Here is a 72,089-nt window from a genome sequence, read left to right as displayed (position 1 = left end):
TGCCACTTATTCCAATCCTGTCTACGTGCGGCATTGGTTAAGACTATCTGTCCCCCCCCCCCGCCCCCCGCCTGGGGACAGAACTTACTTCCGGATTCCACCGAAAGCCAGTAAGGGAAAACAATATTGGGGAGAAATGGAGCTGAGCGACAGGCCCTCACTTCTCCCCGCATGCTCCCTAGGGCTTGCCGGTCCTAGCCCCATTCCAGGGATTCGGACGAAAACATGGCAAGCCCCTGGGTTCCTTTAACGGAATTCCCTTTCCGCAGCAGCGTTGGAGGGGCAGGCCCAGCCAATCCTTGCCCCTGTTCCAAACAATTTGATAACCAATGCCTAACCGCAACTTACAAGTTGTGACGATTTGCAGTAGGCAAAAAACAAATCAGCCAGATGGACAAAATTCCTACCAGTCCCCTGCCACAACAGCAGATGACCCCATGACAGGCATAGCAAGGTCGATGCAGAAAACCCTTAAATTTAGGGCGGGCGGGCGGGCGGGCGGGCGGGTGTTCCGATGCACGCAGCAAAGAGAAAGTTTCCAAGCTGCGTGCACAGAGTATAAAGCATTAGATCCCTCCCACCAAATTGCAACACATAAATTGCCCCAGCAACTCAACCAACTAATCATTGCCACAGGCCAACTTTTCAATCATGCCTGGCAACCAAGGAGGGGGTGTGTGGCCTGATAGACCCCACCGCAACCAGCGCTCTCCATTAAGGAGAACACTCTTTGTCACATGAAAGTGGTGGGGCGTGGGTGAGAAGGCAAAACCTGTTTACATCCCAGGGGAAAGAAATGACTTGGGTATCAATCACCCATTTTCTGACTTCCTTCTACACTTGACCAGATGTACCCTCTTCGGCTGTGTCTGTCTTTCCAACCAGGGAAATGTTAATGCAATTTGGACTGTAAACAGAGTCAGGTACAGCTGTCCCCGTGATCATAGCTGGAAGAAAATTACATCTGTGTCCACAGAAATGCCTGCCAGTGTTTCAGTCAGTAGTTCAGTTCATGCTTACATGCCCACATGTGATTTCAGCTGAAGTCTGCTTATGTGCGAGGGAAATCAAGCAGGCAAACATTTGGCAGCAACTCGCCATGCACTCATAATGTACAGTACTTCCAGTCTGTAGGATGGTTCAGTTAAGAGAGATGTGATGTTTCGTTTCTCTGTGCCAAGTAACTGCAGCATCACAAGCAAGTTCCCCAGAGGTTGCAAAACTTGACACACAGATTCCATAAGCCCCTCTGCTTCTCAAAAGGCTAAACTGTGCTCTCGCCTCTTTTTTTTGCTCATTGTTAGTGCCCTCGCGTATGCATCTTGCTTTGTTGGGTTGCCAGGCTCCATAGAATCAGAGAGTTGGAAGAGACCACAAGGGCCATCGAGTCCAACCCCCTGCCAAGCAGGAAACACCATGAGAGCACTCCTGACATATGGTTGTCAAGCCTCTGCTTAAAGGACCTCCAAAGAAGGATGTGGATGGCATAATGACCCGCAGAGAATCTTGTGGTAGATAATGAGGTATGAAAAACAATAAATCACATTTTCTGCTACATTGTTAAGCATCAGGTCACCACTAGATCTTGACAATTTCCTGCAATGATCGGTGCTTAGAAGGCCTATGATTCAGTTCCAGGAGATATTGGTGACAGGCGCTGTAAGGCAAATACTGCTTCAGCCTACCAAGAAATTCCTCTTGAAAGAAATTTGTCTCTCACCTGAGGGATAATTACCTCCTGTACCTGGAAATGCTTCATTTCAAATTACTGTGGACTTGACTGTTCACATAATTTCACTCTCTGTGCTTATGTGCACATTCCACATGTACTAATCCAGGGATTCAAAGGTGAAAAGTAGGCGAATAGGTAAGCAGTGGCGGCGGTGGGGGGAGAATGGTGGGGCCAGAATGCACAAACTTTTCAAGGCTAACTTGACTGAAGCTGCATAGGCAGACCAAGCAGCTACTCACAGGCAGGAGAAGGGATGGCGGGCACAATTCAAGAGGCAGCTGCTATTCTGTAATCAGCTTTTTGCCAAATTGCAGTCAAATTCCTCGGATGTGACCCAGGCGTGTCCATCCACGTCCATCGCATCTCCTACTTGGCTACCTACATCCCATGCCTCCTGTGGCTGCTCAAGACGGCCACTTGCAGTCCCATAACAACCCAGCGGTGGCCAGTGGCGGCCCCTTCGGTATCGGAGGGACTGATCCCCCTGCCTAGAAATATTGAGGGGGCTGAAGCCCCATATACCCGTTACCCCTGCTTTCTTGTATCTTTTGGTTTAGAAAGGGGTCCTTACTGTCACAGTTGCTTCTCTCATAGGAGATAGATGGTGAAGACTCCACCTGTTCTGATTCTCTCATGTCCCACTCGGCTACCTATGGTGTGTGCCTCCTGCAGCTGTAGGTGACTGTCATTTGCAGCCCCATAACTACAACCTGGCGATGGGGGATAGTGGGGGGGGGGGGCGGGCTGAGCCCCCATGGCCAGGATTTAATCCAGCTGGGAATGGATTTAATAATCTTGTGTTTTCCGAGAATGCATGTAGCTGCCCCACCAGTTTGCCTGAGATGGGTGGGAGGAGTTATTAACATTCCAAATTCTCCTTCATCTTTCACTCACTGGCCCATCTGTGTGGTCAAATTACTCAATGTGACCTAGATGTGTTCATCCACACCTGTCGTACGTCCCGCTCAGGTACCTACGCCCGGCGCCAAATGAATTGTTTGGTCCCATAGGCTGCATTAAGATGGGGTGAAAAACTAAGGATTTTGCTCTAGTTTGAGTTGCCAATCATTCTGGTTCCTTCGTCTTGGTTAAAAGTTGTTTATTTGTTTGGAAACCTGTTATGATACCCTGCAGAATGCAAATGGATTAAATCAAATTTTTCCCCTCCCCTCTCCTCTCCTCCATCTTCGCCTCCCCTGCCAGGCGTGGCCATTCATATTTCTCGCATGTCCCTCGTGGCTAACAGGGCCCTTGGCCTCCCACGGCTGCTGGGGACAGTCATTTGTGGCCACAGCAACAGCCTGGTGGTGGGGGATGGCGGTCCCCTCAATACTGGGGGGACTGAGCACCCTTCCTAGAAATATTGAGGGGGCTAAAGCCCTGGGTATCTACGAGGTCTGCCCTGCCTTGTACCTGCAGTCAGTCATTCCGGCCAACTGAGGCAACAAGTCCTCAGTAGAGAATCAGCTCTGCTGGGATCATTAGAATTCTGCAAATAGCAGGGGCATCAGTGCCTTGGTACTTCATCCTCTGTTGGGTTCCTCATCGTCTTTTACAAAGGAAATGGGGCTGCTGCAGTTGGACAGTTGCTTAAGACATGCCTGCAAGGAGGTGTGGGCCAGCTCTGACACAGAGCACTCTGCACCCAAAATGGCAGGAAATGCAATCAAACTTCCGAATCTGAACTACACACAGGCTAACACCAGGCAGGCCCCAGAAGAAGGATCTTTCTTGTATCTTTTTGTTTGCAAGGGGTCCTTGCTGTCATAGGAGCTTCTCTGCTAGGAGAGGTACGGGGTAGGTTTCTTTTCCTGCTTCTGCTTTCCCAACAAATATTTTAAATTGCTAAATTATGGCTTGATTTTTGTATTTTTTGTTAACTGCCTTGATCTTTTCAGAAGAAAGGAAAGGAGAGTGTAGCAGGAGACCCCCCTTCATTACACTGTAATGCACAAGCTACACACACACACACACACACACCTCCCACACACACACACACCTCCCACGTCCCCGAGCCTGGAGATGCCCCTTCTAGAGGGGCATCCCCTGAAAACCTTCTGTAAATAAGGGAGCACTAACTTGACAGCTCCGCACGGAACCCCTGTTATTTTCATATCTTTTCCCTGAGTAGACCGTGAAACTCTACCTCGCCCTATTCTTATGGGTTGACCAACTCTCCGAACTCGAGGTCAATCGGCTGCCGCTTCAACCAATCAGTGCTACCGAACAGCGCCCCTTGTGGCGGCCACGCTGGTACTGCAGGCAAAGGCGCGCTTCCCTATACTTTGACAGCTCTCAAATACAAAGTTTCCGAGTTCAATTGACTGTGACTGATCTAATCAAAATGTTGCAACCAGCTTCCGGAAAAGCGAAAGCGCTTTGAACTTCTAGGACAGTTTTCTTCATAAATTCACTATAAATCAGCCGTACATCGGATCTTCACCGGACCACTTTTATTCTGCTTCATATCACAAGGACTATCAAAGGGGGGTGGCCATAATCCCTCAAGCAAGGAGGCACGTACACTACAGCCCTTCCCAGTTGGCATGGCAACCTTGATAGTCATCCTGATGGGCTCAGACAGAAGACTATCAAGAACACAACGAACTGCATACACTAGTGGATTCAACACGGACTATGACAAAGGGACAGTGATCGGATTCCCCTCAGGGGGCAGGAAACTGCGCCTATCCTTTTGTCTTCTGGAAATGACTCATGGGGAGGGGGGAAAGGGGCTCTGGCCAGGTGTCATGGTACTCAGATTACCTGAGCAACCCCTCCCCTGACTCCTCCTGTTTTTAATGTAGTCATGATGTAGTTACGATGTATTTCTAGGGGTGTAACTCAGGGGATTAGAAGCTAATAAAAGTTGGGGTCTTCTTTTGTTCTGGGCTTCCATCTTGCTTCACCTCGTGGGCGGTGGGAGTCCTGTCGCGACAGTCTTTCTTCAATAAAGACCGAGCCTACAGGCTGCTGATTTGCTCCAAATTGCTTTGGTTGGTGTCTTGATTTCTGCCCAAGGGAGCCCTCGGATTCTCCGGTAACAAGAGCAAAAGTAAAAATATTTTAAATAAATACATAAAGATATTCAAGGAGCCCATTGCTGTATACAGTGCTAATGTTACCATGGATTAAACTAGGGGTTTTTTTTTTATTTGTTTAAAAACATTGTATGATTTATTCTTTGTACCCCGCCCATCTGGCTGGGTTTCTCCAGCCACTCTGGGTGGCTTCTAAGCAGCCCATGGGGGTCGTTTAACCGGCCCCCGAGCCACCCTTGAACTGAACTGCCCGCTTCGCGAGTCCCCACAAGCTCAGGCTACCTTTTGGGGTGGCCAGGATGACATAATAGCAGCACGGGACATTTCAGCTGACAGCTAGAGTGGGCATAAGACAAACAGACTGCTGCGTTGATATTTGACAAGGTGACCACAGCTGTGCTTATCTCCATTTCCATTCTTTGGCCACATAGAATGGTGTCGGCTTCCTTTGTTTCTGAGATACATGGTACAAGTGGTGAGGCAACACATGCCATGGTCACATTACTTTGTATCAGTCTGAGCATCCGTTTCTTTGGCCTTGACTGTCATTGTCAGCTGAAACCACAGTAACAGGCTTTCCTGGGCTGTGTCCTCATGCTACACCCCAACCCCCAATGGTCTGCTGAGTCTATCTTGAGCCATCATGAAATCAGGCTCTGGTCACTTGATCAGATTATCAGGACACAAACATGGAAAATTCTCTCTTCAAATGACTAATCTCTTCACCACATATTTATGTATTTGAGGGGGAAACATTGTAGCTCGGTGGCATGCAGAAGGTCCCAGGTCCCTTCCCTGGCATCTCTGATTAAATAAGAACTAGGGAAGAATTGTCACTCCCTGAGACCCCATCAGGGCTATGCGGACAGATATTCTGTTGTTGTTGTTTTTTTAAATCATGGTTTTTATTGAGTTTTCCATATTTCATTTCATTTTATAATACATATCCCAAGCTTATATTACTGCTCCAAGCGAGCATCGACTTCCTTCCATCATTCTTTCTGACTTTCCTATTAGTTTAACATATTTGTCACATTTCTATAATCACTTCTTTACCATATATAATCATTTAACAATCACCCTTTCATTTGTAAATTAGCTCCTTCTTTCCACATTACAAAACATTTCACATTAATGTTACAAACGTTTTTAGGTGTTTACAACTTTCTTTCAAATAATTTATAAATTTGCTCCAGTCCCTTTGAAATCTTTCAGCGGGTCGGTTCCTAATTTTCTCCGTCAACTTTGCCAGTTCCACGTACTCTACCATCTTTATCTGCCAGTCGTCTAGAGTGGGGAGCTCTTGCTGTTTCCATTTTTGGGCCAGAAGGATTCTTGCCGCCGTTGTGGAGTACATGAATAGGTTAACATCTTTTTGGTGGATTTCCTCGTCAATTAATCCTAATACAAATACTTCTGGCTTTTTACTATTTATAATGTATTTTAAAAGGTATTGACCTTTTTAAATTCATTATAAATAGTATCCCAGAAGATTTTAACTTTGGTACAAGTCCACCACATATGTAGGAAATTCCCTTCTTCTTCCCTACATTTCCAACATAATTTATCTTGGCTTCTATACATTTTGGCTAATTTACTTGGTGTGATGTACCAACGGTACATCATTTTCATTCAGTTTTCTTTAAGTGCCACACATGCCGTAAATTTGATTGTTTTATTCCACATTACCTGCCACCTCTCAAAATCAATATTATGCCTCAGATCCTGTGCCCATCTTATCATCACACTCTTTACCTCCTCATCCTTTGTTTTGCACTCTAGTAGTACCTTATACATTTTTGATATCATTTTCTTATTACTACCCAGCAGTTCTGTCTTAATCTCTGATTGGATGTTACTAAAACCATTGCTTTTATTGTCTTTCTTAAAGATATCTTGTAATTGGTGGTATTGTAACCAATCGGTTAATTATCCTCTCAATTCTTTGAATGATTTTAACTTTACTTTACCATCCCCCTCCAGTAACATGTCATAGACCAAATGGAGCAAACAGCACGCAGACCTAGTGGTGGGAGGAAAAAATCCTTAAATAAGAGACACGGGGGAATGATTAATGGACTTCAATGTCTGTACACTAATGCGCAAAGCATGGGAAATAAACAAGATGAGCTTGAGCTCTTGGTACAGCAAACTAAATATGACATAATAGGCATCACTGAAACCTGGTGGGATAAGTCCCACAATTGGAATGTAATAATGGGGGGATACAATCTATTTCAGAGAAACAGACCAGACAAGAAAGGAGGAGGAGTGGCATTATATGTCAGGGATGTGTATACCTGTGAAGAGATCCAAGATTTAGAACCTCAAAGCCAAAGTGAGAGCATTTGGGTCAAAATTAAGGGAGAGAAGAATAACAGAGACCTCATTAAGATTAAAAAAGGATGTGTACAAAAAATGGAAAAGGGGGGAAACCACCAAAGAGGAATTCAAGCAAATAGCCAGCACGTGTAGACACAAAGTCAGAAAAGCTAAAGCACAGAATGAACTCAGGCTTGCTAGAGAGGTTAAAAGCAACACAAAAGGCTTTTATGGGTATGTTCGTAGCAAAAGGAAGAACAAAGAAACAGTGGGGTCACTCAGAGGAGAAGATGGTGAAATGCAAACAGGGGACACAGAAAGGGCTGAACTCCTCAATGCCTTCTTTGCCTCAGTCTTCTCCGATAAAGAAAACAATGCCCGACCTGAAGAATTTGGAGCAAATGATTCAGCAAAGGAAACACAGCCCAGAATAACTAAGGAGATAGTACAAGAATACTTAGCTAGTTTAGATGTATTCAAGTCTCCAGGGCCAGATGAACTGCATCCAAGAGTATTAAAAGAACTGGCATATGTGATCTCAGAACCACTGGCAGTCATCTTTGAGAATTCCTGGAGAACAGCCGAAGTCCCGGCAGACTGGAGGAGGGAAAATGTTGTCCCTATTTTCAAAAAGGGGAAAAGAGAGGACCCAAATAATTACCGCCCAGTCAGTCTGACATCAATACCAGGGAAGATTCTGGAGCAGATCATTAAGCAAACAGTCTATGAGCACCTAGAAAGGAATGCTGTGATCACCAATAGTCAGCATGGATTTCTCAAAAATAAGTCATGTCAGACTAACCTGATCTCGTTTTTTGACAGAATTACAAGCCTGGTAGATGAAGGGAACGCAGTGGATGTAGCCTACCTTGATTTCAGCAAGGCATTTGACAAGGTGCCCCATGATATTCTTGTAAAGAAGCTGGTAAAATGCGGTCTTGACTATGCTACCACTCAGTGGATTTGTAACTGGCTGACTGACCGAACCCAAAGGGTGCTCATCAATGGTTCCTCTTCATCCTGGAGAAGAGTGACTAGTGGGGTGCCACAGGGTTCTGTCTTGGGCCCGGTCTTATTCAACATCTTTATCAACGACTTGGATGATGGACTCAAGGGCATCCTGATCAAATTTGCAGATGACACCAAACTGGGAGGGGTGGCTAACACCCCAGAGGACAGGATCACACTTCAAAACGACCTTGACAGATTAGAGAACTGGGCAAAAACAAACAAGATGAATTTTAACAGGGAGAAATGTAAAGTATTGTACTTGGGCAAAAAAAATGAGAGGCACAAATACAAGATGGGGGACACCTGGCTTGAGAGCAGTACATGTGAAAAGGATCTAGGAGTCTTGGTTGACCACAAACTTGACATGAGCCAACAGTGTGACGCGGCAGCTAAAAAAGCCAATGCAATTCTGGGCTGCATCAATAGGAGTATAGCATCTAGATCAAGGGAAGTAATAGTGCCACTGTATTCTGCTCTGGTCAGACCTCACGGAGTTTTACGTTCTAAGAGATTTTTATGTCTAGTCCATACCTCATACAAGGATTTTCTAATGATGTGGTGCAGAAACCCTCTGTGAACTTTTGTCTTTCCATACCACAGGTAGGCGTGCCACCCGTATCTATTATCGAATCCCTCTAAATCTAGTACCTCCTCATTGTCTAATGCTATCCAATCACGCAACCAACAAAAACAAGATGCTTCATAATAAATTTTTAGATCTGGCTGGGAGAATCCACCTCTTTCTTTTGCATCAGTCAGGATTTTATATTTGATCCTAGGTTTCTTTCCCAGCCAGATATATTTAGAAATAAGTTTTCGTCAGATGTCAAATTGTTTCGTTCCACATATAATAGGAATGGTCTGGAATAAGATTAACAGTTTCGGAAGCATGTTCATTTTAATACCAGCAATTCTGTCCATCAACGATAATTTCATTCTGGTCCAAATTTCCAGGTCTTGTTTAATCTCTGTCCACACCTTTTCGTAATTATCTTTATATAAGTTGATGTTTTTTGTCATTAGCCATACCCCCAAGTATTTTACTTTTTTTTGCAATTGTTAGTCCTGTTTTCATTTGTAACTCTTCTATTTCTTTACTATCCATGTTTTCTGTTAGTAGTTTTGTTTTGCTCTTATTAAATTTAAATCCAGCAAGATGACAATATTCTTCTATTTTTTCCATTGCCTCAATTGAACTATTTATTAGTTGTTCCAACGTCAACACTACATCATCTGCAAAAGCTTTATATTTGTATTCTTTTAAACCAATTTCTATACCTTTTACTCTTTTTGTTTCAGTTATTTTTTTCAGCAGAACATCTAGTGTTGTTATGAATAATAATGGCAATAGCAGGCAGCCCTGCCTTGTCCCCTTCGTTATCTCAATTCTTTCCGTTAAAGTATTGTTAATTATTAATCTAGCGAATTGTTCGGAATAGATAGATTTAATTCCATTCAGATATTCTGAGCGAGTATCGAGGCAGCTTCTTATGTATTTTGTAACTTGATGCAAGAACCTTCCCTCTCAGTCTCAGTCACCTCACTGCTATGTTAGGAAAGTGATAGTGGCCTACCTTGGAAGACTGTTGTAAGAAAAAAGTAGGTTTTTTAAATTGTACCCATGGTTTTTCAGAACCTATGGCTTGTCTAACTGATGCACTTACCTGAACTCACCTTTTACATGCCTTCTGAGGACATCAATTTTTCTTTTTCTTCCATGCTGCCCCCAGCAAAGGAAATTTTTGTGTTTCATTTGTGTTCCTTTGCATACTTCTGTATCTGTATTTTATTTTGTTGTACTTAGCTTTGGGGAAAAACCCTTAATAGACAAATATACAATGTTTAAATTGTTATATTGAACCAAAAACAGAGGTGCCACACTACTGGCAATTGCAAGTTTGAGAACACTGCTGGAAATTAGCATGTTGAATCCTAAGATCATCTGTCCAGTGGTTGTTGCTTCTGCTCGGATGAATTGGATAAAATGATTCTAGGGTAATTAAATGTTGACCTACATATCCATTTTTCATTTTCATATACAGTGGTACCTCGGGTTAAGAACTTAATTCATTCCGGAGGTCCATTCTTAACCGGAAACTGTTCTTAACCTGAGGCACCACTTTAGCTAAAGGGGCCTCCCACTGCCGCCGTGCAATTTCTGTTCTCATCCTGAAGCAAAGTTCTTAACCCGAGGTACTACTTCCGGGTTAACAGAGTCTGTAACCTGAAGCGTATGTAACCCGAGGTACCACTGTATAGTTATTGTGTTCTATATAATTTTAAGTATAATTCCCCATACAAGTGAATAGTAAAAGAACTCATACAAGTAATGCTGACACAACCCCTCACACACACTACCATATTTTTTGCTCTATAAGACGCACCAGACCATAAAACGCACCTAGTTTTTGGAGGAGGAAACAAGAAAAAAAATATTCTGAATCCCAGAAGCCAGGACAGCAAGCGAGATCGCAGTGATCCCGCTTGCTGTCCTGGCTTCTGGGATAGCCACACGCAGCCCCCGGCAGCAGGATGAAGGCTTCTGTTGCCCGGGAGAACTTGCGCATGGCTAAGGCTCCCCCAAGACCTGTGCTCCCTTTAAAGAGCCTGTGAAGCGCTCTTTCCCTGGGGAAAAGCCAAGAGCCGCACACAAGCTCCACACGGCTAATAAAAGGGAGCACTGAGCAGAGCCTCCCGCCTGCATTCGCTCCATAAGACGCACACACATTTCCCCTTACTTTTTAGGAAGGGAAAAGTGTGTCTTATAGAGCGAAAAATGCGGTAAGTAGAATAAGAGAAGCATAACCACCCGACCCCACCCCTCTCCCTCTTTTGTCTTTTTCTTCTTCTTCTTCTTCCTAATTGTTTAAACCAGTTCATAAACCAAGAACTTATACACTGATCACTAATAATGAAACATATGTTGCAGATATTTTTCCACAATTATTATGCTATTTTTGTGACATACTAATGACATGAGAAAACTTGTATAATGTTATTCTTGTTTATATAAGCCAATAAACACACACACACACACACAATTTTAGTTCTCATTTCCCCTAATTTCTTTCCAAGCAATTTCCCCCAAAATAACACATTTCTGTTTGTTATTGCCACAAATATATGTATTTTTGATGCACACTTTTCCCTAACGTATGTGTCACGGGAAATGGGGTTGCTTGTGTGTAAATCTCCAGCCGTTCCAAACTGCTTAGGTGTGGTTGTGTCTTTTTCTGACTGAGCAGCCCTTTGCGCTGCTGCTCAGTCGCTAGCAGAATCCGTGAGTGAGTGTCTCCTAAATTTCCTCCAGCATAAGAATTCCTTAACGGACAACCTTCGCCTCGCCTCTCTGCGCGGAAGCCTTCTGCGCAGAGTGGGCGTGCCGAGTGGTGGTCCTCCACCCTCCTCACTGACTTCACTGGAAGAGTCTCGGAGCCTCGCCTCCGAGCTGCTCTCTGCCTCTCCCTTCTTCCTGGTGTCACCTGAACTTCCTTCCCCAGATGACGTTCTCTCTCTTCCCTTACTCTTCCCCTCTCCTGCAGAGTCCGGGAGCCTCGCCTCTCCCCTCTGCTCCGATGTCAGTTCCCTGACATCCACCTCCCTCCCAGGGCCCTCCAACCCCCCCGTCCTTTCCTCGGACGGTGATGCAGGAAACCCCCGGAAGGAACTCTCCCCTCCATCTGATGATTCAAACACCCCTCTCCATTTGCTGCTGTCTCTTCTCTCTCCCCTATCTCCCCAGTCGGATTCTTCTTCGGACAATTCCCCTTCCTCCTCTTCGGAGGCGGGAAAACCCTCAAACTCTTCCTCTTCATCGGTGGTGCCAAATTGCTCCCCCCAGAACCTCTCTGGTGGTTTGGGCTTTCCCGGATACCTGCTATGAAACTCCTCCTGCAGATACTCATCCCTAATCTCTTCTGCTGGGACCCATGCGTTTTCCGCTTCTGGCTCCCCCTCCCACGCCACCAAATATTCCACTCGTCCCCCTCTCCACCTGGAATCAAGAATTTCAGCTGCATGGCCACTGAATTCCCTTTCCTCCATCTGTGGATGCAAGGGTGTTTCACTTTGCTGACCCAGAAATTCCCTCCCCTCCCTGAACGGTGAGAGTAAGGACCTGTGGAACATGGGGTGCAGTTTCATGTGAGATGGCAATTTGAGCCTAAAGGCCACTGGATTAACTTGCTGGGCTACTTCGAACGGTCCCAGTTTCTTTGGCCTTAGCTTCTTGCACCCTCCTTTGAACGGCAACCCTTTGGTAGACAACCACACCTGGTCCCCCACTCTTATGGTTTCTCCCTCTCTGCGGTGCTTGTCTGCCTGCCTCTTGTACTCTTCCTTGGCCCTTTCCAGGTTTAACTTAAGCTGTTGGTGTAAAGCCTCCATTTCTTCCACAAATTTTTCAGCTGCGGGAACACTCCAACTTCCCTCCCCTTCCCCGGGGAAAGCCCTGGGGTGACACCCGTAATTCGCCATAAACGGACTCATCCCTGTGGACACATGTTCTGCGTTATTGTATGCAAACTCAGCCAGCGCTAATTTGTCCACCCAATCCTTCTCCCTCTCGCTGACGTAGCAGCGTAGATATTGTTGAAGTATGCTGTTAGCTCTCTCTGCTTGTCCATTGGTTTCTGGATGTCTGGCCGTTGAGAACCCAACCTCGACGTCCAGCAGACTCATGAGCTTCCTCCAGAATCTGGACGTGAATTGCCGGCCTCTGTCGGATAAAATCCTCAAGGGGGCGCCATGCAACCTGAAAACATGCTCTACAAACAGCTTTGCTGTTTCTTCTGCAGTCACCGCATGCGAGCACGCAATAAAATGGCACATTTTGGTCATCAAGTCAACTACCACCATTACTGCCGTTTTCCCCCTGGCTTTGGGTAAGTCCGTCATAAAGTCAATTGATACCACCTCCCATGGCCTCTCTGGTGTGGGTAAGGGCTCCAGTAACCCTGCAGGTGCTGTCCTCTCCCCCTTCGCTCTCTGGCAGCACTGGCACCCACGTACATACTCCTTCACATCTTCCCTCACCCGTGGCCACCAAAACTGCCTGGTGACCAGTAGCATTGTCTTATGTTGTCCAAAATGTCCTGCCGTGGGGTTGTCATGCAGTTGTTTGAGTATTCTGCTCCTCAAATGCCCCTCAGGTATGTACAATGCACCCTTATAGTACAGTGCCCCGTCCTTTACTTCGAACCCCCCCCCCTGAGTTTCCCCAGTGATACCAATTTCTCGGATTTTGGTTTGTGCATATTGATCATCCCTCGTCAACCCGGCCAGCTCTTGCCTCCCGACGAACACTCCCCCCCACACCCATCTGCCCTCGGGAATGACATGACGTGCTTCTGGCCCTCCCTCCCCTTCTGCGTATTCGGGCTTGCGGGAGAGGGCGTCTGCTCTGACATTTTCCTTCCCAGGCACGTACCTAATCTCAAAATTAAACTTGGAAAACTCCTGTGCCCACCGCACCTGTCGTTGGTTCAGCACTCTCGCCGTTCTCCAATATTCCACGTTCTTGTGGTCAGTACACACCTGGACTTTGTGCTGTGCGCCTATGAGAAAATGTCTCCATCGTCGAAAGGCCTCGTGAATTGCCAGCAGTTCCCGATCGTACACTGTATAGTTTTGCTCTGACTTGTTCAGCTTCCTGGAAAAGAGGGCACACGGCTTCCACTGTTCCCCATTTTCCTGCTGGAGCAATATGCCCCCCACAGCTCTGTCTGGCGCGTCCGTCTCTAGCCTCATCGGCTTCCGCAGATCCACATGTAGGAGCTGCTCTTCCGACGCGAAAGCCCTCTTAAGCTTTTCAAAGGAACGCTGGGCCTCTTCTGTCCATTCGAACTTCTTACTGCTGAGACAATCCGTTATGGGTGCCGTTAGATGGGCGAAGTTCTTGATGAACTTCCTGTAGAAATTTGCAAACCCCAAGAACCTCTGCACGTCCTTCCTGTTCTTGGGAGGCTTCCATTCTAGAACGGCCTGCACCTTCCCCGGGTCCATGGCCAAGCCCTTGTCTGACAACCGATAGCCAAGGAACTCCACCTCTCGAGCGTGGAATTGGCACTTCTCCAATTTGACCCACAGCTGGTGCTCCTGCAGTCTCTTCAGCACTTCCCTGACGTCTTTTACATGCTGCTCCTCGTTCTCTGAGTAGATTAGGACGTCGTCCAGGAAGGCTACACAATTCTTGTACAGCAGGGACCCCAGCACGTGGTGCATGAAAGCTTGAAAGGTGCTCGATCCCGATTGTAATCCGAAGGGCATAACTAAGTACTCAAAGGCTCCCAGAGGGGTGAACATGGTGGTTTTCCATTCATCCCCCTCCCTCATCCTTATCAAGTTGTACGCCCCCCGAAGGTCCAGCTTGGTAAAAATCTTCCCCTTCCTTACCCTGGCCAAAATGTCATCAATTCTGGGCATTGGGAAGGTCACTGGTTCCAACACCCTGTTCAATCCACGGTAGTCCACTACGAGCCTGGGCTCATGGGAGTCTCGCTTGTCCACAAAGAACACTGGACTACCCCCCACCGCCCTCGATTCCCTTATGAACCCTCGCTTCAGGTTCTTGTCAATAAACTTCCGCAATTCCTGCATCTCCCTATCTGACATGGCGTACAGCTTGCCCACTGGCAGCTGAGCGTCTGGGAGCAAGTTGATCTGGCAGTCAAAGGGCCTGTGGGGGGGGGGTAGCCGATCCGCCTCCTTCTCGCTGAAGACTTCTTCCAAGTCCGCATACTGAGGTGGTATCTTCCCTTTTTCCCCTACTGCCATCCCTGCCACCCTGGCTACTGCCATCCTCAGGCCTTCACTTCCGTGGCAATGCTCTACGCAGTGAGCTGACCCAAAGGTGACTGTCCGCTGGTGCCACCCTACTACTGGGTCGTGCAGTGCCAGCCAACTCATTCCCAGTATGATAGGTGGTCCTGCTAAGGTGGCTACGTGAAAGACAATTGTCTCAGTGTGTCTGGAAACTGTCATTTTCATGGGCGGGGTCTGGTGGGTCACTTCCCCTCCCAAAAGTTCTCTCCCATCTATCGTGGTTACTTGCAGGGGATGTTCTAGAGGCACCACCTGTAGCTGGTGTTCTAGCGCAAAATCCTTGCTAAAGAAGTTGCAAGAGCTGCCTGAATCCAGCAGCGCCTTCACTTTGATGGGGTGTCCGTTTGGGAGTTCTAGCACCACCTCTATTGTGATGGCTGCTCGGGGGGGGGGTCTGGTTTGGGCACTACTACTGGTTGCTCGCCTGGCTGCTGTGCCCTCCTTCCTGCAGCCAAGCACGGCCGTTTCCCGGCGCCTCTTTTTTTTCCTCCTCACTCCCCACTGCCCCCACCATTCCTTGCCACGCCTTCTTCTGAGGGCATACTCTGGCAAAATGTCCCGGCTGCTGGCATAGGAAACACCTCTTACTGGTTTTCCCCTCCTTCTTACGCACCTCGCTGGAGTTTGAAAACCCGCGCACGCTCGCTTCTCCAATCTCCATTGGCTCCTCGGGTGGCACAGTAGACACTGGCATGTCTGGAATGCGGTTGTCATGCCAACGCTCTGCTCTCCCTTCCCGCCTTTCCAGAGCGCGCGTCTCTTGTCGGACTCCTACAGCGAGCGCCAACTTGGTCAGCTGGTCCATCGATTCCGGGCGGGGTGAGCGGGAAAGTTCGTCTCTCACCCAAGAGGATAAGCCCTCCTCAAATAACATTTGTACTGGTTGAGAACTCAGATCCCACCCAAGTTTATGGATCAGCATAGCAAATCTCGACCAGTACTCTCTCACTGACTGGTTTCCTTGTTTGCACCCCATCAGTTCTTTACGAGTCACACTCTCTTCAACATCGCTCGCGAACATGTGATCCATCACGCTAAAAAACTTTCTCAGGTCCTTCAAAGCCGCGTTCTCCGCCGCCATTAAGGGTCGGACCCAATCTCTGGCCCTCCCCTGCAGGTGCCCCACCACGAAAGCGACTCTTCCCCCATCGTCGGCAAAGTCATCGTGCTGCAGATCCAGCGCATACTGCACTTCAGTCTTAAAAGCGTTATAATCTCTGGGGTTGCCCCCAAAAGTCCGCACAAGTCCCCGTACCTTTCTTGCGATGGGGGTAATCTTCCCCTGGGCGTCATGTGTCCTCCTTTCATCCAGCCGCGCCGCTAGTAGAGCCAGTTGCTGCTCCAAGTCTCGGTTTCTCTCCTCCAGACTCTGTCCGCCTTTGGCCCCCTCTCCTGCGCCGGCTCCTCCGGTTTGACTCATGACTGTACCCCGGTCCTCTTGCACACAAGCAACGTAAAGGACTCACGGATTGCTGTCACGGGAAATGGGGTTGCTTGTGTGTAAATCTCCAGCCGTTCCAAACCGCTTAGGTGTGGTTGTGTCTTTCCCTGACTGAGCAGCCCTTTGCGCTGCTGCTCAGTCGCTAGCAGAATCCGTGAGTGGGTGTCTCCTAAATTTCCTCCAGCATAAGAATTACTTTGATCTGAAGCCTTTGAAGAGGAATTTAAAAGTTTCAATTTCGTGCATGACCTGAACTGTCGCTATAGGTACTAAGGGATTTAAACTTTTTTTTCTGCTTTGCTTTGAACTTAGTTTTTCCTCTCCCTGTGGATTTACAAAATTATTTAAAGAAACCCAGGTACTTGACTGCCAAACTATTAGAGCTGTCAGTTTGCGGACTTGATTTTTGCTACTCTGAACTGTTACTTTTGAGTGTTACTGGACTAGCTACTTTGAAACACTATTATCTGGCACTTTTCCTGAAACTTTGTTTAAATAAGGACTCACTCTGCTGGCTATAAAGAAGAGCGGAAGGTCTTTCTTGAAATTTATGAGTGGTTGGATACTGTTGGATTTTGGCAAAACTTTTTTAAGCTTTTACGCTTTGGAACAACTATTGGAAAAATTTCCTTTGTTCTCCTCAAGATTTGTTTGAACTCCCCCTGGTGGATTTTGGATTTACAACTGGTTGGGACTTGTTTTTTCTCTTTTTTCTTCCTTTAACTTGTTGTTTACTCTCTGGGCTTGTGGATTCCCATGGGAGCATACTAAATCTGACCTTGGTACGCAGACAGGAGTGGAATGAGTGGCACTGGGAAAACAAGATCGGCCAAAGCTAAAGCTAAACAATTAACTCAATCAACATTAACTTCCCAGTTGCGCAGATCATCTGTTCCTACTGTTTTGGGAACACAAGAATTAGAAACTGAGCTGACTTTATCAGAAGGCATGGCAGCTGGAGGAAACGAATCAGTACTAGACAAAATCTTGGAGAAGTTGGAAACATTGGACAAAAAAGTGGATGTACAATCGGCAAAGATTGACCAAAATACTGCCAGCCTAAATAAATTAACTGAACAAGTGACCTTACATGCACAATCAATTGGGAAGCTTTTTGAAGCTACTACAGAGAATCGTAAAGCTACCACAGAGAATCGTAAATTGGCTGAGGAAGTTAACCAGAAAGTGGAAGCAGTGAAGGAGGAGGTTAAACCACTGACTAAACAGATTGGTGAACATCAGGCCTACCTGTCTATGATTGAATTACGCAGTCGGGAAAATAATCTGAGGCTGAGATCAATTTTAGAACTGGAACAAGGGAATTTAACGGAATATTTGACAAAAGAACTTTCCAAGTTTTGGAACTTGGAGGAAGACAAGGACTTTAAAATCGTTAGTGCCTTCAGACTTGGAAGAGTAGCAAGGAAGGACAGACCCAGAGACTGTTTGATTACTTTGAGATCTAAGGAAGAGAAGGATAAAATACTAAGTTTACATTACGAAAAATCACTTGTAATCCAGGGAAGGAGAGCAGAAATTTACAAAGATATCCCTAAACAACTTTTGGATCTAAGAACCACCTATACAGAACTAACCAAACTGTTGAGAAGTAACTCAATCCTTTTCAGGTGGGAATTTCCTCAAGGATTATCTTTCACATTCAGAGGGAAGAAGGTGAAAATTAAAACACCCGAGGATAAAGATAAGTTCCTGCATGATTACGGAGAAGACCTTCAGAAAGTGATTACAGGGCCTGAGGCTTGGTCACCGCCACCGCCTGCACCTACACCTTTGGGATCTGAGGAACAGAAGAAAGAAACACCACCCTCTACAGAATAACAGACTCGCCCAGGATGTCTCTGCAACTTCTTAGCTGGAACATTAATGGTGGAAATTCCCCGGAAAAAAGGAGAAGGATATTCCATATATTAAAGAAAGAACAATTGGACATTATTTGCCTACAGGAAACACATGTGACTAGGCTCCACAGAAAAGTGTTAATTAACAAAAGATTAGGCCAAGAATTTATTTCATCAGACCGAGTCAAAAAGAGAGGAGTGGTGATTTATGCAAAGGAGAGCCTATCACCAAAATTCCTTTTTAAAGATGAACAAGGAAGAATTTTGGCAATCGAAATTCAAACCCAGGGTGAAAAGTTCTTGATACTGGGAATCTATGCACCGAACGAAGGGAAATCAGAATTTTATAAGAAGCTGCATGAGACAATGCTGGACTATCTGGACTATAATAACATCATTATGATGGGAGATATGAATGGGGTGGTGTCTACAAATATGGATAAGTCACATGGCCAAAGCTTGACAAAAGATGGCAGACTACCTAAAACTTTTTTTGAACTGACTGACAATATGGACTTGATTGATATCTGGAGGACAAAAAAACCCCTAGGAAGAGAACGAACATTCTTTTCTGAAGCCCAACTGACATGGACAAGAATCGACCAAATCTGGATAACTAGAGGTCTGGCACCCAAGATCAGAAAAGTGGAAATCTGCCCAAAGACTTGCTCCGACCATAACGCAGTAAAGATGGATATGAGACTAACTACAACCGGCTCCTTTAGATGGAAGATGAATGACACCCTGCTCAGAGATCAGGAGATTATCAAAAAGGCCCAAAAAGCTTTGAAGGACTATTTTGAAATAAATTTGAACACCACGGTGGAAAAAAGAGTAATCTGGGACGCAAGTAAAGCTGTAATGAGGGGGTTTCTGATACAACAGAACACCATAAAGAAAAGAGCACAGAACGAGAAAAAGGAAAAGATTTTGGAGAAAATTAGGGAATGCGAGAAAAAGTTAAGATCGAAACCGAAGTCAAAGGAGATTCTGAGAGAAACTAAACTCTACCAAGTACAATACTCTAAATTGATAAATCAGGAAGTGGAGTGGAAAATCAAGTTAATGAAACAAAGATCATTTGAATCGGCAAATAAATGTGGAAAGCTGTTAGCATGGCAGCTGAAAAAGAGACAAAAACTAAATACGGTTACCAACTTAGAGATTGAAGGGAAAAACATTCAGAATCCTGTGGAGATTAGAAAGTGCTTCCAGAGATACTTTAAACAACTTTACACTCAAGCTTTTTGTTCAGAATATATCGCACCCATACCATTCTCAAATCCTTGGCCTACCCCCATCCCATGAAGATTCTTTTTCATAAAACTCCAAGAGATATTGTCAAAGGCTTTCTCCGCGTCCACAAAAATCAGAACTGCTTTAGTGTTTATATTCACCTCTAGTAGTTCCAAAATGTCTATTATGTTCCTCACATTGTCTGATAAATGCCTTTTAGGGAGAAAGCCTGCTTGGTCCTTATGAATTTTCTCCATCAACACTCTTTTCAATCTTTTTGCCAAAATGTCTGCAAAAATTTTGTAATCCACATTAAGTAATGATATTGGGCGGTAGTTCTTAAGTTGAGTCTTTTCAGTCTCTGTCTTTGGTATGAGTGTAATATACGCTTCTTTCCACGATTCTGGCGCCCTTTTCCCCTCTAAAATCTCATTACAGACTTCCTTTAGCGGTTGCACCAACCACTCCTTCAAAGCTTTGTAGTATCTGGAAGTCAGTCCATCTGGTCCTGGAGATTTGCCCAATTGCATGTTCTGAATGGCACCCTCTATCTCTTGTTCTGTTATTCTCTGATTTAGATCCACCTTACTTTGATGAGAGATTTTTTGTAATCCATATTTTTTAAGGAATTCATCTATGTCCTCTTCATTCTGTGATCCTTGTGAATATAACTTTTTAAAATAACTCAGGAAACAATTTCTAATCTCGTTGGGTTTGGATATATTCTTTCCATCCACTTCTAGATTTGTAACTGTATTTAGTTTCTGTCTCTTCTTCAATTGCCAGGCGAGAAGTTTACCACATTTATCTGCCGATTCAAATGTCTTTTGTCTCATTTGCTTTATCTTCCACTCAATCTCTTGATTCATCAATTCCATATATTGTGTTTGATATAGCTTGATCTCTCTCAAAATCTCCTGGGACTTTGGTTTTGATCTTAATCTTTTCTCTCCTTCTTTTATCTTTTCCAAAATCTTTTCCTTCTTCTCATTTTGCTTTCTCTTTTTTATTGAATTTTGTTGAATCAAAAATCCTCGCATCACAGCTTTGCTTGCGTCCCAGATCACTCTTTTTTCTACATCGGCCTTTAAATTTATTTCAAAATAGTCCTTTAAGGTTTTTTGGGCCTTTCTGTGGATCTCCTCGTCTCGAAACAGGGTGTCATTCATCCTCCATCTGAATTGACCAGTTGTTGTAAGTTTCATCTCCATCTTCACGGCGTTATGGTCGGAGCAAGTCTTTGGGCAGATTTCTATTTTTTTAATCTTTGGAGCCATCCCACTAGTAATCCAAATTTGGTCGATTCTGGTCCAGGTCATCATTGCTTGAGAGAAAAAAGTTCCCTCTCTCTCTCGAGAGGGTTCCTTGTTCTCCAAATATCTATTAACTCCATATTTTCAGTCATTTCAAAGAAGGTCTTCGGAAGTCTCCCTTCCTTGGAGATTGTCAGTCTTTGTGCCTTGTCCATATTTGTAGAAACCACACCATTCATATCTCCCATAATTACTACGTTATAGTCCAAATAATCCATCAGAGTTTCATGCAACTTCTTGAAGAATTCCGCCTTCCCTTCATTTGGTGCATAGATTCCAACTATTAACAATTTTTCTCCTTGTACTTGTATTTCCACTGCCAGGTATCTTCCTTGTTCATCTTTAAACATCATTTTTGGGGCCAATTTCTCTTTTGCATAAATCACCACTCCTCTTTTCTTAACTTTGTCCGATGAGATGAATTCTTGTCCTAATCTTTTATTTATAAGTAGTTTTCTGTGTACCCTGGTCACATGGGTTTCTTGTAAACAGATCAAATCCAATTGTTCTCTTTTCAAAATATGAAAAACTTGGCGTCTTTTCGTGGGCATGTTCAGCCCATTACAATTCCAACTAAGGAATTGCAGGGCCATCTTGTTATTTGTCACTTACTCCTCCTACCGCTCCAAGTTGTTGCTCTTCCTCTGATGGTGGTGGTTTAAGCCCAAATGATAGATTCAGAATGTCCACTACTCTTTTTTGCTCTGAGATTGGGTCTACCGTTCCCTTCTGCAGATCCTCGTGGTTTCTCTCCAAGAATTTCTCTTTGTCTTGAATTGTTTTTATTTTCACCTTCTTTCCCTTGTAGTTAAAGGACAGTCCTTGTGGAAACTCCCACCTGAAGAGTATGTTGTTCTTTTTCAGCAGGTAGACCAGATCTTTATAGAAGGTTCTCACCTCCAAAATATATTTAGGGATGTCCTTAAAAATCTGTATATGAGAATTTCCAATTTCCAAGGCCTTTTGGTAATGTAGTTTCAGTATTTTGTCTCTTTCTTCCTTGGATCTGAAAGTAATCAGGCAATCCCTCGGAGTCTTTCTGTTTTGTCTCCTGCCCAGTCTAAATGCTGTTATTATCTTAAATTCTTCTTCCTCCAATTCTTCCTGCCAAAAGTCAGAAAACTCTTGTGTAAGGAACTCCACAAGGCTGTCTCCTTCACTTTCAGGAATTAGTCTTAATTTCAAATTTCTCTCCTTTCTCTGTAATTCCATCAAAGACAAGGCCGCATCATGTTCATACACTTTTTTAGAAAACGGTTCTAATTTTTCCTGTGTCTCCTCAGCAATCTTTCTGGCATCCTCTGCGATTTTACGTGTTGCCGAGTTTTCTTCAATCAGTTTATTTATAGATTCTGTGTTGGATATCACACTTTTCGTATTCAAATCCAGCCTTGCTGTTAATTCTGTTAGTTTTTGTGAATTTTCTGTACTCTGCTGTGTCAAAGCTTCCAGGGATTGATTTATCTTGAGTAACGCCTGTGTCATTGACTCCATGGAGACAGCCGTCACTTTTTCCTGCCCAGCTGCACCTGTCGGTGTTAAACTTGATATTGAGCCTCTTTTCTTCTGTTGCTGTTGCTGCTGTTTTGCTTTAGCTCTCGTAGTTATCTCCTCTGCTGGGCCACTCATGTCCCAAGGACGTTCTCACAGGAACAATTTCCAAATGGAAAATCCCACTGTCTTAATCTGTTATTCTGCAACTGTTACTTCTCAGCCCTCTAGAGGGGGCAAAACATAATGTCCAAGTGAAGGAAACAAAGAATATAGAACAAAGAAACCAGGAAACTTCAATATAAATGCTGCAACACTTTTTCTATGTAGTTTCTCTGTCAACACAGTCCAGTCTGGTATATTGTAGCAGCAAAACCCCAAAACTTTGTATCAGTTAAGTCCTCAACTATGTAGCCTTGTAACAAGTTTCTAAAATCTTTTCACTGTCCTGGTATCTTATTTTGACAGTCCGTCTCAGGGGATTGAGGCAGCGGAAAGTTTTTCTCTTTCAAAAATCATGCAGGTTAATGAGGTTACTTTCCCTCCCCTCTGCCCCTGCCTGCTAGAGAGGAGATTTATATCCAAATGCCAGACTTAAATAGTCCTATTGTTATTTCCCTTCAGATGCAGCTCTTTGTTTTTCGTTGCTTCATCTGTCATGCAGTCGGGGGAAGGCAGACTTCCTTGATTTTAACCTCCCCCGTTTCCGGCCAAATTTCCAATTTAAATTTAAAAGTTCCCGATAGTCATTCAATCCGAATTCAATTTGCAGGAAGGAATCGGCGCTCTCCGTCAATGGCGACGCGGCTTCACTCTGCGGGCTGGGTAGCGACTCTCAGCACCGCGCTCTCCCGATGCCGTTCCGGAGCCTTTAAAAAGGCAGTAAAGGGGGGCGCTTCTGGTGCCCACCGAGTCTCCTTGTTCACAGGCATCCGCGCCTGTGATTTTAGGGGTCCCCCACTTGCCGTAGCGGGTCAGACCCGAACTCGTGGAGCAGTCCTCCTCCGGAGCTCGGAAAGAGGACCGCCATTAACGCTGGCGCCGACCGGAAGTAAAGGCTTTCTGGGAAATGATCTATAATGAGTTAAAAAAGGTATTTAAGTATACCTTCCTTAAGAAACCAGAGGCCTTCCTTTTGGGCATTGTCGGCCAAGGGGTGTTAAAGAAAGATAGAACCTTTTTTATGTATGCAACAACAGCAGCAAGAATACTCATTGCAAAGCACCGGAAGACCCAAGATTTACCCACACTGGAAGAATGGCAGACGCAACTGATAGACTACATGGAACTGGCTGAAATGACTGGCAGAATCCGAGACCTGGGAGAAGAGACAGTGGAAGAGGATTGGAAAAAATTTAAAGACTATTTACAAAAACACTACAAACTGTATGAATGTTAGGAGAATGCACGATTGAAAGTAACACGGCAGTAGAAACTTTGTTGTAAAATATATGAGAATAAGTGAGGTTTAAGGAAATGATGAAATTTGAAGCAATATTATGTTTAAATCAAGCAGTTTAATTTACGATAAAGTTATTTAAAAGTTGGGACATAATATCCGAGATTTACAAAATAAGAATTGAAATAAGGTAATAAATTGCTGTCTATAACTATGTGACTGAGAACGCAGGGAAGGGTGATGCGAGGAAGTCCAAAGATTATGAAAATATGACTTATGAACAACTGTGTTTTATATGTATTCTTCTTTTATTCTTTGTTTATTTCTTAACTTTGCTTTGACTTTTTCTGTCTGTATGGTGATGGTATTTTATATGTTTGGTGGTTTGTTCGTTATTTTAAAAATTGCAATAAATATTTTATTTTTTTTAAAAAAAGAATTCCTTAACAGACAACCTTCGCCTCGCCTCTCTGCGCGGAAGCCTTCTGCGCAGAGTGGGCGTGCCGAGTGGTGGTCCTCCACCCTCCTCACTGACTTCACTGGAAGAGTCTCGGAGCCTCACGTCCGAGCTGCTCTCTGCCTCTCCCTTCTTCCTGGTGTCACCTGGACTTCCTTCCCCAGATGACGTTCTCTCTCTTCCCTTACTTGTCCCCTCTCCTGCAGAGTCCGGGAGCCTCGCCTCTCCCCTCTGCTCCGATGTCAGTTCCCTGACAGTATGTCCACATTGTTTTTTGTTGGAGAACCATGTGGCAAAATTCCAAGAAGTGCAAATTTCAAAAGAAAGCTGCGTTTCAGTGTGCCTCTTGTTTAAGGAAGGGTGAATTGGGTCAGTTTCATGTTAAGGGAACTGAATTTCCTCTCCATCCCTCTGTTCATATTGAGAAACATTCTCTTTTGCTTTGAGGTTCATTTTTTTATGCTTTCTGGACTTTTTGTTTCATTTTAACTGGGATGTGGTCATTGTTGCCCAGGCAGCCTGTGCAAACACCCCTCTCTGAGCTCCTGGGAATGGGGAAAGGTTAGAATACAAATGCTGCAAATAAAACGAAAAAATGGAACCAAAAAAATCAATGAATACTATATCATATGAAGGCAAAGGAATGGGGAACATGGTCTTAGCATGGGCATAGCGAGGACTTTTGTTAGCGGGGCAGAAATGACATGATTGGTCAGTTAAGTATTTCTATTGTTTTATTTGATAGGGAGCAGCTGCCCTCTGTCCCCCCCCCCCTTAGCTATGCCCATGGGTCTTATGAAACAAAATGTGGTATTTTGGGCTTGTGGCTCTCCCCCCCCCCCCGGGCTGGTAACTTGCAAGGAAGGAGGACTTGTATTAGCAGCACACAAAGAGAGAGAGAGAGAGAGAGAGAGAGAGAGAGAGAGAGAGAGAGGGAGGGAGGGAGGGAGGGAGGGAGAGGGAGAGTATTCTGCCAGAACCATGGTAATATGGAAATAAACAAGTCTGGTTCCACACTTGCATCAGCATCGCCTGGGCAACCTGGGAGCGAATTGCGACATGAGGCATTGTTTATGTTCCAAAAAGGAGGGGGTAGAGGAGGAATTGGAAAGCTGAGTAACATCCCCACTCCTTATTGAAATCTACATCCAGATTTCCATTCCATCCAGAGAAGCAGCATCAGCGGTATGGGTGACTGACACAACCAATTGCTACTTTGATTGGTAACTGAAATCCTAAGACCTTTGTTTACTGTGTATTAGCATGATTAGGGTTAGGGAGCATAGCAATGCAAAGGCCAGTTGCCACCTCTCTTAGAAACTCCAGAGAATTAGAAAGACACAGAAGAAATTGTTTGTATTCTCCAAATGCTGCCCCACAGACCATGCCACTACAAGGAGATGACAAAAGGCATTGTTTTTGTGCCCTGTATTTAAGTTTTATTCCCCACCCCCTCCAAAGTGCTCAGGGTGAGGGATCAGGCCTGGTCTCATGCTCTGGAGGTGGTGCTCCCTTCATTCTGCTCCCATTCCTGGTTTAAATAAACAAAGGCACACAGACCTCTGGATTCACCCTCATTCCCTTAGCCCTTACAGTGCAGGGGCTGCAAAGGGGCTCTTCTCTGTCTGTTGTTGGACTAAAACTCCCATCATCCCATGGTGACTGGGGCTGATGGGAGTTGGAGTCCAACAAGCTCTTGGGATGTTGGCTACCCTGGCCTAGGTACATGCCGTTAAATCACATAAACAAGCAGCAATCTCCATTCTTTTAGCACTTATGGTCCTTATGTGGCCAAAACAGCACCATCTGTGCAAGACGGAGGGCTCAGCAAGCCTGGAGAAAACGGCAAGGTTTGAAGATAGGATAGGATAGGATAGGATAGGATAAGATCCCTCAGAGGAGAACACTCCCCCCTCCCCAAATAGCCCAATGTGAACTTAGCATACTTAGTGGAAATTGAATACTGTTTGGGGTGGGGTAGAACGGAGTAGCTGGAACCCTGAGCTGCAACACTCCATGGTGCAACATTTTATTGCAGGTTGGACTTGCATTCATTCATTTACTTTCATTCCCCAGAGCACTGGTGACACATACGACTCCCCACTGCAGTGGGCACACTCCAATGCCGACTTCCAGAGCCAAAGGTGCAGCTCAGCCTGTTAGTTGTCTTTCTGGTATCTCTAAGCATCCAGCCAGAGTGCCGGCCATCAAGAAGCAGTATGCGTCCATCAGTGCCAAGTATAAAGGTGAGCTGTGGGAATAGATGGGGCAAGAGAGAGAAGGAGATCAGGAATACAGAGGTACCCATATCTTTGCCAGTCTGGATGTGTTCAACAGCATTGTTGAAAGACCCTCTGGCATCTGGTTAGCCCCTGTGAGAACAGGATGCTGGACTCGGTGGCTGGCTGGCTTGATCCATCAGGGTTCCTTTTTTGTTCTTGTGGAAACCAAAGAAGGAAACTGATCTACATTTCTCAGTCACCATCAGAACTTTCTTCCAAGAGTACTGCTAGCATGCGAGACAGTGCATATTTCCTTGTTAATAAATAATAATAAATAATAAATTTTATTTATATCCCGCCCTCCCCAGCCGAAGCTGGGCTCAGGGCAGCTAACAACAATAAAATAATACAACATTCTAAAATCATTTCATTATAAAATTTATTCAAATCAAATTGATGGCAACCATTGGGCTAGAGTTCTGTGAAGATTGCCAAAGGAGGGAGTCAGGCTAATAATATTTTTTTTTCTTTTGTTTTCCTTTTCCTGTGGCTGGTATGTCACCACTGCTGTTGTCCTACCAGGGTAACGCTTGTTTAAAGGGGATGAAGGAAGGGGGTTGGGAAAGTACAGGCAGAGCATAGGTGGTTGAGTAAAATGGGAAATCTTCTCTGGCTTGAATTATAGTCCGAGCCACAGAAGAATTCAGGTGCCTTGTAATGCTCACTTCCTATTGCAATGCAAATATCCTGGCCCAAGGCTAGCGAGATTTTACCAGAGGGAGAAGAAAAGTATGTTGTGGGACTTCCATCAGCCCCAGCCAGTCTGGTTCAATGGTCAGAGATGATGGGAGTTGCAGTGCAGCAACACCTGGAGATCAAACACATCCATTCTTAAGGAAATTAGCCCTGAGTGCTCACTGGAAGGACAGATTGTGAAGCTGAGGCTCCAATACTTTGGCCACCTCATGAGAAGACTCCCTGGAAAAGACCCTGATGTTGGGAAAGATGGAGGGCACAAGGAGAAGGGGACGACGGAGGATGAGATGGTTGGACAGTGTTCTCGAAGCTACAAACATGAGTCTGATCAAACTGCGGGAGGCAGTGGAAGACAGGAGTGCCCAGCATGCTCTGGTCCATGGGGTCACGAAGAGTCGGACACGACTAAACTACTAAACAACAACAACAACACCTAGAGAGCTGTAGCTCCAAAACCCAATATATTATTCAATATATTATTCAACACAATATATTATTCCATTTTGCCCTTTTACCCAGTGTGGCAGCTCATAATCTGCAAATGCTAATGGTTCCGGGTTGTCTTCCCATTATTTTATTCCTCCCCCCCTTGTGGTTCTCTTGCAGGGCCAGGACCTGGGAAGTATGGTAGGTAGCCTCTCACTGGCATTAAGGACCATGACTTCACCAAGTATGCTGAGCCAGCCTACACAATGCGTGTGAAATCCAGTGAAAGATGTAAGATGCTGACAAGTTAGGTTCTGTGTTATTTGGGTTTTCCCAACAGCATTAACTGACCCACAGGGTGAAGCTGGCTAAACAACTGTTAAATTTGCTGGCAAAACATTTGAACAGAGATTGACAACCTGTGTTTTTGGGACTCTCTAATTATCGGGGCCACAGTTGATGGGACCTGGGTGATCCATGATCAAGAGCTGGGTGGCTTTCCAAAGTTTCCATTCCAACTGGATCAATGGCACTGCATGTAGGGGGCTAATGTAGTTGTTTCTTGACTACAACTCCCATCAGCCCCAGTCAGCATGGTCAAGAATGATAGGAGTTGTAGTCCAGCAAGGGCTGGAGGGTCTTATACTGCTGATTATTATGGTTGCACAAAAATCAGGGTTCTCAGTTGTACAGCTGTGGACCTTAGTGGGAAGAGGATGATCTACACTTAAGCCATGTTGAAGGATAACAGGAATGGAGGTGCAGGGGGGCGGAGCTTAACATATTCACTGCTATCTAGCTAGTGGGTGCCTTTAATTGATATCGGATAGGAAGTCAGTCATTGCAACCAAGCTAAATAGCTCAGAATCCACACCATGCCTCATGCAGACAATTCTTCTTTCCTTTGCAAGTGATCTCGATCACGGAGAGTCCTGGGCCCTGCTACTATGTGGACCCAAGCATTTCCCGTCTAGGGATATGGAGACCAGTTTCATTCCGCATGGTGCAAGACAGAAAGCGGGCATGTAAGTTGAAAGATGAGAGATACTATGATGGTCAAGATGGGGCTGGAGTGGCATCTGTGCAATTTTGTGATGAAAATGTTTCTTTCTCACCTTGTGCAAAGAAGGCTTGTTGGTCAATCCCTGAACATGAAAGAGAGGGAATGAAAAAGAATGAGTGTGAGTGAATGAGCAGGTGTGTTATGCATGAAAATGGATGTGTGGGAGCATTATGTGTGGAGCTGTGGTCTTAAACCACTGAGTCTCTTGGGCTTGCTGAGCAGAAGGTTGGTGGTTCGAATCCCTGAGACAGGGTGAGCTCCTGTTGCTCTGTTCCAGCTTCTGCCAATCTCGCAGCTTGAAAGCATACCTGTGCAAGTGGATAAATAGGTACTGCTCCAGGGGGAAGGTAAACGGCGTTTCCATGCACTCTGGCTTCTATCACAGTGTCCCGGTGCACCAGAATGCTGGCCACATGACCCAGAAAGCTGTCTGCTCCTTCAGCCTGAAGTGAGATGAGCGCCACACCGCATAGACGCCTTTGACTATGTATGTAAGGTCCTTTACCTTACATTTACCTTTTACCTGCATGCATGTGGATTTGTGTATGAATGACAGAGAGCAGGGGTAGACTTTGGTAATACGGTTTTCTAAGTGAGGACAAAATTTGGCACTTCCCCCAATATATTTTATTTCCACAGTAATTCCTTTTGGTACAGTTGCTTTTTAATGGGGTTTCTCAGTAGGTACCCACATGAATATAAGTATTAATTATTATTATTATTATTATTATTATTATTATTATTATTATTATTATTATTACTACTATTATTATTGCTACTACCAATATTATTATTACTATTATTATTATTTTATGCCCCCTTGGCTCAGCACCCTGAGCAGGGGAACAGCCTGCACTGCCCTAGATCTGGCACTACAGAGAGAAGCATATGAAAAAGAGACAGGTGGCCTCACCCTCTTTTTTTATCAGCCACACTCACTGTTTGTCCCAGCCCCACTGGTTTGCAGGCCCTGGAAGGTTGACTGCATGGGAGTGTTGTCCATAGGCTGTAAAAGTTTATTCACTCTTTGATAAAAAAAATATTTCTGAGTAGGGGGTGTCAAGAACCAGACAGGAAAACCAGCTATGTACAGAGACCTTACCTAAGTGGGCTGTTTGATGTGGGAGATTGTCTGGGGTGATATCAAAGTGTAGTTTAAAAGTGTCTGTGACGCCCATCCATCCCTCCATTCATTCCATGTGAGTGTGTGATCCCTATTGCTTTCCAGCTATTGGCCTTGACCGAGTGGGGCTGCTCTGGATAAAGGGGCATTCAAGGAACTGGGGGAAATATAGTTTTCCTGATTGGTGTTCCACCAAGTCAACTGGGTTGAAAAACACTTTTTACCATTAGGGTGTCTAAGTGTCCTACTTTACAGAGGGCAATCCTCTAGGCAAAGGGTTCTTCCATGTGCTATATATATCAATAGTAACACCTTGAACCTGGCCTGGTAGCAAATCAGCAGCCAGTGCAGATCTTTGAGCACAGGTGTTATATGCTGACAAGGTCTCACTCCTGCCAGCAATCATGTTGCAGCATTCTGGTCAATCACGCTGGAAGTCTCATCTTCCTGATGCCAAGGGACCATAAGATGTTGAGCATGTGGCTGATGAACGGACAGAAAGGAGAGCCACCAAAAACAGCATAAGGGAAAACAAGAGGGTCATGTTGCTTTAGAGTCATAATCTAGGAAGTAGTCTGGAGGGTACCTATGGAATTAACAGTAAATGACAGTGAATTGCAAGGGAAGATGTCATGGAAGAGATTAATAGCAGTGCACTCTTAACTCCACAGGTGATGAACTTAGTTGGAAAGGCTGCTAGAAGAGGAGATTGGAGGACAATGCCATGATTTTTAAAAGTGGGGGGGATTTTCAGTCAAAGCAAGGAGGATAGTGCCTCTTCCTCCAACATCCTCAAAATCACAACAGTTTACAAATGATTCAGCTTAAGAACAAATAGAATTCTCAAATTTAGAGAGAGAAAGAGAGAGAGAATATGCAAGGCTTGTCATCTACAAGGAGGAGCAGAGTATTGTAGCAAATACATGGGGAATGCTTTTCCCTTTCGTTTGAGAAACATCAATGGAAGCTTGGGATCTACTAATAGATCAATAAGTGGGTTTTTTTTACTCCTAACATTAGCAAGTAAAACAGCAACTTAAAAAACAAACAAACCCTGCATGGCAGATTGCTCCTTCTCTTTAAGCCTCAATGTTTCTCACCTGTCAGATTTTACATCCATCATTCCTGCCTCCTCCTGTGCTCCTGTAGGATATGATGTATCTGTTACAATATAGAAGCAATGCGGCCGCGAGCTGGTAGCTTGAAAGCAAAACATAATGGGAATGTTGGGACTGTTCCTCTTTTTTTATAATAATTTTTATTACTTTTTTTACAACAGAAAAAAGAAAGAACATAGAAAATAGAAAGAAAAAAGAACAGAAAATTCAAACCATTTCAACAACTTATTTCAAATTTCCAACGGACTTCCCCGCATCTCCCGCCCGGTGCATTCTTAACAATAAAAATTATCAGCAAGTTATACCCTTGTTTCTTGTGTTTCTTTGTACTTTCAATTGCAATTTTAAGTTTAAATCCCTTATTTTCCATTTACTCTAAAAATATAGCATATTGTCGTTTTTACCCATTTAAACTTTGATTCTTTCATGAATATTATCCAATTTCTTATATAATCCACTCTCATTGCTGGGGCTGACCTTCCAAATCATACGGCACCTCACAGTTCATATAACTTATAATACTTTTGCAAATAGTCCTTAAATTTTTTCCAGTCCTCTTCCATCGCTTCTTCTCCCAAATCTCGGATCCTGGCAGTCATCTCAGCTAGTTCCATGTAGTTCATCAATTGCGTCTGCCAGTCCTCCAGTGTGGGCAAATGTTGAGTCTTCCAATATTTGGCGATAAGGATCCTTGCTGCTGTAGTGGCATACATGAAAAAAGTTCTATCCTTCTTTAACACCTTCTGGCCGACAATGCCCAGGAGGAATGCCTCTGGTTTCTTAGGAAAGGTGTATTTAAACACCTTTTTTAACTCATTGTAAATCATTTCCCAGAAGGCCTTCACTCTTGGGCAAGTCCACCAGAGATGAAAGAACGTCCCTTCAGCCTCCTTACATTTCCAACATTTATTATCGGACAGATGGTAAATCTTAGCAAGCTTGACTGGGGTCATGTACCACCTGTATACCATTTTCATAATGTTTTCTTTCAAGGCATTACATGCCGTAAACTTCATACCGGTGGTCCATAACCTTTCCCAGTCCTCAGACATGATGTTGTAACCAATGTCCTGAGCCCATTTTATCATGGCTGATTTAACTGTCTCATCCTGAGTGTTCCATTTAAGTAGCAAGTTATACATTCTCGATAATAGCTTGGTCTTTGGTTCTAACAATTCTGTCTCAAGTTTCGATTTTTCCACCTGGAATCCTGTTTTTTTATCTAGCTTAAAAACCTCATTAATTTGGGCATAATGAAGCCAGTCTTGCACTTTACCCTTTAATTTTTCAAAGCTCTGCAACCTCCAGTTGTCTCCAATGTTTTCTATTATTTCCCAATATTTCGGCCAACCGGCCTCCATATTAGGTTTTTTCCGAGCCTTGGCCTCTATTGGTGATACCCACCTCGGAGTTTTGCTTTCTAACAAGTCTTTGTATTTTTTCCAGACCATAAATATTGCTTTTCTGACAATATGGTTTTTAAACATTCCATATGTTTTTGCCTTGTCATACCACAAATACGCATGCCAACCTAGCGAATTATTAAAGCCTTCCAGATCTAGGACATCAGTGTTTTCTAACAAAATCCAATCTTTCAACCAGCAGAAGGCCGCAGCTTCATAATATAACCTTAAGTCTGGCAGGGCAAACCCCCCCTCTCTCCTTTGCATCAGTTAATATTTTAAACTTTATTCGGGGCTTTTTGCCCTGCCAAACAAATTTAGAAATATCCCTCTGCCACTTTCCAAAACATTCCACTCTGTCCACAATCTGCAAGGCTTGAAACAAAAACAACATTTTTGGCAAAACGTTCATTTTTATAGCTGCAATTCGGCCTAACAAGGATAATTTCAATCTTGACCAAATTTCTAGATCTTTTTTAACTTCTGACCAACATTTCTCATAATTATCTTTGAATAAATTCAAGTTCTTGGAAGAGAGATTGACCCCCAGGTATTTCACTTTTTTAACAATATTTAGTTCTGTTTCCTTCTGAAACCCCTCTGTTTCAATGGTTGTCAAGTTGTTCCCTAACACCTTAGTTTTTTGTTTGTTCAACTTAAAGCCCGCCACCCGACCAAATTTCTGGATCAATTCCAAAACTCTTTTTGTACTAGATTCTGGCTCCTGTAATGTTAAAACCAAGTCATCTGCAAATGCTTTCAGTTTATATTGTTTCACTCCGACCCGTATTCCTTGTACCTGCCGATCCTTCCTTATCATATTCAGCAAGACCTCCAGGACTGAAATAAACAATAAAGGGGAAAGGGGGCACCCCTGACGTGTTCCTTTTTCAATCTGAAGTTCTTCTGTCACCACATTGTTCACTATCAACTTAGCTTTTTGTTCAGAATAGATTGCTTCTATTCCATTCTCAAACCCCCTTCCCACTCCCATCCCTTCCAAGTTTTTCTTCATAAATTTCCAAGAAATATTGTCAAAGGCCTTCTCCGCATCAATAAAAATTAACACTGCTTTAGTGTTAATATTTGTTTGTAAAAGTTCCAGAATATCGATAATATTCCTAGTGTTATCAAACAAATGTCTACCTGGGAGAAAACCTGCTTGGTCCTTATGAATTACTTCATTTAATACTTTTTAAAATCTGTTTGCCAGAATATCTGCAAATATTTTGTAATCCACGTTTAGGAGTGAGATGGGACGGTAGTTCTTAAGTTGAGTCTTTTCAGTTTCCACTTTGGGTATCAATGTGATGAATGCTTCTTTCCACGTTTCTGGTGCCCTCCCTCCCCCCATAATCTGGTTACAAACCTCCAGTAATGGTTGTATCAAGTAGTCCTTTAACATCCTGTAGTACTTGGAGGTAAGTCCATCAGGGCCTGGAGATTTGCCTAGCTGCATATTCTGGATGGCAACCTCAATTTCCTGTTGTGTTATTTTACAATTCAAGATTGATCTCTTCTCTTGAGATAGTTCTGGTAGGCCATTGTCTTTCAAGAATTGTTCTATCTCAGTCAGTTCCTCGGGCCCTTGGGTGTACAGTTTTTTAAAATATTTCTGGAAGCACTTTCTAATTTCTCCCGGTTTCTGAATACTTTTTCCTTCAACTTCTAAATTGGTGACATAATTTAGTTTTTGTCTCTTTTTCAACTGCCAAGCTAGCAGTTTCCCACATTTATTCGCAGATTCGAAAGATCTTTGTTTCATTTGTTTGATTTTCCATTCCACTTCTTGGTTAATCAATTTCGTATATTGTGACTGATGGAATTTAATTTCTCTTAGAGTCTCTTTTGATTTTGGATTCAATCTTAATTTTTTCTCTCCATCTCTTATCTTCTCTAATATCTTGTCCTTTTTCCCATTCCAGAATTTTTTCTTGATCGTGTTTTGTTGTATCAGAAACCCTCTCATAACAGCTTTACTTGCGTCCCAGATTATTCTTTTTTCCACCGAGGTGTTGAGGTTAATTTCAAAGTAGTCCTTTAAAGCTTTTTGGGCCTTCTTTACAATCTCTTGGTCTCTTAGCAGGTTGTCATTCATTTTCCATCTGAAGGAGTCGGCAGTGGTAAATCTCATTTCCATTTTCAGAGTGTTGTGGTCGGAGCAGGTCTTTGGGCAGATTTCTACTCTTGTGGTCTTAGGTGCCAGCCCTCTAGTTGTCCAAATTTGGTCAATTCTTGTCCATGACAGGTGAGCCTCAGAGAAGAAAGTTCCTTCTTTACCTAGGGGGTTTCTCGTCCTCCATAGGTCAATCAAATCCATATTGTCAGTTAGTTCGAAAAAAGTTTTTGGTAGTCTTCCATCTTTAGTCAGATTCTGGTTCTGTGACTTGTCCATATAGGTAGAGACCACCCCATTCATGTCTCCCATCATGATGATGTTAGAATAGTCCAGATAGTCCAGTAATGTCTCATGAAGCTTCTTGTAGAATTCTGATTTCCCCTCATTTGGTGCGTAGATTCCTAAGATCAAAACTTTTTCTCCTTGGATTTGTATTTCAATTGCCAGGATTCTTCCTTGTTCATCTTTAAACAGAAATTTTGGTGATAAATTCTCTTTTGCATAGATCACCACTCCTCTCTTTTTAACTCTGTCTGATGAGATAAATTCTTGGCCTAATCTTTTGTTTATTAACACTTTCCTGTGAAGCCTAGTCACATGAGTTTCTTGCAGACAGATTATATCCAAATGTTCCTTCTTCAAAATATGAAAAATCCTTTTGCGTTTTTCCGGGGAATTTGCACCATTAATGTTCCAACTATACAGCTGCAGAGACATCCTGTAACAATCTGTTGTTGCTCTTTATGGGGCGTCTTCTTTCTTGTCCAAATCCGAGGGTGCTGGCTCTTTTCCAGAGTCAGGTGGTGGCCAAGGAGCAGCTACTCCTTTCTGCAGGTCTTCTCCGTGGTCGTGTAGAAACTTCTGGCTGTCCTCTTTCGTCCTGATTTTAATCTTCTTTCCTGTGTAGTTGAATGATAGGCCTTGTGGAAACTCCCACCTGTAAGGTATTCCGTTGCTTCTCAGAAGTCCAGCTAGATCAGTATAGTTAGATCTGAGATCTAGTAGTTGTTTAGGAATATCCTTGTAGATTTGTGCTCTTCTGTCCTGGATCTCAAGTGCTTTATTAAAATGTAGGTCAAGTAGTTTGTCTCTCTCCTGCTTGGTCCTTAAGATGATCAAGCAATCTCTAGGCCTGTCTTTCTTGACAACTCTTCCCAATCTGAATGCAGTTGTTATTTTAAAGTCTGTATCTTCCTCTATACCCCAGAATTTAGAGAATTCTGCTGTCAAAAAGCCGGTCAAATCCTCTTTCTCAATCTCTGGGATAGAGCGTAATCTTAAATTATTTTCCCTGTTTCTCAGTTCCACCATAGACAGGTAGGCCTGCTGGTCGGTGATGTGTTTATGTAGCGGCCTTACCTCTCCTTTCAATTCATCCACTTTCTGAATTGCTTGACTTGCTTTTTCGTTTGCAGCCTCGGCCAATTTCCGGTCAGATGTTGCGTCTTTTAAATTCCCAATTTCTTGTGAATGCTTAGCCACTTGTTCAGATAGTTTAGTAATTGAGGATGTGGCTAAGTCGATTTTTGCTGTTTGGTCATCAACCTTCTTATTCAAAATTGCAAATTGTTGTAGCATTTGATCTAGAAGAGTGTCAGATCCCCCTGCTGCCATATCCTTGCTTGAAAGCAAAACATAATGGGAATGTTGGGACTGTTCCGTGGGAAACAGAGGGACAGTCAATTAACAGTGCAGAGAGCACCGGAATTAGCTGAGAGCGTAATATGAGCTGTACAGGAAGTACAGGTGGAGTTTGTCTCTCGGCTGTTGGAGTTTGAAGAGAGCAGTCGTGTTTTTCTGTAACGCTGCAAAGACAGAAATAAAGGCATGTAAATACGTTTCTGTCTATCTCTTTCCCCTGCCTGGGGGGGGGCAGGAAAGAGGGGGGGTGTTCTTCTCACGCTGAGAAGGATCGCCTATCACGACCTAGCCTGTATCCTGCTGGGGAATGCAGACAGGGAGGTCATCAGGAGATCAAGCCGGGTGCCTAGAGAGTTGCCAGTTTCTCCTAATAAAGGCTTGATTCCCAACATCTGGTAGCAGAGGATGGTTTTGATCCATGAAAGCAACAAGAGAGGTTGATGGAGCGTACTTCATCCTCTGCAAGGAGATAAGGAAGATATGGTAGCGTGCGGATGGAAGCACCGGAGGAGGTGTTTTTGCTGAGCAACGGAACCCCTAAGGTATGCTAATTTTATGGCTGTGAGAGTGAACGCGAATTGAGACATTCTTCGGTTCACTGAGTGTCTGCTTTTGGATGAAACCAGCACTGAAAGAGAGCCACATATTTCGCATACCTGAGTCTTGATAAGCCTGGAATGTCCAGTTGCTAAGCAACGAAACGTCAGTAAAGTGGAAAGTTACCGGCCAACAACGGAAGAGGGGCTGGGACTGTGAGAGGCTGGTAAACAGCGTTTGTTTTGTCTAATATCTCACTGCTCTTGAAAGGACTTTCAAAACAGCCTGTGTTTAACTGCCAAGTGAGGCAGTAAACAGCCAATAGACTCTTGGAATTTTACAGGCTCGAGAGTGAGAGCTGAGGCTTGGATTCAAAATGGATGCCAAGAAGGGAGGAGGCTTACCTTACCCACCTCCACTGACTAATGACAATTATTCCTCATGGTCTGTAAAGATGAAAGCCCTGCTTCAGAATCAGAGGATTTTTGGGGTGATTGAAAACCCCATCCCTGCTGCACCAACGCCAGGTTGGAATTCACAGAATGTGAGAGCCAGGACGGCCATAATTCTGTGTATCTCAGATGATCAACTCGTGCATATTCAGAATTTGCAATGCGCGCGTGAGATTTGGCAAACGCTGCTGTCAGGGGTTCAGGAGCAGAGGCACAGGAAAGGGAGGAAACAGAGAGCGAGGGGGAGGAATCCGGAGGTAATATGAGCGATGACAGCGGCCCGAGATCTCCGAGTCTTTCCAGTGAGTCGGAAGATTCACAGAAAGGGGCGCCAGTGGTCAGAGCAAGGGGGGCGCCTAGGGGGACACCCCAGGTAGAAGGGACCAGAGGGGACTCAGGGAGCAGAAGTTGGAAATCGGGACCAGCTTCCCCACCAGAGCGCAGTAGGGGGGAGGGGTCCCAGGTATCGGGATCTGGCGGCTCGCCGCAAGCGGGAGGGCAGGAGTTAGGATTGGCCACACCTCCATCGGGGAGCGAGGAAACGGTCAAGAGGAAGGTTGAAGGCTGCGCGCGCGCGCCAAGTTCAAATGCACAGGAAGGCGGCACAGTAAGCAGCCCGGATAGGGAGCCAGGTCCTAAAGCCCGCCGCAAGGAGGGAGAAGAGTCGGGGGGGTCAGCGTCAGAAGAGTCCAGGAAGGAAGAGACCACGGGGGGTAGAGGGACCCAGAGGAGAAAGGAAAGACGGAAGAGGTGGAGTAAGGCTAGAGTATTAAGTTGGTGTACAGGAGGCGGAGACTCAGACGGAGCTTCGCCGGTCTAGCTTCTAAGACGTAGAGCTGCGCGCTGCGGCTTGAAAATGGAAACTGTAGCTCAATAAAGAAGTTTGTACAATACTGCCGGCTAGCGTGGTCCTCTGTGAGCTGGGACCTGGAAGCGGCTCTGACAGCTGCGTAGAATACATCAAAGAGATGCTGGTTCTTCAGCGTTGCTGCATTTTGAAAAGCTGACCAATCTAAGGCTAGTGCCAGATGGAGATGTACAAGCGCATCTGACAGAGATGAAATTCTTACGCCAGCAGATGGCGGAATGCAATTTCCCTCTACAGGAAGAGATATTCTGCTTCATGATTATTAACAGCCTTAATGGGACTTATGCTGCTGCATCGTGAGTGTCGGAGAAGGCCTCTCCCTCCTCAGGCTCACTCCATCCGGCCTAGGGGGCGGGGCCCAGGCTCACCTTCGCCACAGCTTTAAGAGGCCTCATTGGGGTCTGGGACATCGCTGCTGCTGCATCGGAGTGTCGGAGAAGGCCTCTCCCTCCTCAGGCTCACTCCATCCGGCCTAGGGGGCGGGGCCCAGGCTCACCTTCGCCACAGCTTTAAGAGGCCTCATTGGGGTCTGGGACATCGCTGCTGCTGCATCGGAGTGTCGGAGAAGGCCTCTCCCTCCTCAGGCTCACTCCATCCGGCCTAGGGGGCGGGGCCCAGGCTCACCTTCGCCACAGCCTTAAGAGGCCTCATTGAGGCCTGGGACATCGCTGCTGCTGCATCGTGAGTGCTGGAGAAGGCCTCTCCCTCCTCAGGCTCACTCCATCCGGCCTAGGGGGCGGGGCCCAGGCTCACCTTCGCCACAGCTTTAAGAGGCCTCATTGGGGTCTGGGACATCGCTGCTGCTGCATCGGAGTGTCGGAGAAGGCCTCTCCCTCCTCAGGCTCACTCCATCCGGCCTAGGGGGCGGGGCCCAGGCTCACCCCCGTAATAGCTTTAAGGACACTGGTGCTGCTGCAGCAAATGTTGAAGATGTTTATATATATTTTAAGGTGTTTTTATTGTTTACTTTGTTGTACCACCGTGAATGGTGGTTTTTATCTATGTATTTTTGTTTGTTCCGTCTTGTTTTGTTTTTGGGGTTGGACATCAAGTGGGGTGGGGATTGGTTTTGTTTGGGCATAATTGTTTTGGTTGTTTTGTTTTCTAATTTGTAAATGGAGGTTAGTATGAGGCTTGGGATTGCTACCGTGGAGGGGCGAGGGAGGTATGGAGGTGGGGGCAGATGTTATAGGCGAAGGGGATTGAGATACGGATATGCTCGTACCCCTTCCAATCTGCGCCCCATCCCGAGGGACGAGGGTAGGGTGAGCAAGGATTACTCACCTCCTTCACTGGTGTTGTGCAATGCCAGGTCTATAGGCAACAAAAGCGCTACCCTGCGAGATTTCTTTACCTCGCAGGGGGTTGACCTGGCTTGTGTGATGGAGACCTGGGTGCGTGAAGGGGTAACTGTTACCTTACGAGAGATGCCGCCCCCGGGTTTCTCCGTCCTCCACCAGTCACGGACTGTGGGCCGGGGGGGAGGGGTGGCAGTATTAATCCGGGAAGATTGTTCTTTCAGGGCTCTACCATCGCCATTGATCCCCGGCATTGAATGTGTTGGCCTAGTGTGGGGCTCCGAGGAGAGCTTGGCTGTCTGGCTGGTGTACCAACCACCTAGCGTACCAGCAGCCACCCTGTCAGGCCTGTTGGAGGCGGTGGCCGGCTGGGCCTTGGAGTTCCCTAACCTATTGGTATTGGGAGACTTCAACTTCCACGCTGATGCCACTCCCTCCTCACAGGCTCTGGACCTGGTGTCTTCCATGGCGACACTAGGGCTCTCCCAGTTTGTTTCGGGCCCCACACATCAAGCAGGCCACACGCTGGATTTGATCTTTGGCGCCGGTATAGATGTGATCATGTCTCCTTCGATGAAGGTGCCATGGTCTGATCACTATGCTCTGAAAGCCAGGATTGATGTTCCACCCCCACCCTGCTTAGGTGGCGAGCCGATTTGGGCTCGCCCGCAGAGGCTGATGGACCCTGATAGATTCCGTCAAGCCTTGCGGGACCTTTCTCCCCCTGGCGACTCATTGACTGAGCTTGTTGAGGGCTGGAATACCCAGCTCCTGGCAGCCATCGATGAGATTGCACCTAAGCGCCCTCTACGACCCCGCAGAAACCGGGCTCCCTGGTTTACCGAGGAGCTTCGGAAAATGAAGCGGGACCTCAGACGGCTAGAGCGAGTATGGCGGGGTGCCCGTGACGGAGCCTCAAGAACATCTTATAGGGTTTTTATGAAAACCTATGAGATGGCAGTGAAGGCCGCTAAGAAGTCTTACTTCTCGGCTTGCATTGCATCCGCTAGCTCTCGCCCGGCGCAATTATTTAGTATAATTCGGTCTTTAACATCCCTTGAAGGACAGCCAAATTTAAATAACAATCTGACAAACAGCTGTGAGGCATTTGCGAGCTTTTTTGCGGAGAAGGTCCTGTTGCTCCGCCATGACCTCCCTGCCAATTTGGATACAATAAAGGAACTGGAGGCCCCTCGACTGTCCTCGGGTCCAGTATTGGACCACTTTGACCGGATATCTCCAGCCGATGTGGACAGATTCCTCCAAGCTGGAAAGCCCACCACCTGTCCTCTTGACCCGTGCCCGTCATGGCTGATTAGAGCGTGTCCAGACGAGGTGCGGGCCCCCCTGGGGGATATCATCAATTTGTCCCTTGGCACCGGGATATTCCCAGGGGAACTGAAGGAGGCGGTGGTGCGTCCGCTCTTAAAGAAAACATCATTAGATCCCTCAAATCTATCCAATTACCGCCCGGTCTCGAATCTTCCATTCCTGGGTAAGGTGATTGAGAGAGCGGTTGCTGAACAGCTTGGTAGGTTTCTGGATGAAACATCTGCTTTGGATCCATTCCAGTCCGGCTTCCGCGCTGGTCATGGGACCAAGACGGCTCTGGTCGCCCTAACAGATGATCTCCGCAGGCAGCTGGATCGAGGCGGGTCGGGGCTGCTGATTCTTCTAGATCTGTCAGCAGCCTTTGACATGGTCGATCACGAACTCCTGGACCACCGCCTTGCCGACGTGGGGATCCAGGGCACAGTCCTTCAATGGCTGCGCTCGTTTCTCTCTGGTCGGGGACAGAGGGTGGCGCTTGGGGGGGAATTGTCATCGCGCCACTCCTTGGTGTGTGGAGTGCCTCAGGGTGCGATTCTCTCCCCGATGCTTTTTAACATCTTTATGCGCCCCCTCGCCCAGCTTGTCCGGAGTTTTGGGCTGGGTTGCCATCAGTATGCTGATGACACCCAACTCTATCTGTTGATGGATGGCCATCCTGACTCGGCCCCAGACACACTGACCAGATGTCTGGAAGCTGTCGCTGGATGGTTACGTGGGAGCCGGTTGAAGTTAAATCCTTCGAAGACAGAGATCCTCTGGCTGGGGCGGGACGATATGGGATTGAGGGGGCAACTCCCATCTCTTGCGGGGGTGCAATTAGTGCCAGCACCGTCCGTTAAGAGTTTGGGTGTAATCTTCGATACCTCCCTCTCCATGGAGGCGCAGATTACAGCTATAACAAAGGCGGCATTTTTTCATCTCCGCCAAGCTAAGCAGTTGGCCCCTTATCTCTCTCGCCCTGACCTAGCCACTGTGATCCATGCGACGGTCACCTCCAGACTGGATTATTGTAACTCGCTCTACGTGGGGCTGCCCTTGAGACTGACCCAGAAACTCCAGCGGGTGCAGAATGCCGTGGCGAGACTCCTTATGGGGTCTTCGCTGCGAGATCACATTCACCCGGTACTATACCAGCTGCACTGGCTCCCGGTGGAGTACAGGAGAAAGATACAGTGTTTATAGAGTGCTGGTTTTAACCTTTAAAGCCCTATACGGCCTAGGACCCTCGTACCTACGGGACCGCCTCTCCTGGTATGCCCCACAGAGAAACCTACAGTCTGCCAATAATAACATCCTCAAGGTCCCAGGCCTCAGAGAGGTTAGGCTGGCCTCAACTAGAGCCAGGGCCTTCTCGGCTGTGGCCCCAATCTGGTGGAATGCTCTGTCACAAGAGACTAGGGCCCTGCGGGACCTGACATCTTTCCGCAGGGCCTGCAAGACAGAGTTGTTCCACCAGGCCTTTGGTCAGGGCGCAGCCTGACTCCCTCCTCTGGCAACCTGCACATAATTTTGCTTAATTGGTTGCCTTCAATTTGATTTAATTAATTTTTATAATGAAATATTTTTAGATTGTGTAACTATTTTACTGTTTGATTATTTGATTGTTGTTAGCCGCCCTGAGCCCGGCTTCGGCTGGGGAGGGCGGGATATAAATAAAAATTATTATTATTATTATTATTATTATTATTATTATTATTATTATTATTATTATTATTATTATAAACGGTTGCAAGTCAGCTTGGTTCTCTACTTGCCGCAGAACTCACGACGGAGAGAATCTGCGCCGTGATTCTCAATGAGAAAGATCGCCTTGCTGCAATAGATGTCAAAGACAGGGGGAGAGAAGCTCGGAGTTCTGACACCCCCACTGCTATTGCTAGTGAAGAACAGGCTGTTGCTTTGAATGTTGTCCATTGTTTCAATTGTGGACAGACTAGGCATCTTCAGCGGAATTGTAAGAAGCCATGTCAACACAAAGGAACTAAGGGGAACTCTGCAAAGCCTGAAGCGTCAGGCAAAAGTCGTACCAAGTCCCAGGTGAAACCTGCAAAAGACTTCCGGTCAGCACCAGCGACAAATGGCGGATTCCCTCTGAGCTCCGGAGGGAATCGGCTCCACGGGGACAGGGTCTGACCGCTGCGGCGAAGCGGGACCCGAAGAAATCTCAGGCGGGGAAGCCTGAGAACTTGGAGACTCGGCGGGCTCCGTTTGCGCCCCCCTTTTTAAAGGCTCCGGAACGGAAAGGGGGTGTGTGGCGCGGAGAGCACTGATTTCTTTCTGGACAATTGGAAGCTAAAGCAACTACCCGTGAGTAGGAGTAAGCAAGTAATTGGAAGAAAAATTTAGTTAATTTGGCACCGAAACGGGAAAGGCACAAACAGGAAGGCTGCCTCTTCCGACTTGTAAATAGATTAAAGTAAAGAGACTGTAAAGCTGTAACCCTGAAAGACGACTTTTAAAGGTCAAATCCAGCACCAAAAAAGACGACTCCCCTCCGGTTTGCAGGAGTGGAGGGGGGAGAACCGAGCATTATTTTACCTGCAAGAAAAGAGGGTGTAAACATATTTCTGCTGTCTCGGAAATCTGGGAACGGACTGCCTATGACAGGGAAGGTCGACCAGTGGGAAGAATTGTCTGCATGTTAAGGGTAAAGAATATTGACACTTTGAGAAAGATACAGTGTTTATAGATCTGCCTTTGACTATAAAGTAACTTTTTAGAGACACTGAAACTTTTCTAAAAGCATTGAAACTCTGGCTTTTGAGGGATATTGGAACTTTTAAGAACTATACTTGTTTTTAACAGTTGCATAGTGAAGTTGGAAGGGTGTCCCCCTAGAGGAGACTACGTTGTAACAACTATTTTGTCATCAAGTTACCAAGCTCTGGAAAATTACTTTGCAAAACAAACTCACCAAGCGTGTGACTGACCTTGGGCTTGTTATGGCAGATGGGAAAGGGAAGATAGAGCTGGTGAGTGGCATACAGGATAAAACTACCAGATCCGGCAGACAATACAAGACTGATATTACTTTTCAGAGAAGGGCCTCAACATCCGGAGCGGCAGGCACAGTAGGAGCTGCTGCTTCGCAAGTAAAATCAAAAGCTATGTCATCTGAAGAGCTATTGGCTCAGGCACTTGGCAAAATTGATGCATCTTTGGAAAAATTAGCCAAACAGGTTGCAGAGACAAATAAACAAGTAGCTGGGGCCTCAGCAAAAATAGATTTGAACACTCCAAGTATTAATGAACTGGGGAACAAGGTGAACTTCAATACACAGTCCATTGAAAAACTATTAGAGGAATCGGCCTCGACTCGACAGATTGCAGAGGAAGCTAAGGATATTGCAACTGCTGTTCAAGAGAAGATACCACCGGTATATAAGAAATTAGAGGATCACGACCTGACACTCTCTATGATTGAATTACAAAGAAAGGAGAGAAACCTAAGAATTAGAGCAGTACCTGAAAGTGAGAAAGACAACTTGATAGACTTCCTTACAAAGGAATTCACAGACTTTTGGCAACAAGACCTGGGGAAAGATGAATTCAAGATAGTGAGTGCATTTAGACTCAGCAAAAGACAAGGAAAGAACAGAGCAAGAGATTGTTTGATCACCTTAAGAACAAAAGAAGAAAGAGATAAAATCTTGAATCTGCACTACCAAAGAACCTTGGAAATTGAAGACTCATTTGTTGAGTCCTTCAAGGATATACCTAAACACATTTTGGATATAAGGGCTTATTATAAAGATCTTGTCGGCCTACTTAGAAGAAATAAAATACTCTTCAGGTGGGAATTTCCCCAAGGTTTATCTTTTAAATACAAAGGAAGGAAAATAAGAATAAGGACAGTGAATGATAAAGACAAGTTTCTGAAAGATCACGAGGAGGACTTACAGAAGGAAGTGGAATCAGGAGAGGAGCTGACTGCATCAGGAAAAGGAATTCTAGACATAGCAAACTTGTCATTTGGATTCCCGGGCCCAGGGAAAGACAACAACAACTCGGTGCAGTTGGAGGGAAAGCTAAGTAACTTACCATGGCTCTGCAACTTTTAACCTGGAATTGTAATGGACTGAATTCCCCTCGGAAGAGGAAATCTGTTTTTCATGTATTAAGGAAAGAACAATTGGACTTGATTTGTTTAAAAGAAACACATGTAATGAGGCTACACAGGAAAATGCTTATTAATAAGAGATTGGGACAAGAATTTAATTCGTATGACAAAGTTAAAAAGAGAGGCTTGGTGATATATGCAAAGGAGAAATTGCTACCAAAATTTCATAGAATCATAGAATCATAGAGTTGAAAGAGACCACAAGGGCCATTGAGTCCAACCCCCTGCCAAGCAGGAAACACCATCAGAGCACTCCTGACATATGGTTGTCAAGCCTCTGCTTAAAGACCTCCAAAGAAGGAGACTCCACCACACTCCTTGGCAGCAAATTCCACTGTCGAACAGCTCTTACTGTCAGGAAGTTCTTCCTAATGTTTAGGTGGAATCTTCTTTCTTGTAGTTTGGATCCATTGCTCCGTGTCCGCTTCTCTGGAGCAGCAGAAAACAACCTTTCTCCCTCCTCTATGTGACATCCTTTTATATATTTGAACATGGCTATCATATCACCCCTTAACCTCCTCTTCTCCAGGCTAAACATGCCCAGCTCCCTTAGCCGTTCCTCATAAGGCATCGTTTCCAGGCCTTTGACCATTTTGGTTGCCCTCCTCTGGACACGTTCCAGTTTGTCAGTGTCCTTCTTGAACTGTGGTGCCCAGAACTGGACACAGTACTCCAGGTGAGGTCTGACCAGAGCAGAATACAGTGGCGCTATTACTTCCCTTGATCTAGATGCTATACTCCTATTGATGCAGCCCAGAATTGCATTGGCTTTTTTAGCTGTCGCGTCACACTGTTGGCTCATGTCAAGTTTGTGGTCAACCAAGACTCCTAGATCCTTTTCACATGTACTGCTCTCAAGCCAGGTGTCCCCCATCTTGTATTTGTGCCTCTCATTTTTTTTTGCCCAAGTGCAATACTTTACATTTCTCCCTGTTAAAGTTCATCTTGTTTGTTTTGGCCCAGTTCTCTAATCTGTCAAGGTCGTTTTGAAGTGTGATCCTGTCCTCTGGGGTGTTAGCCACCCCTCCCAGTTTGGTGTCATCTGCAAATTTGATCAGGATGCCCTTGAGTCCATCATCCAAGTCGTTGATAAAGATGTTGAATAAGACCGGGCCCAAGACAGAACCCTGTGGCACCCCACTAGTCACTCTTCTCCAGGATGAAGAGGAACCACTTATACCGAAAACAGAGACTGAAAAGACTCAACTTAAGAACTACCGTCCCATATCCTTATTAAATGTGGATTACAAAATTTTTGCTGATATTTTGGCTAAGAGGCTGAAAAAAGTACTGATTGAAGAGATTCATAAGGACCAAGCGGGTTTTCTGCCGGGAAGACATTTATCTGATAATCTGAGGAACGTAATTGACATTTTGGAAAAGTTAGAAGTGAATATAAACACTAAAGCAGTTTTGATATTCGTGGATGCAGAGAAAGCCTTTGATAATATATCTTGGAGTTTTATGAAAAAGAACTTGCAGGGTATGGGGGTAGGCCAAGGTTTTGAAAATGGTATAGGTGCAATATATTCTGAACAAAAGGCTAAATTAATTGTAAATAATGTGGTTACGGAACAATTTAAGATAGAAAAAGGAACACGACAGGGGTGCCCAATTTCCCCATTGCTTTTTATATCGGTCCTGGAGGTTCTGCTCAATATGATCGGAAGAGACCGGCAGGTTAAAGGTATACAGGTCGGAGCTAAACAATATAAATTGAGAGCATTTGCAGGTAACCTAGTTTTGACGTTACAGGAGCCAGAGTCTAGTACCAAAAGAGTATTAGAATTAATTCAAGAGTTTGGTCAGGTGGCAGGATTTAAATTGAACAAATTAAAAACTAAGGTTTTGGAGAAAAACTTAACATCATTGGAAAGAGAGAAGTTCCAGAATGAAACAGGTTTGACTGTGGTTAAGAAAGTGAAATACTTGGGGATTAATATGACAGCTAAAAATGGAAATTTGTTTAAAGATAACTATGAAAAATGCTGGACGGAAGTTAAAAAAGATTTAGAAATTTGGTCAAACTTGAAGCTTTCCTTGTTAGGTCGAATTGCTGTTATAAAGATGAATGTATTGCCAAGAATGTTATTTTTGTTTCAATCATTGCAAATTTTGGACAAAATGGACTGTTTCAAGAAGTGGCAGAGAGACATTTCTAGATTTGTCTGGCAGGGCAAGAAGCCCAGAATAAAATTTAAAATATTAACTGATGCAAAGGATAGAGGTGGATTTGCCCTGCCAGACTTTAAACTCTACTATGAATCAGCGGCATTTTGCTGGCTGAAAGAATGGCTGCTTCTTGAGAACACAGACATTTTGGATTTAGAAGGTTTTAATAACGTTTTTGGGTGGCATGCATACTTGTGGTATGACAAGGTTAAAGCACATAAAGCATTTAAAAATCATATTGTCAGAAGAGCATTGTTTAATGTCTGGATAAGATATAAAGATTTACTTGAAAATAAAACCCCAAGGTGGTTGTCACCGATGGAAGCAAAGGCCCAGAAAAAGCTCAATATGGAGGCCAAATGGCCGAAATATTGGGAAATTTCGGAACAAGAAGGAGATAAACTGAAATTACAGAGTTTCGAGAAATTAAAAAGTAAAGTGAGAGATTGGCTCCATTATTATCAGATAATGGAGGCCTACAATTTGGATAAAAAAGTTGGCTTCCAGGTGGAAAATACTAAACTGGAAACAGAACTGTTAGAACCCAAAACCAAGATTTTTGTCAAAAATGTATAACTTGCTGTTGAAATGGAATACTCAGGATGAAACGGTTAAATCTGTCATGATTAAATGGGCACAAGATGTTGGACATAATATTAATTTTGCTGACTGGGAACAGTTGTGGACCACCAGAATGAAATTTACGGCATGTAATGTCTTAAGAGAAAATATTATGAAAATGATTTACAGGTGGTACATGACCCCAGTCAAGCTCGCAAAAATCTATCTATCATTTGCCCGATAACAAATGTTGGAAATGTAAAGAAATGGAAGGTACATTCTTTCACCTTTGGTGGACGTGCCCAGAGATTAAGGCTTTCTGGGAGATGATATATAATGAACTGAAAAAGGTATTTAAGTATACCTTCCTGAAAAAAACAGAGGCCTTTCTCCTGGCTAATTGGTGCCAAAGAAGGACAGAACTTTTTTTATGTATGCAACGACAGCAGCAAGAATACTTATTGCAAAGTATTAGAAGACGCAAGATTTGCCCACTTTGGGAGAATGGCAGATGAAGCTGATTGACTGTATGGGACTGGCAGAAATGGCTGGCAGAATCCGTGACCAGGGAGAAGAGTCGGCAGAGGAAGATTGGGAAAAATTTAAGGACTATTTACAAAAATATTGCAAAATTAAGGAATGTTGAATGATGTTGGATTGAAATTAAGCGGTTTTCAGCTGTAATGGTAAAAGGAATTTGATAAAATGGTTTTCTTTTATTCAAAGTTATAATAATCTAAGAAAATAAAGTGTTTTTTTCTTCTTTTTCTTTTTAAGCTGTAATGCTTTGAGATAAGGATTTGCTGTATGAATAATCTGAATTGGATATACAAGAAGGGGAGGTATGAGGAGGTCGGGGAAAGATGTTATGAGAAAATAAGCTGTGAAATTTATGTGTTTTTGGGTTTTTTTGTTCTTTTTTCTTTTTGTTTGTAAAAATTGGAAACTCTAATAATTTTTTTTTAAAAAAGGAAAGAAACCTGCAAAAGCATTGCTGTCAACAAAAGCCGCATTTTCAACGGAGAACGCTTTTGTTCTTGACACGGGATGCACACAGCACATGACATCGCACAGAGATCTGTTTTCAACATTTAAGAAGCAAAGCTTCACTGTGAAACAGGCCAATGGCCAGGAGCTGAAAGCGACCGGGTTTGGAACTGTGCATCTTGAAAGTCTGAACTTGACTATAAACAATGTGTATTTGGTTCCTGATGTAAAGTTCAATCTGCTGAGTGTTTCGCAGATCACAAAGAAAGGACTGACTTTGTCCTATGATAGAGAAAGCTGCAAAATCTTCAAAGATGGAGAGCTGTATCTTTCTGCCAGAGAGAAAGATGGGCTGTATTTGTTGACTTTTAATCAAAATGATTGCATAAATTGTAATGCATCTGAATCTAACATGATTTCTTTCGCAGGTGTGTAGAAAAACGTCCAGAAGACGACGCAAGTAATCAAAGCTTTTCAGCGAGTGTATGCTGATGTGATTGGTCCTCTAGCACCATCTAGAGGCAATGCAAGATATTATCTTGTGTGTGTGGATTATTTCTCTCATTATGTGTGGGTATATATATTGCAGAAACCACAAGAAGCCTTAGAAAGGTTTAAAGAATTTTGTGACAAGGTTAAGAATGTTCATAATGCTAACATTGATTGTCTTTTCACAGATGAAAAGCCAGTTTTTCTTTTACAGGATTTTCAGGATTTCCTGGATAAGAAAGGGATAAGGCACAAGACTGCTGTTTCTGCAGAAGCATGGAACAGAAGTGTCTGTGTGCAAGTGAACAAAGAATTGTAAAATGGCATGAAGGCACAATTGCTGAGTTCACATTTGCCACATGAGTATTGGGCGGAGTCGATATTGTGTTATTGTTAGTCTTGATTGAGAAAGGTTTCAAAAGATTTGGGAAGTTCTCCTTTTGAGAAGCTGTTCCGTAGAAAACCTTTTGTTGCCCATTTTAAGGTTTTTGGGTCTCATGTGAAGACAGAAGCTCCAGGTGGAGTAAAGAATGCTAGAGGCATTTTTGTGGGTTATGAAAAGGGTCTCTACAGAGTAATTTTGTCTGAATCTGGTCAGGTGATTCTCAGAAAATTTCTAGAGAGTGCTCCTGAACAGGAGAGAGTAATTGTTCACACATTTCCCACTGAGGACAATTCAGATGTTGATGATGATTTTACTGATTACAGTGGTACTCAGAGTGACAGTGATAGCTCAAAGAGCTCAGTTGACACAGTCATTGAGAGGAAATCTCACACAATGGCTAGACCTTCACAAATGAAGGATGAACCACTGTTTACTATTGGAACTGGTTCTCCAAAGAGTCCTGAGACTGAACCAGTGAGCAAAGAGGATCAGCACCTCATACGTAGGTCTGAGAGAGTTACAAAGGGTGTACCACCCAAGAGGTATTCAAAAGAGTTTGCTAACTTAGCTGTTGCATGTGTTACTATTGTTGACAAGTCAAGACAGGTTGAAGCTGTGTCTAAGTCAGAGACAAAGACACAACAGGGAGTTGCTAAGTGTAACACTACATTCCCTAGCCAAGGTAATGCAGATGCACTCATTCCTTGGAAGTCAGACTACCAGAGAGGTACACTGGGGAAACCAGTGGCGGGTAGTTCCAAGGGTGGAACTGAAACAACAGGGGAGTGTTATATGTATAACAACTGTTTGTTTTCTTCTCTGGATCACGCTTTGCTCGCAGCGCACATTGATTCATATGGGGGAGTATGTTACGATATAGAAGCAATGCGGCCGCGAGCTGGTAGCTTGAAAGCAAAACATAATGGGAATGTTGGGACTGTTCCATGGGAAACAGAGGGACAGTCAATTCACAGTGCAGAGGGCGCCGGAATTAGCTGAGAGTGTAATATGAGCTGTACAGGAAGTACAGGTGGAGTTTGTCTCTCGGCTGTTGGAGTTTGAAGAGAGCAGTCGTGTTTTTCTGTAACGCTGCAAAGACAGAAATAAAGGCATGTAAATAAGTTTCTGTCTATCTCTTTCCCCTGCCGGGGGGGGGGGCAGGAAAGAGGGGTGTGTTCTTCTCACGCTGAGAAGGATCGCCTATCGCGACCTAGCAATGCAGACAGGGAGGTCATCAGGAGATCAAGCCAGGTGCCTGGAGAGTTGCCAGTTTCTCCTGATAAAGGCTTGATTCCCAACAGTATCCACAGGTTTATCCACATGCTCGACAGTGGGGAGCACCAAGTGAGGGGTGTCACCTCCTATCTGCTCTTGGCTTGCCGTTATATCTTGTACGCCTGCCCCAAATGAGTACTACGTGGAGAAGATACACCCACTTGAAGAGTCGAATGCACCAGCGTACACTATGGGCCTTCGAACGCACTACTGGGTGAGCAGCCCAAACCCAGCACCCAACCAATACACCCTTCCACAGACACTGGGTCCAAAGCTGCCTGTCAAACCTGCAGCTCCCTGCCTCTCAATGGCATCCAGTGCCTCTGTGTGGGGCTATGCTAAAGACCTGGTGAGAGGGCCTGGCCCGGCAATGAATACCATACCTGAACCAGATGTTTACCTGTGCCACCAGCCATCCTACAGCATCTCCCAAAGGTTTGCTTCCTCCAGCAAGAACTATACACCAGGACCCCCTGACTACAATGCGGAGCTGGTCACCACCGACAAACCCAGAGCCCCACAGTTCAGTCTTGGGATTCGTCACTCTGAGTATTCTCATGGCACACCTCCAGTTTGTTTACTCAAAGAGTGAGGGTGGACTCACAGGCCACAGAGGTGACTTGCCCCTTTGGGTAGACCCACCTCCAAATAATTCCATTGTGACACAGTGTCAGGAAGCAGGTGTAAATAGCTTGTTTCAGAGGGAGAGATTCTGATGAACTTTGAACACGTTTGGGCTATGCCAGGGTCAGGTAATTGGGGAGGGGGACTAGATAGCCCTCCTTGGTGAGACAGGGGGTCTGCCTTGGTTCTTGGCAAAATCCTTTCTCTATCCTTCCTCCTTCCAGTGTGCATTACTAGTGAAGTGTTTCTCACCCCACCACTTAATTCGCTTTCTGTTACAGAAGATTATTGGGAAGAAGGCTAAAATGCTCTTTTTGCTCATATAAGAAATAGTTTTATAATTTTATAAGTATTACCTTTTTTTTTTTACAAAGCTCCATAAATATTTATTTTCCTTGCTACTATTCTATTTACACTGAGAATGAAATGCAAAATGAGAGAGCTGTTTTTAATATTGTGTTTTACCAGTGTGTATTGAAGAGCCTTCCAAAGAGTGAATTTATAGGGCAGTCTATGTAACTTGTTTACATGTTACTTGCTTTGCGTAAGTAAGTAAATAAATAAATCCAATTTAGATCGCAGTTTTGGATTTTGTCAGCTTGGGATGACTAATGTACCTTCTAACATGCCTATCATCAAACCACATTCATTATGCTCTCAATTGATAAATGTAGGCTACATTGATTATGTTTATGAGCTCTGTGCATCCCTTCCCCCTCCATACCCAGGTGATTCAATGTATGAAAGGGAGAGTGAGACTGGGCTGCTTAGGTATCGTTTTCTATCCTAACCTCTTATTTGTTGCATGCAGCACCATTTCTGTTCTGCTACAGTTTGTCTCCTGCCAGCAAATATGTTATTTGTCTTGTCTGCTGGTGGTGAAATTATGGCACTTCACATCAGTCTCAAGGTTGAGGGTGCCTCTTGCCCACAACACATACACAGAATTTCCTCTAAGAGAAATGCTGGTTCTTAGCTCTCTCCTCCTAATCTAGATGAGCACCACAAGCCAAAAACCACTTTCTTGGGAAGAAGACTCACTGAACTCACTCACTTCACAATAAGAATGCGTAAGAACCAGGCTCTAAACTGCCTTTTTTCAATGTATTATTTATCCTGTAACAGGAATGTTTTCCCACTATTCTATTCTTCTATAAACCAGATGGGAACTAAGCTGACCCCCTTTCTCTCATTTGTTTGCTGCTCTTGCTCCGTGTATCATTTTTACAGCACTTCCAGCCAACTTTATCCAACCTCTTTGCAAGTGCATGAGTGAAATATTATTATTAATATTAATAATTCAATTTTTTTAATAATCTTTTAGCAAAAGATTTCAGGGTGGTGTACAACATTAGGAACACATTACAAAACATCAATGAGCAGGGCAGCAGTTGAAAAAGGAGCAAAAAGGGTTTTCTTGTGTGTGTGTGTGTGTGTGTTTCTTTGTGGCTGATTAGCTGTTCTCCCTTTGCAAAGGTCAGAGGGGGCAGGGTTTCTGTTGAGGCAGGGGATTAGCTGTGGGAGGAGCTTATCAGACCTAGCAGGGCAGCAGTTGAAGAAGGAGAAAAAAAGGTTTTCTTGTGTGTTTCTTTGTGGTTGATTAGCTGTTCTCCCTGTGCAAAGGTCAGAGGGGGCAGGGTTTCTGTTGAGGAAGGTGATTAGCTGTGGGAGGAGCTTATCAGACCTAGCAGGGCAGCAGTTGAAGAAGGAGCAAAAAGGGTTTTCTTGTGTGTGTGTGTTTCTTTGTGGCTGATTAGCTGTTCTCCCTATGCAAAGGTCAGAGGGGGCAGGGTTTCTGTTGAGGCAGGTGATTAGCTGTGGGAAGAGCTTATCAGAGCTTGCAGGGCAGCAGCGTGCGCAGTTTGATCCATCGTGTAGATTTAGGGAAACTAGTCTCAAACGTTTGTTGGGGGAGACCTAGGGTTTTTTTATGGGAGGAGTTATTTGTCCTGTCTTCACGCTTTTTATGATGGAGGACCGCTGTAGCCACCCCCAATGACACATTCTCAAGATGGAGGGTGAGGGAACAGCTGCAGTCGCCTGCGGTTCCTGCGCAATGTTTGCCATCTTGCCAAAGGTTGCAGGCAGCTTTACCTGTAGCAATTGCATGTTGATTGCCCTCTTAAAAGACAAAGTCCAGCAACTGGAGGAACGTGTAGCTACGCTCCAAAGAATTAGAGAGCTGGAGCTCTTCTTGGAAGCAACAGAGCACACCGTCTCCACCAAGGAGGAGACAGGGGACTCCCCTGAGAAGGAGGCTAGTTCACCAACACAGGAGCCAGATATATGGAGAAACGTGACTCAAAGAAGTAGGAGGCCCAGGGTTCGCTCTGATTGTTTAGAAATACACAATCGCTTTGAGGTCCTCTCCCCTAGCATGGAAGACGAAGAGCAGACTCCATTTGAGGATCTCTCCCTCATTACAGTCGATCAGGTATATGAAGACGAGCAGCAAAGTCAGTCCTCAGGGAATGTGCAGGCGACCTTGGAACGGACAGCTCACGGAAGAACCCCGACCAAACCTAAGAGGAGGCGTGTAGTGGTGATAGGGGATTCCCTACTGAGGGGAACAGAAGCAGTGAACTGTGGGCCTGACAAGATGTCTCGGGAAGTGTGCTGACTCCCCGGGGCTAAGATCCAAGATGTAACTGAACGACTGCAAGGAATCATAAAACCCACTGACAAATACCCCTTCCTCTTGGTTCATGTGGGAACCAATGACACTGCAAGCAATAGCCTCCAGAAGATCAAAAGAGACTACGAGGCCCTCGGCAGGAAATTGAAGCAACTAAATGCACAAATTGTCATCTCATCTGTCCTCCCAGTTGAACGACGTGGCCCAGGGAGAGAGGGAAAAATAGTGGAAGTGAACAGCTGGCTTCGCAAATGGTGTAAACAGGAACGGTTTGGATTCTTAGATCACGGACTGCAGTTTCTTGAAGATGGACTTCTGGCAAGTGATGGGCTGCACCTCACAACGGTTGGGAGAAATGTTTTTGCCAAGAATCTCAGAAACCTGAAAAATAAATAGTGGAAAAATAAATAGCTCTCCTTTCAGCAGCTCACCCTTTGCTCCAAAAATCGATTCTGTTGACAAAGGGAATCAAAGGACTCACAGATTTAAAAATGGATCAAAGTAAAATAGAAGTGGACTAAGAGAGAAAAAGATGAATTAGTTCCTGTAACTCCAGTCCTCTGCTCTTCCTGCATTCAGTGGTATTCTTGTCAGGGACTTTTTTTATTAATGTATTTGTTTGTTTGTTTGGTTTTTTTTTTGTTTGTTTATTAAACTTCTATCCCAAAGTTGCCCAAGGCAGCAAACGTGATAAAATGATAAAAACCTCTTAAAAACATACCATTCCAGTAGAGATGCAGACTGGGAAATATTTAATCTTAAAAGGCTTGTTGGAAGAGGAAGGTCTTCAACTGGTACCAAAAAGAGGTGGCACCTCTCCAGTCATAGAATCACAAAATTGTAGAGTCGTCTAGTCCAAGCTCCTGCTAAATGTAATATTCAAGGGAAGGGCATTCCAAAGGCCAGGTGCCACAAAACTAAAGGTGCGACTCCTGTATTTTGCAGAACACACCTCTTAATAAGAGGGTATCTGCAGGAGGCCTTTTCCTGCAGAGCACAGTGATTGACAGTTGGGGGGGTCTAAAACCCTAGGTGCCTAGGGTCAAAACGATCCCTTTGAGTAGTTGTCGAAGCCAGCCTTCGACAATCTTTGGGGTTGGCTAATTTGAGTAGCCAACCCCAAAGATCAAAGTATGGGTATGTTCGTAGCAAAAGGAAGAACAAAGAAACAGTGGGGTCACTCAGAGGAGAAGTTGGTGAAATGCAAACAGGGGACACAGAAAGGGCTGAACTCCTCAATGCCTTCTTTGCCTCAGTCTTCTCTGATAAAGAAAACAATGCCCGACCTGAAGAATTTGGAGCAAATGATTCAGCAAAGGAAACACAGCCCAGAATAACTAAGGAGATAGTACAAGAATACTTGGCTAGTTTAGATGTATTCAAGTCTCCAGGGCCAGATGAACTGCATTCAAGAGTATTAAAAGAACTGGCAGATGTGATCTCAGAACCACTGGCAGTCATCTTTGAGAATTCCTGGAGAACAGGCGAAGTCCCGGCAGACTGGAGGAGGGCAAATGTTGTCCCTATTTTCAAAAAGGGGGAAAGAGAGGACCCAAATAATTACCGCCCAGTCAGTCTGACATCAATACCAGGGAAGATTCTGGAGCAGATCAGCATGGATTTCTGAAAAATAAGTCGTGTCAGACTAACCTGATCTCGTTTTTTGACAGAATTACAAGCCTGGTAGATGAAGGGAACTTATTTTTCAGACTTATTTTTCAAACTTATTTTTCAGACTTATTTTTCAGAAATCCATGCTGACTATTGGTGATCACAGCATTCCTTTCTAGGTGCTCACAGACTGTTTGCTCAATGATCTGCTCCAGAATCTTCCCTGGTATTGACCAGATCTAAAATGGCTGTTGATCTACTCCAGAATCTTCCCTGGTATTGACCAGATCTAAAATGGCTGTTCCTCTTGTTGCTTCTCCCACTTTCTGGACAATGAAGTTGTCTGCAAGGCCAGTGAGGAATCTGTTTGACCGTATGCTCTTGGCTGAGTTTGACATCCAACAAATATGTGGGTAATTGAAGTCCCCCATTACTACTATCTCCCTTCCTTTTGCATGCTTGGCCATCTGTTCCAGGAAGGCATCATCTATGTCCTCCGTTTGGCTTGGGGATCTATAGTAAACTCCCACAATGAGGTCACTGTTATTCTTCTCTCCCTTAATTTTGACCCAAATGCTCTCACTTTGGCATTGAGGTTCTAAATCTTGGATCTCTTCACAGGTATACACATCCCTGACATATAACGCCACTCCTCCTCCTTTCTTGTCTGGTCTGTTTCTCTGAAATAGATTGTATCCCCCCATTATTACATTCCAATCGTGGGACTTATCCCACCAGGTTTCAGTGATGCCTATTATGTCATATGTAGTTTGTTGTACCAAGAGCTCAAGCTCATCTTGTTTATTTCCCATGCTTTGCACATTAGTGTACAGACATTGAAGTCCATTAATCATTCCACCGTGTCTCTTATTTAAGGATTTTTTCCTCCCACCACTAGGTCTGCGTGCTGTTTGCTCCATTTGGTCTATGACATTTGGATGATCATCTTCATCAATTGATGGACTCCTACCTTCAGGAGCACTGTCTCCCTCCCCCACATTAGTCAGTTTAAAGCCCTCCTGATGAGGTTTCTGAGATTCTTGGCAAAAACATTTCTCCCAACCGTTGTGAGGTGCAGCCCATCACTTGCCAGAAGTCCATCTTCAAGAAACTGCAGTCCGTGATCTAAGAATCCAAACCGTTCCTGTTTACACCATTTGCGAAGCCAGCTGTTCACTTCCACTATTTTCCCCTCTCTCCCTGCGCCACGTCGTTCAACTGGGAGGACAGATGAGATGACAATTTGTGCATTTAGTTGCTTCAATTTCCTGCCGAGGGCCTCGTAGTCTCTTTTGATCTTCTGGAGGCTATTGCTTGCAGTGTCATTGGTTCCCACATGAACCAAGAGGAAGGGGTATTTGTCAGTGGGTTTTATGATTCCTTGCAGTCGTTCAGTTACATCTTGGATCTTAGCCCCGGGGAGTCAGCACACTTCCCGAGACATCTTGTCAGGCCCACAGTTCACTGCTTCTGTTCCCCTCAGTAGGGAATCCCCTATCACCACTACACGCCTCCTCTTAGGTTTGGTCGGGGTTCTTCCGTGAGCTGTCCGTTCCAAGGTCGCCTGCACATTCCCTGAGGACTGACTTTGCTGCTCGTCTTCATATACCTGATCGACTGTAATGAGGGAGAGATCCTCAAATGGAGTCTGCTCTTCGTCTTCCATGCTAGGGGAGAGGACCTCAAAGCGATTGTGTATTTCTAAACAATCAGAGCGAACCCTGGGCCTCCTACTTCTTTGAGTCACGTTTCTCCATATATCTGGCTCCTGTGTTGGTGAACTAGCCTCCTTCTCAGGGGAGTCCCCTGTCTCCTCCTTGGTGGAGACGGTGTGCTCTGTTGCTTCCAAGAAGAGCTCCAGCTCTCTAATTCTTTGGAGCGTAGCTACACGTTCCTCCAGTTGCTGGACTTTGTCTTTTAAGAGGGCAATCAACATGCAATTGCTACAGGTAAAGCTGCCTGCAACCTTTGGCAAGATGGCAAACATTGCGCAGGAACCGCAGGCGACTGCAGCTGTTCCCTCCCCCTCCATCTTGAGAATGTGTCAATGGGGGTGGCTACAGCGGTCCTCCATCATAAAAAGCGTGAAGACAGGACAAATAACTCCTCCCACAAAAAAACCCTAGGTCTCCCCCAACGAACGTTTGAGACTAGCTCCCCTAAATCTACACGATGGATCAAACTGCGCGCGCTGCTGCCCTGCAAGCTCTGATAAGCTCTTCCCACAGCTAATCACCTGCCTCAACAGAAACCCTGCCCCCTCTGACCTTTGCACAGGGAGAACAGCTAATCAGCCACAAAGAAACACACACACACAAGAAAACCCTTTTTGCTCTTCCTTCAACTGCTGCCCTGCGAACGGCGATCTGGCACCTCTCCCTCTTTACCTTGAGCGCGGCCTCCTGGAACCTGGTCAGTACGGTGTGGAGGCGCTCGAACAGCTGCTGGTGTGAGTCTGCGGACACCAAGACATCATCAAAATATGGTACCATGCCCGGAAGCCCTTGCAGGAGACGCTCCATAAGGCTTTGGAAGATCCCAGGAGCCACATTTACTCCGAACTACAAACGGCGGCAACAGAATGCCCCTCGGTGGGTGACGATTGTCGGGGCTTCAGCGGTGGCATCATCGACGGGCAGTTGTTGATGGGCTTGGGCAAGGTTCAGCTTAGCAAAGACCTTACCCTCATCCAAGGAACGCAGCAGGTGTTGAACAATAGGAACCGGGTAAGCGTGCTGCTGAAGTGCCTTGTTGATTGTGCACTTGTAGTCGGCGCAGATTCTCACCAACCCATCCGGCTTGACAGGCGTGATGATGGGGGTTTCCCACTTGGCGTGGTCAACTGGCTCCAAAACTCCTTGGGCGATCAGCTTGTCCAATTGTTCATCCACCTTAGCCTTGAGAGCAAAGGGAACCCGGCGTGGCTTTAGCTTGATGGGGGCGACTTGTGGATCAAGGCTAAAGGAGATGGGCGTACCTGTATATTGCCCCAAGTGCCGTCAAAAACCTCAGCAAAGTCTTTGACCAGATCCTCAGTCTCTGCGTTAGAGATGCAGTTGATGCTGGTGACTTCCATCAAACCAGTCTAGCCCTAGGAGGCTTGGCCGCTGACCTTCGACCACCACCAGTCAGAGCAGGCCTGAAAAATCCTTGAAGGTGATCTGGAACCGGCCAACGCCTACCACGGGAATGTTGTTTCCCTGGTAGTCTCTCAGGTGTACACGGTGAGAGTCGAGTTGCCTTTTAGACACTCTGGGTACCAGTCTTTTGATGGTGCTCCAAGACACGATGGACAGGGCAGACCCAGTGTCAATCTCCATGTCACATGGAGCTCCTTCAATGAGCACCGTGACGTTTAGCTTGCGTCGCGTAGGCGAGTCGGTTTGGCCAATAGTGGTTCCAGACGGGCAGTGGCAGTTGGTGAGAGCGAAACAGCTTTCCTTGGCGGACTGGAGTGAAGACTTGGACTTGTGAGGCAGTGAAGGGGGGGTGCCGGACGGAGCCAATCGGCAGACCTTAGCAATGTGGCCCCTTCTGGAACACTTCTGACAGATGGCATCTCTGAATCGACACTTGGCACGGGAATGGTTGCCTCCGCAGCCGGCATATTCCGATTGACCTTTGGACTTCTGTTGGAACTTCCTGCGCTCCCGCTTTATCTGGTGCACGTCATCGTCTTCACTGGAGGATGCCTCATCACTGCTGGCCTCTTCATGATGCACTGGAACTGGCTTCCTAGCAAGACGTGGGCTGCTGGCTTGAGGATCAGCAGCTTCCGAGGCCACGGCCTCCTCAATGGCTTTCTGCAGCGTGAGGTCTGGTTTGGCGAGGAGACACCGTTGCAGACAGATGTCCCGGACCCCGCAGGCGAATCGATCCATCAGGGCATCGTCTAAGTCTCAGAACTTGCAGTGCATTGCAGCCTGTCGCAGGGTGGTGGTGTAGTTGTTGATTGACTCCCCTGCTGCCTGGTTCCGGTGATAAAACGCATGGCGGGCAGCAATCTTGGATGGCTTTGGCGCGTAGTGGTTGCGGAGCTTCTCTTGAATCGTGTCCCACGGAGCTGCCTGGACTGCTTCAGGTGCAAGCTGCTTCAGGTGCAAGCAATGCTCAGGCCATCTCAAACACCTCAGGCCCACAGAGGATTCTTCTTTCTATGTAGATGGAACCCAAAACAACCTGTTTTGCTTTGTTTAGCCTTATTACACTTCGCTTTGCTATTTGTGGGTGAATGAACAATTTGTTCAGGACCTGAGACAGTGGTGGGCAACCCAAATTCCCTTCTAAATTCCCTTCCTGGCAGGAACTACATGGTACAGCGCTGCAGATCTATGCTCTGCATTCTTCAGTCTCCCTCTAGCCCCTGAGAGTCAATTCCTCTTTGCCTTCACCTGGGGACCTAGTTAACTAACCTGGACCAGACTACCCCAGGGTTATGCGGAATCACCCGCTATATTTTCTGCAATATTACACCAGGATTTACAGGATGTACATCTGTCTGGTCTACCTATCTGCTCTATGTAGACAACATTTTAATATGTTCTACCAGCGAGGAGGCGTGTAAATTATTATATTTTTTTAATAATATTTTTTATTGCATTTTTTCCCAGATAAAGACACAGTCAGATATACAAAGAAACAAGAACAAAGAGAAAAGAAAAAAGAAAAATTCGTCATTTCAGAACTTTTTTCAATCTTCTACTGGACTTCCCCACATCTCCCTCACCATGCATTCTTAACAATAAAAATATCAGCAAATTATAACCTTGTTTCATGCGTTCCTTTTGTACTTTCAGATAGTTGCTTTTTGTGTTTAAATTCCTTATTATCAATTTACTCTAAAAACAAATGTTATTTTAAACATTAGTCCTTTCATTAATATAATTTAGTTTCATAAACCGTCCAATCTCGTTGCTGGAGCTAGCCTTTCAAAATCATGCGAAATCTTATAATTCATATAACTTATAAAGTTTTTGCAGATAGTCCTTAAATTTTTGCCAATCCTCCTCCATTGCTTCTTCTCCCAAATCTCGGATCCTGGCAGTCATCTCAGCCAGCTCCATATAGTCCATCAATTGCGTTTGCCACTCTTCCAGTGTGGGCAAATCTTGAGTCTTCCAATATTTGGCGATAAGAATTCTTGCTGCTGTGGTTGCATACATAAAAAACGTTCTATCCTTCTTTAACACCTTTTGGCCGACAATGCCCAGGAGGAAGGCCTCTGGTTTCTTAGGGAAGGTGTACTTAAACACCTTTTTTAACTCATTGTAGATCATTTCCCAGAAGGCCTTCACTTTTGGACAAGTCCATCAAAGGTGAAAAAATGTCCCTTCAGCCTCCTTGCATTTCCAGCATTTATTATCAGACAAATGGTATATCTTAGCAAGCTTGACTGGGGTCATGTACCACCTGTATATCATTTTCATAATGTTTTCTTTCAAGGCATTACATGCCGTAAACTTCATACCGGTGGTCCATAACCTTTCCCAGTCTTCAACATAATGTTGTACCCAATGTCTTGAGCCCATTTTATCATGGCTGATTTAACTGTCTCATCCTGAGTGTTCCATTTAAGCAGCAAGTTATACATTCTCGATAATACCTTGGTCCTTGGTTCTAACAGTTCTGTCTCTAGTTTCGATTTTTCCACCTGGAATCCTATTTTTTTATCCAACTTAAAAACCTCTTGAATTTGAGCATAATGGAACCAATCTTGCACCTTATTCTTTAGTTTTTCATAGCTCTGCAACCTCCAATTATCTCCAATTTTTTCTACTATTTCCCAATATTTCAGCCAACCGGCCTCCATATTGGGTTTTTTTCGGGCCTTAGCCTCCACTGGTGATAGCCACCTCGGGGTCTTACTTTCTAGTAAGTCTTTATATTTTGTCCAGACCATAAATATTGCTTTTCTGACAATATGGTTTTTGAACATTTTATGGGTTTTTACCTTGTCATACCACAAATACGCATGCCATCCTAACGAGTTATTAAAACCTTCCAGATCTAGGACATCAGTGTTCTCTAAAAGCAACCAATCTTTCATCCAGCAGAAGGCTGCAGCTTCATAATATAACCTTAAGTCTGGCAGGGCAAACCCCCCTCTTTCTTTTGCATCAGTTAGTATTTTAAATTTTATTCGGAGCTTTTTGCCCTGCCAAACAAACTTTGAGATATCCTTCTGCCACTTTCCAAAACATTCCACTCTGTCCAAGATCTGTAGAGTTTGAAACAAAAACAACATCTTTGGCAATACGTTCATCTTTATAGCTGCGATTCGGCCCAACAAGGAAAGTTTCAGTCTTGACCAAGTTTCTAGGTCTTTTTTAACTTCTGACCAACATTTTTCATAGTTATCTTTAAATAAATTCAAATTTTTGGAAGTCAAGTTAACCCCCAGGTATTTCACTTTTTTAACCACATTTAACTCTGTTTCCCTCTGAAACCCATCTGTTTCTGAAGATGTCAAGTTTTCCCCCAAAACTTTGGTTTTTTGTTTATTCAACTTAAATCCCGCCACCCGACCAAACTCCTGAATCAGTTCTAAAACTCTTTTTGTACTAGATTCTGGCTCCTGTAATGTTAAAACCAAATCATCTGCAAAAGCTTTCAGTTTATATTGTTTCGCTCCGACCCGTACTCCTTGTACCAGCCGGTCCTCCCTAATCATATTCAAGAGCACCTCCAGGACTGAGATAAATAATAGGGGGGAGAGAGGGCACCCCTGCCGTGTTCCTTTTTCAATTTGGAACTCTTCTGTCACCACATTGTTCACTATTAACTTAGCTTTTTGTTCTGAATAAATTGCTTCTAAACCATTTTCAAACCCCCGTCCCACTCCCATCCCTTCCAAGTTTTTCTTCATAAACTTCCAGGAAATGTTGTCAAAGGCCTTCTCCGCATCAATAAAAATTAACACTGCTTTAGTGTTGATGTTAGTTTGTAAAAGTTCCAAAATGTCAATAATATTCCTAGTGTTGTCAAACAAATGTCTGCCTGGGAGAAAGCCTGCCTGGTCCTTGTGAATTACTTCATTTAATACCTTTTTAAATCTACTCGCCAAAATGTCTGCAAATATTTTGTAATCCACATTTAGGAGTGAGATGGGACAGTAGTTCTTAAGCTGATTCTTTTCAGTTTCCACTTTAGGTATCAATGTAATGACAGCTTCTTTCCACGTTTCCGGTGCCCTCCCTCCCTCCATGATCTGATTACAAACCTCCATTAGTGGTTGTGTCAAATAATTTTTTAATATCTTATAATACTTGGAGGTAAGTCCATCTGGGCCTGGAGATTTGCCCAGCTGCATATTCTGAATGGCATCCTCAATTTCCTGTTGTGTTATTCTATAGTTCAAGATTGATCTCTTCTCCTGAGATAGTTTTGGTAGGCCATTTGCTTTTAAAAATTGATCCATCTCAAACACTTCCTCGGGTCCTTGCGTGTACAGTTTTTTAAAATATTTCTGGAAACACTTTCTAATTTCATCTGGTTTCTGAATGTTTTTCCCTTCAACCTCTAGATTGGTAACATAGTTCGATTTTTGTCTCTTTTTCAACTGCCATGCTAGCAGTTTCCCACATTTATTTGCCGATTCAAAAGATCTTTGTTTCATTTGTTTAATTTTCCATTCCAATTCTTGATTTGTCAATTTCTGGTGGTGGTGGAATTTAATTTCTCTTAGAATCTCTTTTGATTTTGGTTTTAATCTCAATTTTTTCTCTCCGTCTCTTATCTTCTCTAATATCTTATCCTTTTTTCCATTCCAGAGTTTTTTCTTGATCGTATTCTGTTGTATCAGAAACCCTCTCATTACAGCTTTACTTGCGTCCCCGATTGTTCTCTTTTCCACCGAGGTGTTCAAATTGATTTCAAAATAGTCCTTTAAAGTTTTTTGGGCCTTCTTTACAATCTCTTGATCTCTTAGTAGGTTGTCATTCATTTTCCATCTGAAGGAACCGGCTGGAGTAAGTCTCAATTCCATTTTCAAAGCGTTATGGTTGGAGCAAGTCTTTGGGCAGATTTCCACTCTTCTAGTCTTAGGAGCCAGCCCTCTAGTTGTCCAAATTTGGTCGATTCTTGTCCATGACAGGTGGGCCTCAGAAAAGAAGGTTCCTTCTTTACCTAAGGGGTTTCTTGTCCTCCAGATATCAATCAAATCCATATTGTCGGTTAGTTCAAAAAAAGTTTTTGGTAGTCTGCCTTCCTTGGTTAAGTTTTGGTTTTGTGACTTATCCATATAGGTAGAAACCACCCCGTTCATATCTCCCATCACAATGATGTTGGAATAATCCAGATAGTCCAGCAATGTCTCATGTAGCTTCTTGTAAAATTCCGATTTCCCCTCATTTGGTGCATAAATTCCTAATATCAAAACTTTTTCTCCTTGAGTTTGTATCTCAATTGCCAAAATTCTTCCTTGTTCATCTTTAAACAAAAATTTCGGTGACAAGTTCTCCTTAGCATAGATCACCACGCCTCTCTTTTTAACTCTATCTGATGAAATAAATTCTTGGCCTAGTCTTTTGTTGATTAACACTTTCCTGTGGAGTCTAGTCACATGTGTTTCCTGCAGACAAATAATATCCAAGTGTTCTTTTTTCAAGATATGAAAGATCCTTCTTCTTTTTTCCGGGGAATTTGCTCCATGAATATTCCAACTATACAGCTGCAGAGACATCCTGAATCAATCTGTTGTTTCTCTTTATGGGGTGTCCTTCTTTTCGTCCGAACCCGGGGGTGTGGGAGTTGGTACTATACCAGGCTGTGACGGTGGCCAAGGAATTGCTGCTCCCTTCTGCAAGTCCTCTCCGTAGTCGTGCAGGAACTTCTTGTTGTCTTCTATTGTTTTAATTTTAACTTTCTTTCCTTTATAGTTAAAGGATAGGCCTTGGGGAAACTCCCACCTGTAAGGGATCGCGTTGCCTCTCAGGAGTCTTTACCGGTGGTAAAACGCATGGCGGGCAGCAATCTTGGATGGCTTTGGCGCGTAGTGGTTGCGGAGCTTCTCTTGAATCGTGTCCCACGGAGCTGCCTGGACTGCTTCAGGTGCAAGCTGCTTCAGGTGCAAGCAATGCTCAGGCCATCTCAAACACCTCAGGCCCACAGAGGATTCTTCTTTCTATGTAGATGGAACCCAAAACAACCTGTTTTGCTTTGTTTAGCCTTATTACACTTCGCTTTGCTATTTGTGGGTGAATGAACAATTTGTTCAGGACCTGAGACAGTGGTGGGCAACCCAAATTCCCTTCTAAATTCCCTTCCTGGCAGGAACTACATGGTACAGCGCTGCAGATCTATGCTCTGCATTCTTCAGTCTCCCTCTAGCCCCTGAGAGTCAATTCCTCTTTGCCTTCACCTGGGGACCTAGTTAACTAACCTGGACCAGACTACCCCAGGGTTATGCGGAATCACCCGCTATATTTTCTGCAATATTACACCAGGATTTACAGGATGTACATCTGTCTGGTCTACCTATCTGCTCTATGTAGACAACATTTTAATATGTTCTACCAGCAAGGAGGCGTGTAAATTAGACACAAAACACCTCCTTCTCGAGCTAGCATATAAAGGACACAAGGTGTCCCCTAAGAAGCTGCAATACTGCAAGCAGGAAGTAAAATACCTCGGACATATCCTGGGGATAGGCACCCAAAGCCTAGCAACTGACAGAATAGAGGCAGTCACCAAAATCCCCCTCCCCAAAACAAAGAGACAATTGCCAGGCTTCCTTGGTATGGCAGGCTTCTGCCAAGCTTGGATTGCCTGCTACAGCGAAATAACTAAACCCCAGTCCACTATGACCCGCCAAGATCATCCTGATGAACTGGTTTGGGGAGAGGAAGCCTATAACACCTTTGAAAGCCTTAAGAGGGAATTACGATCTGCCCCCGCCTTGGGCCTCCTGGACTATCGCATCCCTTTCAACCTATTCATTCATGAACAAATGGGGGTAGCCTCAGGAGTTCTTACCCAGCCCTTCCGAGATCAAGAAAGGCCAGTGGCATATTACAGTCTATAACTCAATACTGCAAAGGGAGCAGTGAGTTGCTTGAGAGCCATTGCTGCCACTGCACTCCTCCTTCAAAAGGCTCAAGAGACAGTGTTGGGACATAAGATCACAATACACGTTCCCCACGCAGTCTCAACCCTTCTAGCTCTAAGGGGCTGCCACCACTTCTCAAACCCACGTCTAAACCGTTATGAAGCCCTCCTGTTAACTCCATACAATGTCACTATTAAACGGGTCAACTCCCTAAACCCAGCAACCCTACTACCCCTCCTGTTGCGTTCGCAAAGTAAAGGAAGGATTGAACTCTGATTAATAAGAATACACACAGAGGCTTGAACCAGCAAGACTCTGGGAAGGGTGCATATAAATTGTCTCTCTCTCTCTCTGTGCCTGTCCATGTGCAGCCCCTGGCCCAGGCCGTTTTATTCACAAAAGAACTTTTTACAGAGTGTTCGTAAGAACCAATCAGATTTCTTCTGAGCATTTCCACAAACCCACGTGGGGACAAGTTAAACTACTAAAACTAATTAAGCACAAATATTTCTGGGGTAAACAAAGAACAGAACTACAAAGAGCATATGGCAACCCCGGAGGTAATAAACAATCAGTACATATGATAAGAAGGATGACCAGGAGGACAGCGGATCATTATCACCTTCATGTGAGATCTGTTTCCTGGCCCTAAGATTAACATCCTAAGATTAATATATAAGAAACTGCTTCAAAGAAACTTGCCCACTATCTTTATGGCCCATGATGCCTGCCTGGTGAAGCAACTGCTGTGTACGTGACATGTGAGGAAGAGAGGAATGGAACAGGGATGCAGGGGTGTAGATTGATCAAGAATCATATCAAAATATGATATGTCAGGAAAAAAGCAGCAATGTGAGAGCGAGCTGCAGGTGGCTGCAAAGCAAAACAGGATGTTGATGTTTGGGACTGTACCATGGGAACGAAGGGGCAGTCTATTCACTGTTCTGAGCACCGGATGTTAGCTCAGAGTGTCATCTGACCTGTACTGGAAGTACAGGGGTGGAGTTTTTTCTCTCTACTGTTGGAGTCTGATGAGTGCAGACGCGTTTCTCTGTACTGCTGCAAAGACAGAAATAAAGCGATGTAAATAGAATTCTGTCTGTCTCTTTCCCCCTCCCTGAGGGAGGCAGGGAGGAGGGAGGAGTGGTGTGTCCCTCTCACGCTGAGTGGGATCGCCGATAGTGACCTAGCCTGTATCCTGCCGGGAGACGCAGACGGGGAGGTCAACAAGGATCTTAAGCCGAGTGCCTGGAGAGTGGCCAGTTTTCCCTCTGATAAGGCTTAAGAATCCAACATAAACCCAGTCAACGCAATGCTTTCATTGCTGACACAGATGGCTTACCCTATATCTGTTATAATTCCTCATAGCAATCCCACCTGATCACTACATCTCTGGATATTTGCACTCCTACACCCACCCAGATGATGGCACCCTGCACCATGATTGTACAAAGATAGTCCAACAAGCTGAGAAACCCCAAGAAGATTTAGACCACCTCCCTCTAGAAAACCCGGATCTAATACTCTACACAGACGGCAGTTCCAAAGTCATAAACGGGGAAAGGAAGACTGGATATGCCGTAGTCTCTGACTTCAAAGTCTTAGAAGCCAACCCTATAAACCCTCAATATAGTGCCCAGGCGGCAGAGTTAATTGCCCTCATAAGGGCTTGTGAGATTAGCGAAGGAAGAAGGACAACACTGACAGCAAATATTGCTTCGGACTAGTACACACAACTGGCCAGATATGGCTCCAAAGAGGCTTCCTGACCGCAGCTGGTTCTCAGCTCTCCCACGACGCCCTAGTGGAAAGGTTACTAACAGCCATCCACATGCCCAAAGCAATAGCCATCGTCCATTGCAAAGCACATACAAAGGGGAGGGACTCAGTCTCCAAAGGTAACAGGCAAGCCGACAGGGCAGCCCAAATGGCCTCACTACATCCCCCAGAGGACGAGACTGAGTTCCAAGGTATACAACTCCCTGCCAACATTGACTTCAAACAAATGTACCAATCGGCCACTGAAGAGGAAAAAACAATGTGGGAATCCATGGGCGCCAACAAAACGGGTGGCGTCTGGCTCCTCCCAGACGGCAGAACCGTCATGCCAAAAGCCTGGACTCCAAAATTTGTGAGGGTCCTCCACCAACAGACACATTGGGGAAAGGGAAGACTAATAGACCATGTCCAAAGGTGCTGGTATGCTCCAGGGATAGCGGCTGCAGCCACAGCAGCCTCAAAGAATTGCATAACATGCATAACATGAGAGTTTACAGCTGGATTTCATCGACTTACCCCAGTGTCAGGGGTTCAAACATGCCCTAATCATAGTGGACAAATTCTCCTCCTGTGTGGAGGAATTCCCTTGCAAGAAGGCAACTGCTTCAGTACTCGCCAGGGCCCTTTTACAAGATATCATTCCCCGGTATGGAGTACCCCGTCGACTGGACAGTGACTGCAGAGGCAGTCCAACAGGAGGCCCAAGCTCTTCGAATAAAGTGGGAATTCCATACACCCTACCACCCAGCCTCATCAGGACAAGTAGAGAGCATGAATCAAGAGGTAAAGGTACAGCTAGGGAAACTTTGTAGTACCACCGGACTAAAATGGGTAAATGCACTCCCACTAGTTCTCCATAATATTCGGAGTGCCCCCACTGGACCGTTAAAACTGTCCCCCTTTGAACTTCTGTTTGGGAGACCCCCTCCCTCTGTTTATAACACTTTATTTCCCCTCTTGGAACTTGAGGTGGGGGAAGCAGAACTTACTAATTATGTCATTCAGCTCCAAAAACAGCTACAACATCTCCACAAGTATGCTGCCATAGAGGGACAGAATCTACCAATCAACGTCCCAGCACACTCCTTCCACCTGGGGGACTGGATCCTGGTTAAAGTGTACCAGAAGCTGCCCCTTCAACCTGCCTGGGAGGGCCCGTACCAAGTACTTCTAACCTCGCCTACTGCTGTGAAGGTGGGAGAAAAGAACGCCTGACTACATCACACTAGGTGCAAGGCAGCACCACTGCCCCAGGAGGCGCAGGAGAGCCAGGGAGAGGACTACACCTTTGATGCCCCGCCTCCTGCCGCAACCTCCTACATCAACGAGGACGAGGCCCAACAGACCGGACCAGATCGGGGTCAGGATCGGGCCCAACAGACCGGACCAGATCAGAGTCAGGATTGGGCCCAACAGACTGGACCAGATACCACCTCTGAGCCCATCTGGACCTCCGAAGTTGTCCTGGACACAACCGCCATCAAACTACACCTCAAACATGTTTGACAGCTCAACTGACAGCTCCACTGACAGCTCATTGCTTCGTCGCTTTCCTTCAGCGCTCCGTTTGACAGCTCAACCGACAGCTCCACTGACAGCTCACCACTTCATAGCCCAACTCCTCTTTTCCGAGCGCCAACCCAGCCCTCCGTTCATCCTGTTTACCACCCCGCTGCTGAACATGGAATATTGCCCACCCTTTTTATCCTCTCCTCCCTGACCAGGATCTCCGCTTTCGCGTCGAGCCACTGCACTGGATTACAAACAAACTACCATTTCTTGGACTTTCACAGTATCGAATCTGGGGGGAAATCCAACCCTGACTGAATGGGGGACTTGGACTTCTGTCTCTCTGTGTCACTGACTCTGTTGCACCATTCATTAGTACCCAGACTTACCAATAACCAGTACTGGGAACTCTTTATACGAGACCAAAATCTCCAACGTATAGGGTCAGCCGTCCTCACTCTCAACCATCAGTATTGGTACTGATATGTACCATGGGGACATATTCACCCAGTGCTTTTCAAGCTGCACTGGCTCCCGGTGGAATACAGGGTCAGATTTAAGGTGCTGCTTTTGACCTTTAAAGCCCTTCACGGCCTAGGACCCTCGTACCTATGGGACCGCCTCTCCCGGTATGCCCCACGGTCCATAAATAGTAACACTCTAGTGGTCCTGGGCCCTAAGGAAGTTAGATTGGCTTCAACCAGTGCCAGGGCCTTTTCAACTCTGGCTGGTGGAACGCTCTGCCTCATGAGACCAGGGCCCTGCAGGATCTGATTTCTTTCCGCAGGGCCTGTAAGACAGAGTTGTTCCACCTGGCCATTGGCTTGGAGCCAATTTGATTCCCTCCCTCTCTTTCTTTTTTCTTTTCCTTCTCCTCCTGCGAGGAGACTACATTTTAATATTTTAATGTTTCAATATTTTATTGTTGTATTTTTAATTTTGTTTTTAAGTTGTAATAATTCAACTTGTTTTTATTATTGCTTGTAAGCCGCCCTGAGCCTGGCCTTGGCTGGGGAGGGTGGGGTATAAATAAAAAATATTATTATTATTATTATTATTATTATTATTATTATTATTATTATTATTATTACTGCCTGAGATGCAACAATGGGACTTACCTACTTTATGGCCAGGGAGAGATCTCTAGAAATCTGAACTGGACCGAAATCGAAGCCGGAGGGGCTACACACGTGTACACAGACTCACACCACCCTTCCGAAAATTTGATCTTTGGTTTCCAATGCCTTTTTATGACCCCTGAGCCATGAAAACCCTAACTGCAAGGACTCCGCCTAAGACAATTCTGTTGCCTATGGAGCCTTGGACTCACTCATGACTGGAGAGGGGCAGAGTACCTGGAGGGTTGGCACCATCCTATACACCCCTCCCACACCCCTGTGTGGGACAACGCCGGTCCTTTGAGATGTGGCGGGATTGCTAAGGACAGGCGGCTCCTGAATACCACTGACCCACTATACCCAGTTGGCATCGCGCCCCGGCAGCTTGGCACAGACCTCTCCTTCCCGGGAGAAGATCTCCTTTTGTCCTGGGAGCAGAACTCTTACATCAAACTTCTTAGCCAGGTGGCTAAAGAAAGTCCCTACTTCAACTGTTGGATCTGTGCCCACGCACCCAGCCACCTCCAGCAAAGTCTTCCACTAGTTCCAGTAGTCATAACACTGGAACAATACCGTTCCGGAGATGTTGCCTCCTTATAGGAAAGCATTATATAATGTCTGGACTAGATATAAAGATTTGTTGGAAAATAAAACTCCAAGATGGCTGTCGCCAATGGAGGCTAAAGCTGTGAAAAAACTCAAGATGGAGGCTAAATGGCCAAAATATTGGGAAATTTTGGAACAACAGGGTGACAAACTGAAACTTCAGAGCCATGAGAAATTGAAGACCAAAGTACGAGATTGGCTCCATTATTACCAAATAATGGAAGTGTATAAACAGGACAGGAAAATTGGCTTCCAGGTGGAGAAATCAAAATTAGAAACAGAATTGCTAGAACCCAATGCTAAGAATTTGTCAAGAATGTATAACTTGTTGCTGAAATGGAATACACAAGATGAAACAGTTAAATCAGCTATGATTAAGTGGGCACAGGACATTGGTCATAACATCATGTTTGCTGACTGGGAACAGTTGTGGACCACCGGTTTGAAATTTACGGCATGTAATGCCTTAAAGGAAAATATTATGAAAATGATCTATAGGTGGTACATGACCCCAGTCAAGCTAGCAAAAATCTACCATTTGCCTGATAATAAGTGTTGGAAATGTAAAGAAACTGAAGGTACTTTTTATCACCTTTGGTGGATGTGCCCGAAGATTAAGGCTTTCTGGGAAATGATATATAATCAATTGAAAAAGGTACTTAAATGTACTTTCCCTAAGAAACCAGAGGCCTTTCTCTTGGGCATTGTCGGCCAATTGGTGCCAAAGAAAGACAGAACTTTCTTTATGTATGCGACCACAGCAGCAAGAGTACTACTCATCGCAAAGCATTGGAAGACTCAAGATCTACCCACTCTGGAAGAATGGCAGATGAAGGTGATAGACTATATGGGACTGGCTGAAATGACCGGCAGAATCCGTGATCAGGGGAAAGAGACGGCGGATGAAGATTGGAAGAAATTTAAAATTTATCTTAAGAAATATTATAAAATTAATGAATGCTAAAATGTCGAGGTTCTAGAAAAAAAGGCGATTACAGCTGTAAAAGATTAAGTAAAAGAAAAGAATAAGGGAAAAATTTGACAAAACTAAAAGTTAGGATTTGCTGAAATAAGTTTGGGAATTGGGATGCAGAAAGGGGAGGTATGAGGAAGTCGGCGAAGTAAGGTTTAAGAAAAAGGGATATGAAATTATGCATGTTTGTTTGTGTACTTGTTTGTTTGTAGTGTGTATTGTTTGTGTTTATAAAAACTGTGAAAAACCAATAAAAATGTTATAAAAAAAAGAGATGTTGCCTCCTTACCCACAAATATCTGTACCTCACAGGTCCCACCAAGGGACCCCTCTGTCGCCGCTTCACCGGAGAAGGGACCTCTATCGGAACTAGCACCTGCAATGTCAACCTCAAGACACTGAGATCCAGCGCCGAGGGTCTTCTGGCGGTTCCCTCATTGCGAGAAGTGAGGCTACAGGGAACCAGACAGAGGGCCTTCTCGGCAGTGGCGCCCGCCCTGTGGAACACCCTCCCATCAGATGTCAAAGAGATAAATAATTACCTGAGATTCAGAAGACATCTTAAGGCAGCCTTGTTCAGGGAAGTTTTTAATATGTAACGCTGTACTGTTTTTAACACTGATTGTGAGCCGCCCAGAGTGGCTGGGGAAACTCAGCCAGATGGGCGGGGTATAAATAATAAATTATTATTATTATTATTATTATTATTATTATTATT

At 44.8% G+C, this 72,089-nt stretch overlaps 1 pseudogene across 1 annotated transcript; it reads left to right on the top strand.

Annotated features, from left to right (window-relative positions):
- The first annotated feature begins 25,197 nt into the window (after nt 1-25,197).
- On the top strand, nt 25,198-51,063 carry LOC308578089 (protein CIMAP1C-like; annotated as a pseudogene). Its single transcript has 5 exons — nt 25,198-25,309; nt 26,201-26,370; nt 27,709-27,819; nt 28,440-28,543; nt 50,587-51,063. The product of its transcript is annotated as a protein CIMAP1C-like (transcript).
- Nucleotides 51,064-72,089: the final 21,026 nt, after the last annotated feature.

The sequence above is a fragment of the Podarcis bocagei genome (assembly GCF_964188305.1).
Source record: "Podarcis bocagei genome assembly, chromosome: W".
In the NCBI taxonomy this organism is placed as follows: Eukaryota; Metazoa; Chordata; class Lepidosauria; order Squamata; family Lacertidae; genus Podarcis; species Podarcis bocagei.
Note: the sequence above shows the minus strand (reverse complement) of the source record. Positions and strands in the feature narration are given on the sequence as shown.